The sequence below is a fragment of the Lottia gigantea genome (genome assembly GCF_000327385.1).
Source record: "Lottia gigantea unplaced genomic scaffold LOTGIsca_33, whole genome shotgun sequence".
Classification (NCBI taxonomy): Eukaryota; Metazoa; Mollusca; class Gastropoda; family Lottiidae; genus Lottia; species Lottia gigantea.
Genome location: NW_008709110.1, coordinates 2,630,657 through 2,702,745, shown reverse-complemented (window position 1 = coordinate 2,702,745; position 72,089 = coordinate 2,630,657). Strand labels below are relative to the sequence as shown.

At 30.7% G+C, this 72,089-nt stretch overlaps 1 protein-coding gene across 1 annotated transcript; it reads left to right on the top strand.

Moving 5' to 3' along the window:
- Positions 1 to 37,865: 37,865 nt before the first annotated feature.
- Positions 37,866 to 43,130, top strand: LOTGIDRAFT_162384 (hypothetical protein; the record flags this gene model as incomplete). Its single annotated transcript, XM_009058340.1, has 10 exons — positions 37,866 to 37,942; positions 38,387 to 38,562; positions 39,572 to 39,637; positions 40,549 to 40,724; positions 41,028 to 41,150; positions 41,618 to 41,698; positions 41,947 to 42,043; positions 42,343 to 42,464; positions 42,831 to 42,884; positions 43,059 to 43,130. The coding sequence occupies 10 exons, from the start codon at positions 37,866 to 37,868 to the stop codon at positions 43,128 to 43,130; spliced, it is 1,044 nt and encodes a 347-aa protein (XP_009056588.1).
- Positions 43,131 to 72,089: the final 28,959 nt, after the last annotated feature.

The window sequence follows — 72,089 nt, the reverse complement described above, 5'->3', positions numbered from 1 at the left end:
TTTAATTCATTTTAACTATTTTAGCCTCAGTTTCCATTGAAAATCTCAGTTCATTTCGAATTCAATAAAACCCAGAACAATGAAACAGAAATAGCTGGATCCAGAATTATGCTTCTTCAAGAACAATAAAATACCTTTTTTAGTTATTCTTACCTTTTTAACTCCTATTATTTGATGGTAACCATGTTAATAGTTGAAACTTTGTATATAATAAACCAATGAATAGTATACCATAAAATTTTGTTCATTATTTAACAATAAAATAGTAAATAAAAGTCATATTTTAATGTGCTGGAGATGGATATTTCTGCTATTTAGAAATAGAAATAGAATAGTCAACTGAACATTAATGAGGTAATCTTATGCCAATTTCAAGGCATTTGATAATTATCATAGAAAGGAAAATCATTTGTATGTCAAAGATGATAAAAGTATTTTAAAATACTAAAAAGTAGTAAAATTGGGGTCAGTTCATTAAAGATGGGTTCCTTTATTTTCATTTATGAAAAAAAAAATGCTAATACTTATATGTATATAAAGTGGAGATGTTCTAATGACTTGGAAAAATACCAGTTTTTCTCACACGTCCATAATTCATTCATAATTAGCTAGATTAGAAGAAAATTACCAGCAGAATTCCAATCAGTGACCAATCAAGTCTTTTTTCGTTTATCCAGACTGTAATACATGAACATTTATGATCGGTTAAAACTCTTAATTACATACAATATAAGAAAATTATGATATGATTAAGAATTCATTATAATTCACTAGAAGCACCAATTAATCAAATAGTTTGCATAATTTGATATTAAAAGATAAGAAAACCCATCTTTAAGAATTTAGGATTGTTAATGAGGTTCCCATTCAAATTCAGAACTTGAGAAGGGTAAAATACTCCAAGATTTTTTGTGACTTACAGGTCCATATTACGTTGAAGAAAATATTTGAACATACATGGTTTCATGACACAGGTGACAGAATTTTCTACCAGCAATGTCATTGACCTGATGAATACAGACTGAGAAATTGTAGACTATAATAATATACAATCTGGTGTCATTTAGTACTAATTAACTACATTATATTCAAGTACTCTTCAATTCATTCAACAACCTTGTTTTTTTTATTGATTTTCTCTTCTGACCATAACACAAAATTATTCTAAATGGTCAACCAATCTATTTATAGATTTCACATTAAAGTAAGTGCCATTCTGAAAAATTGGTTTCCTTAAAGTTACTGTAACACAATGATGTAAATATATGCATTGTAATTTGTTGCGGTGTACTCAAGGTTTGTGTTCATGGTTTTTACACGTACAGTTTTATGTAGACTACAGATTGTCATGTATACCCTATATATGTACCATCATAGCTCATAAAACCCAATGGTATATGAGTACACGTATTTTTATTGAGCCAATGGACATTGAAAATTCATAAATGATTACTATTTGTGTTTAGTTTTAAGTCATTTTAAAGATGTTAGTGGCTAACATTGAATGTTGACTGTTAATAGAGATGTGTTTCTAAGTATCTTATAGTTATATAAGTGCTATTTATGAAAACCAAGGAATATGTAGAAATTTTGGTATTTAAATCTGGATTATTGTAAAAATGATTACTTTGTTCAAGTTTTCACTATCGATTTTCTTACATTGAAAGTTTTTGTTTTTACCAAGGGAAACAATGTTTGTAGATTGAATTGTTTCTATAATGCTTTTTGTTTTGTTCTCAACAATCTTCCATTGATTTCTCCTATATTCAACTCAGTTTATTGAAAAGATTCTGGTCCATGTAAGATCTATTTTTATTCCTTAAAGAAGTATTTGATCTAAACACTTTTGTTTACTCATACTTAGGAACAAGAAATTTGAGGATGCATGTACCCTGCTCAGTTTCAAAAATTCTGATTTTTATATCTGTTTTGTATTGATCCCAAACTAAATATCAAAACACAAATAAAAAGGAAAGGTTGTTTGATCTCCAGTGTCATTACAATTTTTTGAAAAACTTTTGATGATTTCGTTTCATTTGTGGGGCTTTATAATCTGGAACAAGATTAAAAGCTAAAAGCAGCATCACCAAATAATATACATAGCTAAATTTTGGATAATTTGGGACCAATGGATCTTAACATATTAGTCAAACTGATCATTTATTAGTCATAATTCCATTTACATTACAATAATATCAAGTGGTTCTTAAATTGTAATCTGGATGTAATCTATGATGAAACTGAATAAGATGAAATTTCGCTTGGGAAATGTGTAATGCAGTAATCCATACTTGAAAGGTTACTGTTTCCCCAATTTATCGAGTCCCATTTGAGAACCCTACCTAAAACACCTTGAGGTAGGCCAGATTTAGAACTGTCCTGTTTACATCACATCAAATTCATCTGTTTCATTCTGAGAATTCCATCAGAGAACAGATAATTTTTATAATGTAAAAGGGGTAAATCTCTCAGACTTATTTAATTACTGTCATAATGTTTACTGACTGATCCTTATGCTTGTAAGTTTTGATTGTGTAATTTATGCTGACATTTCAGTCTTGTTACCTTTACTTAGTGCCATTGTTTCAATAATTTAAAGCTGTAGCAAAAGAAAGTTGATATTGAAATTGTATGGTGTATTAGTGAGGAATTAATCTGTCAAATAATGAATAGTTCATTCCACTTAAAAGATTAGCCTGCTTTAAGAATGAAGTCTATCTTAAATTATTAGATTATTGGCATCATAAACTTATATATCATGATTATTACCTTTATATTTCAATCTTTATATTTCAACTTTTATTTGCAAATGCCCACATAAACTATACAACATCAAACTATATTCATATTTCATGTCCTGCTTTTTATACGCCCACATGAATATGTGGTCGTATATTGTCGTCGCCCCTGTCCGTCGGTTCGTCCGTCAACATTTCTTGTGAGCACTATAGAGACTACAGTTTTTATCTGATTTTGATAAAACTTGGTGTGATGTTTTAGATTGATAAGATCTCGGTCAAGTTCGAATTTGACATATTTTCGATGAACGGTTTTTGAGATATTGCCCTTGACTTAGAACGCCTTGAAATTTGTTAAAAATAGTTCGTGAGCAGGATTGAAGCTACAGTTTTCAACCGATTCTGATGAAACTTGGTGTGATCATTGGAATTGATAAGATCTCGGATAAGTTCTAACTTGACGCATTTTCGATGAAATGTTTTTGAGTTAATGCCATTAACTTACGAAAAACGCGTCAAAATTTGTTTGTGAGCACAATAGAAGCTACAGTTTTCAACTGATTCTGATGAAACTTGGTGTGATCATTGGAATTGATAAGATCTCAGACAAGTTCTAACAAGAGATATTTTTGATGAACATTTTTTGAGTTATTGCCCTTGACTTTGTAAACAAGCAAAAGTTGTTTTTTGCCCTTGATTAGAGCTGTGTGATTTAATTGTTTGTTGTATTTGGGTTATTGATATTGATTTTAAAAAATTTTGTGGAATTATTCAGCATAAATAATTTCTTCAATATGAGAAAATTTGTACTTTAGTCACTAAAGACTGTTTTATTATTTCTGACAGCTGCCAGTGGGTGTATGTTACCTTGCAACGCAAGCTATCTTCTGCTTCTGCTATCGTAGGAAGGGAAACATCATGCAGTTTGCAATGAGTGAAAGAACTGTACTAGCTCACCCTTATTTGAGTAACCAAGTAGGACGTAAAACTCTATTCGTTTCATTTATTTGAGTAACCCAATATATGAATGTAGTTTTTCTGAAACTTGGTATATGTAGCTCAATGTAATGCCATCTTAATTTTTTTCCCCAATGTTTTGTCGTTGCATGCTTGAGTTGCAAGTGTCACAAGTATAAAAGGAATGAGTAATCTGCATTTGGTTAATAACTTGTATCGTGTTTGAGAGCAATTTCTTCTGTTCCTGAAAGAAAAGAAAGTTGTAACGAGCACACCTTTATTATTCTCATTTTTTCATAAAACCCATTACACATGTCCTTTTTTTTTTCAAATACCTCGTAAACATCCACATGTTTATAATGAATATAGCAATCTTATTATAAGGAAGGTTTTCTGAATACTGTTATGATTAATTAATTTCTAAATTATGTTTCTATATTCCATTAACTCCAGTTGTATTACCTGAATGATACTTCAATTATCATTTTAAAAAATTATTCTCTCAAACAAAGGTTTATTTCATTTTCACATGACAGTAAAGAAAATGTTAAGAAGAAAAAAAGATTGATGTAAATGAATATATAATATGATCATGCTATTTTTCTTTGATGTTTTCATATCACAAATGGATGGGATGTCGTTCATATTTGTTTTACCTTTTCACATCGAAGTAACAGTGGCTGTCCTTTTAGTGCATTTGAGTCACATCTCATAGCTTACTGTTAAGAGATAACTGTAATACATCTTCCAGTTGACAATAAGAAGGATTTTGCTCTGAATACCTGTCTGCTACACTTTCTTGTGCATTACAGTTGTTATTGCTGGTGTTCGGATCTGTTTATGTCTACTACTACTTATCTTTCTGTAATCGGAGAACAGCTTGGATGCCAGATTGAAAAGGTGTCTTAGTTCAGGTTGTCAAAAAACCAAGGTAACAAGAGCAAAAGGCTGCGCAAATTAACCTTCTTTTGACAGTTAAAAATCAGAAAAATAGTGCCTTTCCTGGAAAATTTCCCTCATCTTTAGAAAAGTAAAATTTAACTCATTTCTGTCAAATTTCTCTTCTATGTTCTGTTATGTATAATTTGTTGTATCCATTAGATACAAAATGTTCTTACATGTATTTATACAACATATAAAAAAATTATGGAGGAGGCATAAACAAATAAAATATAAAAATTATTTTCTAATATTTTATTTTGTATTTCTTTTGTTTGAAAAAATAATAGAATATTTGTGGAGGAAGTAAAATATTAAATCCAAATTGTTCTTTAGAAATGATAGATGATAACTATGGTAGTCTTTTGTAAACAAAAACAGAATTCAATATGAAACTCAATAGTTGATGAAATCATATTTTGAAGCTTTCAGCTATTTTTGATTTTAATCAACAGAAATATCAATGCTCTTCTATCTGAAAATAGTTTTAGGTGTTACAGATAACATTAATTCAATAGAAATGATGGATTTATTTTACAATTGAGTTCAAAATCAGTGGAAAGTGAGAAGTGTGAATTTTTCTGTAGTTATAGGATTCCTACATTTCCTGAGTGTTCAATCAAAATCTTCTTATTTTGTTTATGAAATATTTGGTACTAGTTTTTGTTTTTTCAATATAGTTTTATATTATATATCATCAGTGATGTGAACTCTTGGAGATGAATAATTCTGAGTTGACTATTAGTGGCAGGCTGTAAAAAAGTTATTGTCAGAGTTAGTGAGTAGTATATTTCAAAATATACAGTTCTTGGATAATGATAATATTTTCTAATACTTTATAGAGTGGCCTTTTAAAATTAAGTAGATTATTGTCTTGGAAGCTGAAGTTGTCAGGTTTTTATACACCCACATGAATATGTGGTCGTATATTGTCGTCGCCCCCGTCCGTCCGTCAACATTTCTTGTGAGCACTATGGAGACTACAGTTTTTATCTGATTTTGATAAAATTTGGTGTGATGTTTTAGATTGATAAGATCTCGGTCAAGTTCGAATTTGACATATTTTCGTTGATCGGTTTTTGAGATATTGCCCTTGACTTAGAACGCTTTGAAATTTGTTAAAAATTGTTTTGTGAGCAGGATTGAAGCTACAGTTTTCATCCGATTCTGATAAAACTTGGTGTGATCATTGGAATTGATAAGATCTCGGACAAGTTCTAACTTGACGCATTTTTGACGAACGGTTTTTCAGTTATTGCCCTTGACTTTGTTAAAATGCATCGAAATTTGTTAAAAATAGTTCGTGAGCAGGATTGAAGCTACACTTTTCAACCGATTCTGATGAAACTTGGTGTGATCATTGGAATTGATAAGATCTCGGACAAGTTCTAACTTGAGTCATTTTCGATGAACGGTTTTTCAGTTATTGCCCTTGACTTTGTTAAAACGCGTAGAAATTTGTTAAAAATAGTTCGTGAGAAGGATTGAAGCTACAGTTTTCAACCGATTCTGATGAAACTTGGTGTGATCGTTGGAATTGATAAGATCTCGGACAAGTTCTAATTTGACGCATTTTCAATGAACGGTTTTTGAGTTATTGCCCTTGACTTTGTAAAAACACATCAAAATTTGTTAAAAATAGTTTGTGAGCAGGATTGACGCTACAGTTTTCGACCGATTCTGATGAAACTTGTTGTGATCATTGGAATTGATAAGATCTCGGACAAGTTCTAACTTGATGCAATTTTGATGAATGGTTTTCGAGTTATTGCCCTTGACTTTGTAAAAACGTGTCAAAATTTGTTCGTGAGCACAATAGAAGCTACAGTTTTCAACCGATTCTGATGAAACTTGGTGTGATCATTGGAATTGATAAGATCTCGGACAAGATCTAACAAGGGATATTTATTATGAACATTTTTTGAGTTATTGCCCTTGAGTTTGTAAACATGCGTCAAAAGTTGTTTTTTGCCCTTGATTAGAGCTGTGTGATTTAATTGTTTGTTGTGTTTGGGTTATTGATATTGATTTTAAAAAATTTTGTGGAATTATTCAGCATGAATAATTTCCTCAATATGAGAAAATTCGTACTTTAGTCACTAAAGACTGTTTTATTATTTCTGATAGCTGCCAATGGGCGTATGTTACCTTGCAACGCAAGCTATCTTTTATTGTACTTATAATCTTCTAGTTTTAAAGGTTGTTGTGTCTTACAATTGATCTTGCTGTTGATAACTCACAGTTATTCTTTCTGTTAATGTCATAAAGTTTGTGTCTTACAGTTGTTTTTTCAGTTGGTGTTCAGATCTGTTTATGTCATAAATCTTATGTCTTACAGTTCTTGTTTCTTTTGGTGTTCAGATCTGTTTATGTCATAAAGCTTATGTCTTACAGTTGTTCTTTCTGTGCATTGTTCTTCTGTCTTATAGATCTGTTTGACGTCTTTCATATGTTCATGTCTTATAGCTTATCTTGCTGATGTATTACAGTTGTTCTGATGTCTTACAGTCCTTTTCTTGCATTTGTTCATAAACCTTGAGGTGTATATCAGTTGTTCATGCTTGTAATACATGTATCTTCCCCATCTAGATTTTTAATTGTTTTTGAGACTCACATCTAATGCTTGTTTTTCTAATTTTCATTACAGATTGAAAAATTGAACATTGTTCTTTGTTTCTCTTTTTTGGTTGATTAGTGTGATGTGTTTGAAAGTGTTTATTATCCATATAGATGAATGATACATTATTTATAAATGATACACGTGTATAGTTGTCTTTAGTACTGGTAATCTGACAGATTTTCTTTTAGTGGTATGAACGTGGGAGCAGCTGAATTGATTTAAAATGTGTCTGTAGCACACTGTTATGTTTCAATTTATTTTTTGATTGATTTCTATATTCTTTCAGAATCTGTGCATTTTACATATCTCTTGATGATTCTGAGGTTCAATTAAATAGACCTCACTGAACTTAATTGTGATTGAATGAAATAAACGAACCATTAATATGTGATGCTTCTTAGTGATATAAATGAGACTTGATTTTTGAAAAGTGAAGAAAAAAGGATTTATTTTTAAAGATATAATCAAATTATACCTGTCTCGAAGTTAATAAATAGCTTTGATCATATTTTAACAGGTATTTTGTATTTGGTGATCGATTTATCGATTACATTTGTCCATCTAAATACCTGACTATACTTAAAGCAGATTAACATAAAGTTATATTTGAATATTAAACATAGACAGAATCATTAATGAATTAATTATCATACTGTGAATATACTTCAAGTATACTGAAATAATAATAATAAATACATGGTGATTTCAGAGTTAAATTGGAATTCTCTTGATCAAGATTAAAAGTTGATATTAATTATCAAGACTTGTGGACATAATCATTTTCAACAGCTGATGAATGAATTTATTAACATATAATTTAGTTATTTCAATTTCTGACCAAGATGACATATTTAAGTCTGAAATAAATAATGATTATTGATCACTGCGCAGTTGGTGGTATATATATATATATACAAATAGTGAAATATGTGCAATAACAAGTGCATATTATAATCATTGATTTTATTTATGATATATGAATAAAATGTAATATTAAATATATGATAATGTTGACATATATAAAGAATATAGTGATGACAACAGTTGTTTAAAAGGATGAACTACAAATATTGAATAAGTTATAACAGAATGGTGATGCAGTGTTCTAATGGATTAGATACTTCATTTGTTAGAGAATATCGTCTTCCACCTCCTCCATGTCCTTGTTCAGAAAATGTTCATACATGTTTAGGGTAGGTATTCATTTAATTAATGTGTGTTTCCATGAAACCATCTCATCCTATTCCAAATGACCATATGTCACTTTTTCATCAGGGTTACATCAGTTCTTGAATATGTGTTGTGATCTCTAACACAAAAACCACTTTCACTTGACATATCATACTGTCTCTTAGCATGACAATATGAGAGCACAGTTTATTGTCAAAGACTCATAAAACCTTAGAAACTTCAAGGATGTAGACAAATATTCAACATATCTTACCTGGTTTTAAAATTACATTTCAGTTACTCCTGGCACTTTCTAGAGTTCTTCTGTTCACTTCCTCTACAATTCATTCAAATCCTACCAGGAAGTTTAGACAATCGTAACTTCTAACCATTGAATTCTCAAAGGGCATTATCAATCTTTTAAGATTTAAGTTCTTTAAGCTCCGTGGGAATTTAACAAGTCACCTTGACCTAAGTGGTGGAAACAAGCTCATATATCAATTATTTACTTTCTTAGCATTTTCAGTGGTAAAATTTAAGTGATTATTTTTCTGTGAATATGACTTTATATTTCTATCCATGGTTTCGTAATTAATATTCAAAACACAACAAGTAATCAGTGAAATGTAAGTGATTATTTTTATGTGAACAGTTTGAAAACAATATTGCCATGCATTGATAAAAATTTAATATGTATTTAATATGAATACTGCCCTCAGGAGAATTTCAAGCAAAAATGTCTCTCTGTTTAAACAAATTTGAAAATAAAAATTGTGCTCATAATATTTCTATCCATGGTTTTGTGTTTAAGAGGGCAATTGTGCCATTTTGGGGGGTTATTTTCAGTCTTGAATATATGTAAATAGACTTCAGAAGTACTAAAAAAAAGTACTTCAAAAATAACACAAATTAGGAATTTCCTTTCTTATTTTTATTCGTCATTGTAACATTCAAATGTGAATAATTCTGGACACAAATGGATTTGAAGGCTCAAATTTCGACGTAGAGCTGTGAACACTATTACTGATTTGTTTAGCAAAAAAAAATCCCTTTTCTGACAGTAAGTATGATTGGTAAAAAAAAAAATGGCTATCGGTCCCTTTAATATTCAAATCATTAGAATTAATCTGTAAAATTTGATGTATGGTAGACAGTGTAAAGTCTTTGTTCAAATTCTGATTTGTTTTGTCAGAATCCACAGAATAGCACTGCAGAATATTCAATTATTTATTGTTTAGACACAGAACAGTATAATAAATATTCTGTCTCATTGGTATTCAACTCCTGTCATATTTTATTGGAAAATGTAAATTGAATTTTCACCGGAAGCCTAGAATGAAAATAACAGCTAATCAGATTTCAACAGATTTATAAGAAACAAAATTTATTACCAGTTCAACTGATGATTATTTGATGTGGCAGAAAAGCAATGATGTAATCTCTAATATTTCTTAAATATTCTGCTCATTATATATGTATCTACACAAACTGAACCTTCACCCACTTCATGTTTCTGTAAAATGTAGTTGGATGGATGTACATTCTGTAAGACTAGAATTTCACCCGATAGGCCACTTCAGCACTTGTTAACACCACTTCATGTAAAATGTATTTCATGTTAATGTTTTGTAATAGAATGTGATATTATGCAAGTAATTATTACTATGGTTTAATAAGCTCAATTATTAAATCCTAAATTTCCCTTTGCTTCAATTTATGAATTAATGAATACAGAACAGAGAACAGATTCTGATTCTAAAGCTTTATCCTTGTATGGTATGATTCCAGCTTAATCAGACTGTTTTCTTAGGTACAAGTTAGCCTATTAAAATAACATGAAATTGAGTTTTACATCCTACAGAGTGCTTCTGATGGATCTAACACAGGCCGGGACAGTGACTTAAGACAGCTCTTTTGGATTTGAACAGGTTTAGTGTTTCATTCAAATTAATAGCAAATATTTTCATATCAGCCCTTGCAACCTACTTCAATTGGCAGAAACAGGCTTTAAAACCAGGACACCTACCAAAATTATATATTGGACCTTCAGATTGACAAGCATAAAAGAACTAGGGTTAATCAGACAGTCCATTAGATGTTAAATCTGAATTTATGTGAATTGATTTATTTTGTTAAATATTTCCTATATAGTTTGAGACTGATGATGACAAGTTGGTATTATAATTGATAAATCACCTTCTCTTTTCTAACCAAATATCTTCTTCCAATCATTAAAAATCAGGCTAGTAGAAAATATTATTTTACCCAATCGAGAAATGAGATTTTCTCATGATTTATTGCTTGTCACGTTATGATCCATGAATTTGAAACTGGATAGCCAGGAATTTTATAAAGTATTGTGTCAAACTTAAAATCATATAATTGGTCTTAATGTTGTGACAATCTTTTGATGTAACAATACAACTATTTTCAGGGAAAGATAGTGTAAAAATTTGTAATTGAGTGTACGATCAAAGCATAAGATGGTCTTAAACTGGAAATGAGCTGATTTTAAGCTGTTGTCCTGGAATGAAAAAGTTGCTGGCGAATGTTAGATGACCCAGAATAACTCTTAGACTCACTTCATGTCGATGTCTTTGATTTCTCAGCTTTTTGGACGATTGGTTTGTGATGTGATTTACAAATACTGCCAAAACCATTATTGGCAAAAGTCCTCAGACGTCCCTGATTCTCAACCTCTTGAATTTTTTCAATCTCCTAGTGACACTTTTGCAGTCTGGAGAAAATGAAGTATCAAGAAGTATATGACAGGTATTCAATCTGTATGCACAATCCAGAACAAGAATGTATTGGCTTATACGAATAACTTGCTCTGTTATATAACACTTTGTTTGTAAATTATCTGATACTCCCTGTAGAGTTCTCTGAATGATAGACAGTGTCATTGATGAATATGAATACCTTCAATTATTGTCTAGTCAGAAAGAAACTAATGTGTCTGACCATTTAAACACTGTCTTGATGGAATGCCAAACAGCTATACAGTAGTATACAAGTACCTTAAGCTTCCAACTCTGGAAACTCTTGTTTATTTATCTTATCATCCTTTGGTGGATTTTATATTAGTACACAATGAAATCACACAAAATTATTAAAGGGGCAGTATGCAAAATTTTCATTCTAAATAACGTTAATTATACATGAAAAGATTTTGTTAAAATATACTTTTTTACTTCTTTTAATCACTTGATCAACCTGAATTTGAATAAGTAGGAGACATATTTCTGTACAATTTGATGTTTTCTTCCTATACATTAGTTTTCTTACACATAACAAAAACATCAATGTTTTGAGGTGCTTTGGCAGTCTAAAAATTAAAATATGAATACCCTAGTCTTCTATTTGCTATACCAGAGTACTGCTGACCAAACTGATTCACGAAATGGCTGTTCTTTTTACAACTCAAAACCCTTCACTTGAAAAGAACAGCACAGAGATCTCTCAGAGTTCATTCGTTTTGCTCCACACCCATGGGAATGATGTCACTAACATGGCAACAAAAAGGATAGTTATAGTTCACAGTTCTTAAATTGTACATTACATTCATTTACTTGATTTTTGTGAGAAAAAAAACACAAATCCTCAGTTGTGTTTGGCAGAATTGTCGATGACATGACTTAATGGTACCTTCCTGTTAGGTGTTTATCTAGGGGTTAGGGATAAAATGCCCTGAGAGGGAGGAGAAAAAATGCACCCCTTGAGGCTGGGATTTCGGGGCTGCTTGAAGACCCTTTGCATAATGTCAAAAAAGTCGCCATGATTATTTTCCTTGGTAATCTTTGACTCCATTCTATTTCTACGGAGAGCAAAAGAATACACCCTGAATTTATTGCATGATTATCATTAATTTTAGTACCTAATCTTCCCAACCAATATAGAATATCAGACTGCCCCTTTAAGATATGTTTTATCTTGTAAATTGAAAACTTTCATAGGTATTTGAAATAATCTTTGTTTTAATATAAGTTAAATGATTGTTTGACATTTAAAAATGTGATTCTTCTGACATCGATTAAAATTCCATTAACACATAGAGTCAGTGAAGATAAATATTACATTAACTACTGCCCTTAAGTTCTTCTCTTTCAATACACTTTATTGAATGTAGAATTGGTGAAGATTGAAACTGATAGGAAAGGAAATGAATTTTGTATGATTCAATGATAAGATATTTAAACCTTTATTTCATTTTAGAAAAATCCACTTAACCCACCATTGATTTCTGATTTGAAATTGTCATGAGAATATGTTATTTAAAGGAGCTGTTCTGAAGCTAGCCACAATATGAGTTGTTGTGGAAATCAGAATGTTTTGGTTGGCCACCAACTCACTGTTTGTAGTAAAGAATTTAATTTGCTGCTATTTGTTATGTATGGCATTAAAAGAGGTACCGTACTTAAGTTCCATCGGTTTTGTTAATTCAAAGTGACTTTTTCTGCACATCTATACATGCAATATTTTGAAAACTGTTTGCACCAATGTTACTATATCTAATTCTCTGTGAATAATTGATCAATACACCTCCAGCTACATCTTATCCATCAAGAGTTATCTATCCATTGATTGATTTTTGTCAAAACAAACAGACGTAAGATTTAAAGGAATAAAAAAACTTCAATCTTGTGTCAATTTAACGCTTGTTTATATTTGATCAGTTAATAGATTGTTGAGAACAGAAACGGACTCGAGTCTATAATTTAATTCTATACTATTCTTTTCAATTCCTAAAAACATTTCACCACTGACATTCTGAAAATATTTGTTAAGTCTTTTTACTGCAAATATAAAGCTTAACATGGAAAAACAAAGCGGTTGCCATGGAACTGGACCAGGTAGTGATTCAGTTTTTCATCCAAATTTCATATACTTATCTGCAATTTCATCAAAAACTGGCCAGTTTGAGCACACTTATAATCAATCTTGTGAATAAAAATGTTGAAATTCTCAATTTGAAATGAAAGACTTTAGACTGGGGTGAATATGATCAAATCCATCAGTATTTTATGAAGATCTGAAGGTTTCACCTGATAAATGCTATTGCGTGCACCATGATCGATTTACATTGAGTTTTATTTCTAAAGACCAGACACGGAATCTTTGGAAATTTTGTTCTATCTAGAATATTCTAAAGCTTTTTGTGATATCTTATATTCTTTCTCACAATTTTAATCAATGGGAAACAGAATTGCATGTTATAGAGCTACATTTGATTTTCCTTTTTGAAATGTACTCCTTGATTTGATCAACACTTGCATGATCCTGTATGTTTCTATAAAAGATTTTTCGTTGCAGAAACTTAGTTTTTTTTTACTTGTCATGACCGAATTGAATGGAATAATCATAAAAATACTAGCGAAAGAATTCCTTTTAATTGTTATAAAGCTAGATTTTAAACAAAATTGAAACAAGAAAACAACCCAGTCTTTTAATAGCATGAACAAAAATTATCTATTTCAAATGTTAAATTTGTTCAAATTACCTGGACAAAAATTGATGATATATCATGATAATTACCACAATGTGGCGATATTTCAATATATTTGAATAAGGCAATTTTGATACCATAAAAATTTCAATATCTACCTTGGCTTTTGAACATTTTTACTAATATATATAATAATTATTACATTACCTACCTACATGTATATAGCTCATGCAGGCTTGATATAATTCTATATGATAAACTGGTTATAGCTTCCTAATTCTTACCGTCTGCATCTTTTATCTTATTTGAACATTTAACTTCACATGATAAATGGTTTAGGATTTTATTTTTAAATCCTAGTCTGGATATTTAAGGCGAGGAATTTTATCTATGAACTATTTGTTCTCATTTAACTTATTTTAAAAAGTAAGTACTGTAATCTTAGCCACAAATTTTAGTTCCAGCTGCACTTAATACACTTTAACTTCTTCACCAAAGTGAACTTGGTCAATTTAGTTTGGTCAAGTATATAATCTAAATATGAGAACAATATCTCTTTAAGGTAGAATTAAGGAATGGAAAGGTGCATTATGTATGCTGGGTTACATTGAACTCTGATACTTACAAACACATTTTGTTAACATTAATTTGTACAGCATGTACAGTCGTACAGTCAATCGATCAACAACAAACTTTTATTTTTATCCAAATATTAACTTGAAATCAACATGTAAAACATTTATTGACACAATAAATAAACTCACACCATTTTGTCAGCAACCTTTATTAAATTCTATTCAAAACTGAATAATCCATGGCAATCTATAGTAGGTAATGATAATCATTTTGTTTATGTACAGACTTCAGGATGAATATTGAGTTATTTTCATGTTATTTTGTAACAGGTCTGCAACTGCAATGATTAGAGGTTTTTAATATTGACAGTAAATGACCTGGGATATTATTTATAAGGATATAGGTATTTATATTATAGTGATATGTAAGGAAGTAAACTAGAATAGTAAATATGTCTGACAACTGACCTACGCTACCCAAAATTCAATTAAAAAAGAAAAATATCTCTAAAAGGCTAAATTTTTAACTTTTATCTAATTTCAGAGGTCCATACAGTGTTGTAAGAAGATGTCTACACAAATATACAGGCCAGCAGTTTGCTGTCAAGATGGTAGATGTGGCCAAATTTACTTCCAGTCCTGGTTTAAGCACAGACGGTAAGAATATTTATGTTCTTCATTCTCAAGAGAAATAGACAAAAATTCAAAATTTTTAAAAAGCCCCTCAAGTGAGGTAAGTTCATGGAACATGGAAGGTCCTTTTATCTTGGATATAATTGGAAGACATCTTTCTATTTTACATCATCAGGTTTATGATATGTCACTACAAGATAGACTTGTTTCAATCAGAGATAAATTTAGTTATCTCTGCTATGTAGATAAAAGTTTATTTCGGCCACAATAATTGTTTTCTTTTATTGAGAAGCTGAGAATTGTGTTTGTGTTTCTTTAATGATCCACTTTCTTTTTAATTAGTTTATCATTTACATCAACTAATCCATTTTCTGATTGTTGCAATATTTCAATTGAATTGTAGCAGAAAAGGATCGTGTTGAGTTGTCTGCCTTTAAGTGATTTCAGATATAGTTGAGAGGCTTGTTAATTCTTCTGATTGACATAACAAGTTGAAGCAGAATGTCATCCTTATTTAGACTGATATTATTCAGTGTTTTCTCTCACTGTTGATATCATGAGATCTAGTCTGAATCCTGAGGCATCACATTGTTACTGATGTTACTTAGTTATCACCTTTCCATGGTGGGTTATTATGCTGAAGGTATTTAAACTTTAATGAAGTATAGGCAATATATATATATATGCATTAGTGCTGAATATCGTCAATCATATTAGGATATATGTATTGCAATATGGGGTAATGGGATAAAAAGTTAACATTTTATCTTCAAAGTTTCAATATATATTAATTCATAACTTTATAACTGTGATATTTGGTAATATAGTTGATAGAAGTGGTTAGCGTCCACTGTCTTATAAAAAGTTTCTAACAATGTCAGTGAAAAAAATTGTTATAAAACAATGTATAAAAATCCTCACTTTTTTTATGAAATTAAATGTATCACCAAGTATCGATACACCATGCTGCGATAATGGGGCATGACGTATCGCACATCGATTCATATAATAGATTCTCTTCCTTGTTCTTAAATAACAATGTTGAAAGCAAGTTTTAATTTTATTTCAAATAGCTAATTTCTGTAACATTGGCTTTGCAGATGGTAATGTAATAGATAAAAAGGTGATAACTTATTAGATAAAAAGATGATAATGCTCTAGATATAATGATGAAATGCACTTAAGAAAAACAACCCATTGACAATGTTTCTGTGTAAGGAGAGGACAAATTCTGGTTAGATAGACAATAAAATTTGTTTTTTTCAGTCATCAATTAAAGTCAAATTATAGGTTACAATTGCTTCAGGATAATGCTAGTGGGACAACTTCAGATAGAGTCTGGTCATGTTTAAATATCAATAATGATATATGGGAGATAACTCTATGAAGAATGTTCTTGATGATCATCAATAGCTGATTGCAGTTGGTTTCTGTATAAAGCGATAAATGTCTCAAGCTAAATGTCAAGGCATATAGATATTTCATAGATTATAATTTGGTTAACTTAACTATAATACATACAGTTTTTAAAACCAAATCAATGAACAGAATATTGCTATGAAGTATAATTGCTATCAAGATTGCATAAATGAATGTCTACTGCATTAAGAGGGTCTCATCAAAGTTCTTAAAGGCAGTAACGTTGAAATCATTAGGAATAATAGAAAACATTATAGGTTGGTAAATGTCTATATTATTTGATTACGAAGACAGTGAAGTCTTTATTAGGCTATTCTGATGTAGGTTCATACACCTCAAGGGAAATCACTCTGATTATTGTTGTGTCAATAAAATTATGAGCAGCAAGATATTGTGTGATAGACAATGATATTAATGTTGCACCTTAAGGGAGTTTCAATTGACGTTTTTATTTTTCATAAAACCATTGAAAAGGAATTCTGTAGTAATCATCATTAACATCATTTATTGTTATATAAATAGATTAAAGAAAGTTTTCACCACAATCTAGAAATGTTTGTCATTTTGCACTTTTTAGATTAGGTCATTTTTCGACCTTTTTTCTTGAAGGTGTTTAGTCCAATGATAATCTGAACTTTTCAACATCTGATGGCACTCTCAAACTTGGTTTGCCAGTTTTGTCAGAGGCTTTATGCTGTAAATAAATAAGTTTTACACCTGCTAGATCATGTATTTGAATAGTTTTGTTTATCTATAGCTGTACAATCCTTCAAAATGCTTCAGAGAATCCTATTGAATTGTAAGACACATCAAATTTACAAAATACATATAACTCACATGCAGACATTCCATTCCTACTGTGAAGAGATTTTGTCAATAATTTTGTTCTAAAATGTAGAAATATACCTTTAACTTGATTAGGTACCACAGTGTGATATTGCTAGGATATTTGTAAGTTAGAAAAAGGTTGATACTAAATGTTAGTCACCTAGAGCAATATATTCCAATCATAGTAATGATAATAGTTAACTATCAGAACACCATTATTTATACTTCCATTGGTAATTTGTGATGATAGCTACCCTCCTCAGACAGAGGATTATATATAATTGACTCTTACCTAGTTTCTTATATCTAGTTTGACAGTTGTAGACTGAAGGAATGTAAAATAAAATATCAGGTTTTGTAAATATTTTAACCTATTTTTCATTATCCATCTACGTAATTGAACAAATAAATGAGATAATAAACCTATGTGCTACAGTCTATGTATGCTAGTTTAATATGGACAAATTGCTCAATGCTGGGAAATTTTCCCTCTTTGTACACCACCTTGCATTACATTCATTCAAGAAGAGAAATGCAGAGGCTGAACAGTTTATGATCGTGTCTAGTCATGCTTATATTTGAATCAATGGATAGGAAACTTCTTTTAAAATCAAAACGTTGAAATGCATTCTCACAGGATCATTTTAGATTTCAGAAAAAAAGTTTTATTGCATGTTACACAGAAACCTACTCTATCTGATATGTTTATTTATTACCTTCAGAAATCTCTTCAATATGTTGGACCTTAGGCTGAAAACGGAGAAAATTGACTGCTGATTAGATCAGATGCAATGTGGAATTTGTCATTAACTTTTAGGAACATTTTAAGTGCTCAAAGTGATTGGGTAGTTTCACGGAACCATCAAAGTTAATTGAAATCAAATTGGAAAGAAGTTTTTGTGTGCAATTATTGCGAAACAGTAGTAAGAAAAAACATGAAGCAAGTTAATGTAAGAAAATAGAGGTAAAAAGTGAATATTAATAATCAATATTTAAACCTAGTCTCTGTCATATAAAACTCATTTATACATTTCACCTTTAGGAGATTGTAGTGAGATGACATTATTATTTCTTTAAGTGTTCCTGTAATAATCTTTATCTTTCAAAGGTCTCAGAATTAATAAGGATACATATACAATAGACATTTTCCATAAACTACACTTAGACTAAGCCTATTTGAAAAAATCATAAAAGCAAAACAGGCATTATGCTTCCTCTTGTCAACTTGAGTATATCTCTGAACTATTTATTTAACAAATCTGTTTGATATTGTATATGTAACATTTAAAAATAGCTCAATCAATATGTCAACATTATTGAAAATGATGAAGTATTTACATGTAATGATCCATTGTAATATATATTTTTGGAAGTGTATGTATATTATCAATGGTGTCAGTCCGTTTGTCCATCTACAGTAGCATATACAAATTTTCTCCTTTTTTTGATGATACTCTATATATTGTAATAATTAAACCACGATTCCGTTTACACGGTTTCACGCAATTTGATTGGATAACATCGGTCACATGAATTCGGTTTATATCTGTGTAAACGGAATGTAAATATAAGCTCTGCCCCTTAATGGATACTTTTATCATTGAGTTTGATTGACTTGGCCACTACACAGCGTCGATGTCTTTCCTTCGAACGTCACCAGAGCCGAGATATACACTTCACTGAATGATTACGGTATTTTCCAAATTCCCTCGGATCTGAACTCTCCAAATATCAACAAAATCATGATTTTTGACTTATTTCTAACTCTTTCAGTAATTGAACTTTAAATCTGCCCGCACCGTCAACTTTCAAACAGACTATGAGTAGGTGACCTACTTATTGCTGATTGGCTGTTCTCTTGGACGTCTCTATTGTTAGTATCAGTTCATTAACGTTATGTTTAAATTTTAGGAATTTATGCGCAAATTTTGTGCCATAGTTTGATGCTATTTTAGAAAGTGTATATTTAAACATGTATTCGAGTTGATTTAATTATAAGGAATGACCTGAACATTTTTTCAGTTTATCGATGTATAAACAGAAAAAACCTGTGTACACTTATGTATAAACTGCTACGCAGATGTATACAGTGCCATTTCTTACTATTCCTGTGGACAAAAATGTTACTTTGTTGATACACATATTTCCTTTCAATTTCTTAATGAGATTCTGTTTTTATTCTTCTTGACTAATATTGATAAATGGCATTGTATCTATATATAGTTGATTAGATAGAGTTGAATAATTCATTGATTTGTTATATAAAATTATTCAATCATTTACCTGTCTGTATTGATTCTGTCATTGTTCATATCTTATAATAATCAACATTATTTATTATTCTAACAATATTATTTTATGTTCTTGTAATGGGTCGTGAGGTTGCTGAATTTAATACATCAAATTAGCATAGCCTTTGAAAGTTTTACTAATGACGAAGCTGCTTCTAAGAAAGCAAGCTCTTAAACATATTAATTCTTATTGTATTAACAGCTACATGTAGTTATTGTGTGCCTACTCAGAAAGAAACTAGATGCTATAGCTTGACCAGACCCCCTATCTGTATTATTAGTTATCATAATGGAAAATCCAATTTTTCTTATAGTTCTCAGTGTTAGTGTCCCATACTCTAGGTTGCAAGTTGAATATCTGCATTTTCATCATTGCAAATGGATGAAATTGAACCTGCAAATCTTTCAGCCTAATAACTTCTATCATTGCAGCTTGGTCATCTTCATCAGTCTAATGTGTTTCAGAAAAGCTTCATTTTCTTCCCCAATAAATTTGCCTTTATTTGTCTGCAGACTTCTACTTGTTTTACAAATTGAACAAGAATTTCTAGCTGTAAAAGACTTTTAGGGTGGCTACAGAAAATCTTTTATTGACCTGAATCCAGAACAGCTTCACTGGTAACAGTGTGTTAACCTGACAGGAGACCATTACAGAAATAAATATTATAAAAAAGTAAATACTAATGATCCGAGCCGCAAAAAGAAAGTCCAAACAACATATTGGCAATACATTGGTTGCAGCTAATGAACTTTTCATATGAGGAAGTACTATCCAACTGGTATTAGTCTTTCAATGTTAAGTTTAGAACTTTTCAGCCAGCCTTTGTATTATTCTCAATCTGTGATAAATTTCTGCCTGGTTACAGTGATATAAATTTGATAATGTTTGTGTATGAACTAAATCAATTCTTCCATCTAAAATAACAAATTTTATTATTCAATATTGCTGATTTGTTGCAATTTTTTTGTTCAAAAGGTAAAGGAAGAACTAAAATCCTTACATCTTGCTAGTTTTCTTGATTGTTGAATATCTGAACATTGATTGTTCAAGATAAAATAAATTTTGTTTTGTAGAAAAGCAATGTAAATAGTCTTTAGAGATTTCTTTCAAAGATACATGAAAACCTATCTAAAGGTAACATTGATTAGTTTTCTAAAAATAATAGAAAAAATATTATTTAAAGATTGAACAAAAGAAAAATATTTCAGATCAATATACTGGCCATATTATAAAAATTGTCGCTCTGCAGATTTTTTCAAATTTATGGGTTTCCATTTCTGCACTTAGTAATATGCATTGAAAGTTTTGAATTAAAAACTGAAGAGAGCAATGAAACCAAATGTAAATGTTAAACATAAAAGAATGTTAGAGCAGATATTTGATTACCTAATGGATTTTGAAAGGTGTGATTGGATGGTACATTTTGAATTGTACCCTGCAATTATCTGGTTTCTAGCTCAACAAAGATCATTCCATTCTTGATTCGGACCAGGCCAATATAAAATTTGCACATTTATAAATTTTTAGTGTAAATGTAAAGCGTTCTCGGCATGGATTTGTGGAACTCAACAATTGAACTGAGTAATGACAAAATTCTGCAGGAAAAGGTGAAGGTTGCTTATTAGGCATGCACAGTAAATGGTATGAATTACAACGATTTATCAAGTCAAAGATGCTTGTGTAGCAACAGACTTGTAACTGTAAAGTGCAGTTGAAAATTTTGAGTTCAGGTTTGATGGACTATAAAGTTAAATTACTATATTCACAAGGGTGTGTTTATTATAAGTATGATTCTCTTCCATTTAATATTTGGGAGCCATGGTGGCTCAATGAGTTAGACGCGTGCTCGCTAACCTGAAGGTCCAGGGTTCAATCCTGGCATAGGTCGAGATAATACCTTCGGATTTTTCAACCCTCTGCAGGTAAGAGGGGCTGACATGGAAAAAGCGTCTAGTCGTTGGGATGGGACAGTAAATTGCCCTCATTGCACCCTGCATGGCTCTGCTTGTCTTCATTAGCCCACATGGTGCAGAAAAGTAGGACGTAAAACTCCATTCATTTCATTTCCATTTAATATTTGAGATGCAAGCAGTCTTAACAAATGATGCCATATATGTTTTGACAAGTGGTAGCTGTCATCTGTATCAGAGGGGCTAGTAGTGAGTCTGAGGACCTTCAGTATAAGATTAACTAATCTACCTTGCTACTACTTACATTAATAATTATGACAAATGTACTTCTATATAGGAACAAGTTTGTTATTCATGTAAAATGTGGGACCTGACCTTCAATGAAAGGAAAGTATATAAAGGTTACTTGACTTCATTAAAATGTAAGTCAGTGCCTGAGGAAGACTGATTTAAAAATTTATAGTGTCTTTGATTCTGTATAAACTTGAACGGGTTGAAGTAATGATGATTGGGCTCATTAAGTTTAAAAAATACCAGTATGTCACAGCTATTTCATGATGGAAAGGAATAAAACATCTTTCTAGTATAGAATTATCAGATTTAAAACTGAAAAAAAGCCATTTAAATTTCTTATTTGTCAATGTTTGCTTTTTGCTTGCGATGTAGGAGACTGCAATTCTCTCATCAAACAGTAGACATCAGCTAGCTCATCACATACGCAGGTGGTCAACTAATGAGATATTTGCTTGATAGCTAACCTGAAGTAAAGAGCAGCAGGTTCATCGTCTTTGAAGTAAATGTACCAGAAGATGTTTTAACCAAGTTTCTGAAAAAAACCTTGACCCTGATTACTAGGCTTGCATTGAAGATTTTTCCAATGGAAAGATAATGGAAAATGTCCTACTTCGCTCCATTGACAGCCTTCATTAGCCCCATCTGATGTAGAGGGGGATGTTAAACATCAAAGTTAATATAGTTGAAGTACCATCTTTAAACTATACTCTATATACACTATATAGGTATAGAAAGTCAATTTCCAGTTTTATAAGATTCTAACAGGAGCTGTAGTAGAAAGACATCAAGATGATCTGATAAGATGATAAACTGAAGTCCCATATGTCCTGGGTTGCTTGGTGAAGGCCAAATTCCAAGATTGGTTTTAAATGATAATCAGACTGAATCAATCCAATAAAGGTTTAATCTGTAACACAAAATTCCATTTCATCCCACTTTATTTCAAAGTAGAAAGAAATTTTGGTTGCCTTCTATACTGCTTAGTATGTACTTTTTAAATCTATGAATTATAGCTAATGTGCTAACTTATTTACAGACTCAGTTACAAAGAAAAATCAACACCTGAATGCGCTAAGAAGCTTTAATTAAAGAAACACTTGTCTGTCTGCCACCAGAACTACAAATACTAAAGAATTCATATGAATGAAGTAATAAGCTAAAAAGAATTCCTAGTCGAAAAAAGTCGGTGGTTGTCCATTCAAAAGACATCTTTTAAAATACATTTGCATTTGCTCTTCTCCCCTTAAAATGACAAGCCTTGTTCAGGAAAATATCATTTATTATAAATCAACAATTAATGATGATATAATATAAAAATATATCTAAAACACTTAGGATGTTGGGCTTTTCAAAAATAAAATTCCGCCAAACGTATTGAAGCGTATAGAAATGTTCTGAATAGACGCTGAAATTTCGAGCCCAACGACCCATTCACTTTTTTTGTTACAAGGGCAGTAAAGACTAAGCTTAAAAAAATGGTGCCTCTCTCCTTAAAGAATAACATTATTGAAACTATGATAATTTTCAAGTGAATCAGGAGAAAATCATAGTTTATTTTTTAAAGATCTCCTGTTTCTTTTCTTTACAAGTTACTTGAAGCAGAAAATCAAATAAATCCAGAAGAAATTTCATGGATGTAAAGTGTAAAGAATCTGACTGGCTGTACTTATTGATAAGAATTCTATAGAATTATATTATCATTAGTCAGAATACACATGTCTACTAATCTAATTATTTATCAGATTTAACATTTATATATTCATAGTTGAACTACAACAGTCTATAAGATAAGACAAATCCATGTGGTGTAAATTGTAGAAATTGTCATTCATTGTAGGTTGTTAGGTAGTAATATTATTGGAAAACTATTATGTGTGTTTAGTTGTGTGCTAGTAGAAATATTGTAGTTTCAGGCAGTCTTGTCATAAGATTGATAAAATCATCTTCAGTCATATGTTCAGCTTCTTGTTAAAGATCAAACTGTTTTTTTCATCAGTTACTAGCCAATTTATCCACGATTGTGTTTTGCTTTAGGTTGTGAAGTGTCTTCATTGTGTTCAGTGGTTGTATTTAGGATTTATCTACAGAATTGTTTCATCTATTTTCATCATTTTAAAAGTTTTGAATCTGTGGTGTGTATTCAGGGATTATTGGATTAGTAAGGATTTGATTTGATTATATATATCTGTTTGTCACCAGCAACATGGTAAGTCAGAAGAATTAAAACTATTTCATTTTCTTATTGTCAGCATTTTTAACAGACCAAATAGTATCAGATAAAACTTATTTGAAGAACATTTCATTGAGCTTTGGATTTTATTTCATTTCAAATCAAAACCTCATCAGGCCTATCAATAACTTTAAGATTTAGTAGGTTGTGACATGATAGTTGTTAGAAAACAATTTTAAATGCAAAATCACTTTCAATTTGTGATCTATCTTTGTGAATAACATACATGAGAGTCATTGCCATTAGTGCTGGGAATAATTATCGAAAATTATCAATAGTTCATTTCGAAATCAATTGTCGCAAAAAGTAAGATAACCTCGGCTAATTCTGTTACAGTGCTTCCGGGACCATAATAAAAACACGTTTTCGGCAGTGACTCTAAACTCTACTAGGACTAAACTAAAGTCTTTATTCCCATATGTTCTTCCATTACATTGATTGTAATCGATCATAACAATAATTAATCAAATTTTTCTCATTCATAATAAATTAGTACAAACTTTGTTATACGAATATAGCTGTCTCCCTTTTTTTCAATAAGTCTTATAATGTAACATCTACACTGATTGGACAATTCAATATTCATATAACGACAGTGTATAGTATTCTAGTCTTGGTTGTCAAGAACCAGCGATTATTTCTATCATTGAACGATACATTTATGCCGATGGCGATATGATTTGGATTTCTAGGCCTAAAATATTACGATTTTTATCGATTGGAAATGCCTAACAATATATTGCCGATAATCAATGATAATTTTAAAATCGATTCCCAGCACTAATTGCAATGTTAAAAAATATAGTTCTGCCGCAATCAATTACACAGAGCTGCTGTGACACAGTGAGTTAGACGCTTGCTCGCTAGCCTGAAGGTCTAGACATAGTTCGAGATAATACCTTCCCCTAGTCAGTTTCCCCTAGTCAGTGATGCATGTCAGAGGGGCTGACATGGAAAAAGCGTCAAGTCCTTTGAATGGAATAATAAACCAAGCTCCTGTGTGATTCAAGCTGTGCATCTTAAAGATCCAAAGATGGAAATCAAAAGAGAGTAGTCTAAGGTCCTGGCATTGGAACCTGGCATTTCCCATTTTCATTAGCCCATAGGAAAGTCAGATGTAAGACTCCATTCATTTCATTTCCAATCAAATTGCACATTAAATTAGGTTAAACTATAAAATATTTGCATATCTCAATGACACTTACATTCTGTATTTATGACATTGTTGAAATGAAAATGACTTGTAATAAAGGTTTACACATCCACATTCAAATACAGCTAGACCACCTGTTCTCACATGTTTTGAGATCTCATCATTCATGTAAGTAAATCAGATAGCATGTTCGTAAGAGAATACTGAAATATTTATTAAAGAATGGAAATTCCCTGATAAAAAATGCATATATCATCCAAGTGGTCTAAAGAACAGACTGTAGAATGAATACTGTCTATCGAATCTATGCTTGTATTAGCAACTTCTATCTGATAATTTGTAGGTATATAGGACAAGGTAACATAGATTAACATTAACCAATAGCAATCCAAACCTCAATTTTTTTAATGGTGTCAAAAAGTTTTATGATCAGGATTACAAAATCTTAGTTTAATGGATTGGCATGATCTACATGTAAAGTAAACTTAATATTCCTGAAGATTCTACTAGCCCATGCCCCACCACTTAATGCCCCCTGTGTGTAACAGAAAAAGTGTTGTAATACTAGATATGCACTAGGTTTTCTAGTTCTAGATGGTGTGATGATACACTCAATGTCATGGTCAAATATTTACGATTATTACCTTCAGCAGACCCTTGGTATTATCCTCTTGCATTTTTATTATACTTCTTTTATCATCTGTTATATTTCTTATTGGCTGATAGAGTTTATGAGATGATGAGTGTAAAATTCATGAATAACACATAATAAAATGGCAGACATGAAATTCTGGAATAGTTGAAATTCTACTATGTTTTGTTTTATTGATAAATGTGTGGTATCCCTATTAAATCATGTGTCTGTGAAATGAAAGCCTGTTAAAAATGTTGAGCCATATAGAAATTTCTGTTTGGTTGAGATTTTCATAAGTCTGAATATGAATAAAATCCATGTGAGATAGATTTTAATGCATTTAAAGTAGTCCTGTAAAACATTACAGAAATTTGGAAATATTCACGACAGCTTCAATCAAATTCCTTATTTTGGGGATTTTACCATCAAGTTTAAACTCTTTGTGTTTGGAAAGAAAAAGACTACATGATAATTGTCATCAAGGTATTGTGGTTAACCAAGGATAAGCTGTCTTTTTAATCTTAGATTAAAATTCTAATACTATTTTATTTTTATTCTTAAATCTGCTTTTCTATGGGTTGGTAGTTATCTAATATGCAATATTTTATCTGTTGAAATGTTTCTGATATTGAAGCTTATTATTATTAGAGCATGTATTGTCATCACACTTTCTGTTTGCCATCTGTTCACCTTTGTCTGGTGCTCAGTCTACAGACCACAAATGTTAACAATTTTGATTTGTTGCTTCGGCATTAAATGGCAAGGATGATGCCTATTGATATTGATGATAAATTGGATTATTTATAGCTTCTTCACAGAATTTCAGTACAATAGTACAATTTCAGTGAAATTCTGTAAAAAATAAGTCCTAATTTATTCTACAGGCTACAATTCTTGACAGAATATTTGATAAGTGTGTTTTCAATTTTGGTAATGATTCAAAACAATTAGTGCAAAAAACAAAATAAGTATTGGTTGCTATCATGTGCCAACACCACAGTATATGATGATATGATGATTTATTGGTAATACTAATATTTAAAAAATAAAATTTCAGATCAGAAAAATGGAGGATTACATGTTTCACACCAATAGAAAGGATAAAGAAATTACCATATTTGATATTAAATCAATGGTTAGATTGTCATTCATGTGAATTTATTGTGGTATTTTTGTGTCATTTCAGATTTAAAACGAGAAGCTACAATTTGTCATTTATTAAAGCATTGTCATATAGTTGAATTATTAGAAACATACAGTTCGGATGGGATGTTATATATGGTCTTCGAATAGTAAGTATATCACTATCTCTAAAAATTTTACAGTTGAAAAACAAAATGTAGAATTGTCCATATGTCATGGAAGGTTCAAATTAAGATTCTTGTTTTACCACTTGACAGAGCTCAACTTAGGCTGACCAGAAAAATTTGCCTTGCCTTTTCTTTAGATTCTGTGTGGAATTTTAAACTGTAGTTTCTTCATTATTATCCTCATGGACAGTCATGATTAATAATTCCATATCAATATCTTCACACAAGAATGATAACTGTCTGCAAGTGACAATCTGACTAACTTATATAGTTGCTTAAGTGACCATTGTATCTCAACCTTTTAGGAGGATACCAGGGAAGATTTGCCTCTGGCAAACTGGTTTTCCTGTCAAATAAAGATTTTTTTGTCTCTGACTTCAGTAACTTTATTGTCTTCAGAATACTGATAATCTCCAAGAACAATAAATGCTGGATTTCCAAAACCTTCAAAACTCATCGTGTTACTTTATTTGAAAAAATATTATACTTAGTTTGATGCCACAATATAAGCTTGGTTTAAATGATTGCTTGATTAAGAGATGATGTTAATAGTAATATGTACCTTTAAAGCCTATTTTGAAATTGTTTTGATATCGTACTGAAATGTGGAAAAGAAAAGCCTTTCAGCGACCATCAGTTTCTTTTCTTATCACTAATTAGATATAAGTAAAGATTCTTTGTGTTGTATATTAGAAAGAAAAAGTGAACTATAAGATGTATAACAGTATGATATGTCTGTGATTTAATTAACTTTAAGTAAATATATGAGTATTATTAATATAAAATTTTTACTTGTTAAAGGTATGAAATGATATTGATAGAGTAATCACTATGGTATTCAGGTGATAGAAATGAATTAGACACTATTCAAATTATTGAATGCATGAAAGATCCATTCGTGCAAATTTTATTTTTAAATGCAAATAAAAGTTTCACAATTTTTATACGCCCACATCTCTCTATGTGGACGTATATTGTCGACACCCCTGTCCGTCCGTCCGTCAACATTTGCTTGTTAATGGCCCAAAAACCTGAATTTTTGATGGAATCAAATGAAATTTGGTATGTGTATACATATTCATAAAACGAAGATCAAGTTTGAATTTGAGCTATTTTCGACCGTTAGAAGCAGAGTTATTGCCCTTGCCCCAAAATCTTGAATATTTACCATCCACATGCCGCGGTGGGCGTATATGGCTGTGGTCCACTATCTTTAATATATATACCACCACAGAGCAAAATAATTGAATTATTGGGTATTCAGATTTTTTAAAAGATCCATACTGATATGAAGATCACATCATTTGGCTGGTTAGAGAAGAGAAAGTGAAATTTCAATAGCTCAAATTTTAACCTTCAGCCATTATTCATGAACCTGTTCAAGATCATCAGAGAGATTATGAATGGTGCAGCTTGTCTTCAGATTCTACTTTTCAATATTTAGAACACATCGTTCTTTCAAAACCTGTAAGAGAACATATAGTTACAAAAAAAATTCCATCCCTACAAGGAGTTCATCTCTCAAGGTCAGAACAATGTTGTGATTCTTAAGTAACTGAGAAGGTCCAGTCTAAAGTAGAATTAACTTCAAATACAGTTTGACAAACTAGAATCTAAGGGTTTTATCCTTGGAGAGGATTTATCAAGGTACAGTTATTTAATAATTCAGTGAACAGGTCTCTGCTTCTTTAACAGCTTGGAAGAAAGTCAAATCCTGAAATTTGTAGAACTACCCTACCATCTTTTTTATCTTTGTCACAAAACACTGTATACAGCTTTTAAAGTCCATGTTTTCCAAATTACAAAACAGCTATATTATGGTTGAAATTGTACCATTGTTAGTAGATTCTAGAATATTACAATGTAACCAAATAAGTTTAAATTGGCGAGACTGATAAACAATGGATCTATTTTTGGTGATGGTTTGAAAGCAGTATTGAAGTGATTATACAAGTATTTGTGATTAATTTAACACAGACATGATGTGTATTAAGGAGAGATTTATATAGATTGATAGCTTATTGATCAGAGAATTGAAGCCTTATCCTTACTTCCTTACTTCATATATTACGTCATAAAACTACTACAATATTAAGTCACATTCTAGTCTAGACAATATCTCTATAGAACTTCTACTTTACTTTCTTCATTTAATACTCAACTTTTTATTAAGCTTTAGAGAGCTAAAACAATTTTATGAAATAAAAAGCTTTTGGAATATATAGGACAGTCTCCATATTAGCTTTTTTTCAACATAAATCTTGTCTTCTGACTTCTGTTGTATAATGTTTCACATTTTGGTACATTTTACTCATTGTCATCTGTAAAACATCTTAAGAATTCTTGCAATTTTGTACAAAATCATTTTTTGACATGTACATCTTGAATAATCTTTTTTTTTTGTTCCTTTTTTTTTAATGTTACTAGGAATTGTAAACAGAATTAATTACCCTTTGTTTATTGACAAATTAAATAAAATTGTGTATTTCCCCTTTATTTTCGGAAACTGATCACAATCAGATGATCATCTCATACATAAGAAACTGATCTTGAATCATCAAAGGGTAAAAATTTGTCCTCTTATACATGTATCTTCTTCACAGAGACTGATCTTGCAACCTCAGATCAGAAACTCATCTTAGAGAGTAGGTCAGAAATGTATATTTTTATACATGTATCTTGTGTTCAGGAACTGATCTTGAAGCCCCGAGGATTAAAATGCATCGCTTTTATTTTTGGCGTAAGAAACCGATCATGTTATTTCTTAATGTAGTCTTATTATGCCTTGTTTGAAACTGGTTTAGCTATATACATATCTGTGACAATAAGACAAATACATGAATGATTTGATTGACATAGGTACATGTCATTTAAGGAAAAATGTCAAATACTGTTTGCCACCAATGAAAATCATTCTCCAAACCTCTGAATTGTGTAAAAGCAATCTGTCCATTGTTTAGATCTATAATATAAAACAATACGTTCAAGTAAATATTTTTCTAGATTAATCTGGATATTACTTTATAATTTGATTATTGTATTTTTAGACTTCCACATGATTAAATAAAGCATCTTCAGTAATTTAATAAGACGAGATTATTTTCTCACTAAGATGTCTGCTGTTTTTTCTACGTCATTGCTAGCATGAGTTGACATTAATATCAGAAGTTACTGGTATTGTAAATGCTTTGATTATATATTGTAATTGATAGTTAGAAGGGTTTAAAGTTGACATTTGGCAGAGTGGAAAAGCATTGGCTACAGCTGGTATAAGAAAATTTGTATTTAACCATGCAGACAAGTAACTGTCTCACAAATGACAAGTTACCCTAAGAAATTAGTTTTCTATCTGGTGCTCATGTTTGTTTAGTGAAGCAAACTGTAGACATAGTGATAAGTTAAATGTTTAAAAATCACAATATAGCAATATTTTCTTTGTCTCTCAGGAGCTATTTTTTATTATTTTTCTCACTTTATTTTATAGCAGCTTTAACCTTTTATACATCACATGTATTATGAACAAAGATTTACATAGAACTTCTTAAAGTATAAACATTATCTTATTAAAATTATAATGAATTTTGTCTGAGACATATATATCAAAGTTTTTTTTTTTATTTTTAATATCCTGCAACTACAGGTGTATCATTTTGTTAAATTAATCAAAAAACAGCATTTATTTTTCACACAGGATTAGTGACCTCTGAGAGCTGAGGTAGAATTTGGCAGGTCAATAAAATTTCTTTGATATGAGTCTGGCATTGGTGCAGAAAATTTCCCTAATTTGAGCCTGACATTGATTGAGAAAATCTCCCTGATTTGAGCCTGACATTGGTTGAGAAAATCTCCCTGATTTGAGCTTTACATTGGTTGAGAAAATCTCCCTGATTTGAGCCTGACATTGGTTGAGAATCCTGATTTGAGCCTGACATTGGTTTAGAATGTCTCCCTGATTTGAGCCTGACATTGGTTTAAAATATCTCCCTGATTTTTGCCTGACATTGGTTGAGAATATCGACCTGATTTGAGCCAGACATTGGTTGAGACTATCTCCATGATTTGAGTCTGACATTGGTTGAGTATATCTCCAAGATTTGAGCCAGACATTGGTTGAGAATATCTCCATGATTTGAGCCTGACATTTGTTGAGAATATCTCCATGATTTCAGTCTGACATTGGTTGAGAATATCTCCATGATTTGAGTCTGACATTTGTTGAGTATATCTCCATGATTTGAGTTTGACATTGGTTGAGAATATCTCCTAAGATTTGAGTCTGACATTGGTTGAGTATATCTCCATGATTTGAGTCTGACATTGGTTGAGAATATCTCCATGATTTGAGTTTGACATTTGTTGAGAATATCTCCTAAGATTTGAGTCTGACATTGGTTGAGTATATCTCCATGATTTGAGTCTGACTTTGGTTGAGAATATCTCCATGATTTGAGTCTGAAATTGGTTGAATGTTACTAACTGTTTCAATGCCATATCCCTACAGTTAAAATGTAAACAGGAAACAGTTATCATTGCTATTGGAGCAATATATTTCAAATTCAACTACATCTAACATCTATGATTTTGATGAGAGAAGAATATTATGGGAAAGTGTTCAAGCAAATTTAATTCAACATCTACATGAAAGCATGTAATTACTTTCCGGAAACTTAGATTCCTCTTTAAATTGGTAGTTAATATAAAAATATCTTTATTGGATTTATAAAGAAAGGTTAAGATCTCTTCAGGATGTCTAATCAATAGTTATAATTGGTGTGCTTGATCTCTCAACTTCAGATTACCTTAACTCTTTATATTTCATCCTTCCATTACAAAAAAAATATCTTTATACTTGCTATTTAATTTGATTTAGATGATCATTGAGTTTATTTCTGTGCTAGTGATGGTATTTTTTTAGACCGACAATTGGTCTGCTCCATTGGATGTTTCCTTCTGTAATTGATGAAATGATTGGAGATATTAAAGGCTTGATATTATTGAGGCTATTTCTTATTCAATTTTACTTCCAAATGACTCTTGTAATGAAAAGGGCAAGTTTTATTAGATTATCAGTAGTTTTATTCATGTTAGATGTGTTGAACATTTGTTGGTTATGTTGCAGTCCTGACCTGATATAGAATATGTTCAAAGAGTTCTGTGGTTACCTGAGAGATGCATCTTCACTTTTCCTGACAATAAAAGTGAGCTAATTTTCTGGACATCTCGACTTTGATCTCAAGTTACCCCTAGTCTGTGATATTCAGACACTGTAGTACAGTGCTCATTTTCAAGATTTACTCATTTGATGTTGTTTTCTCTTTGTTATTTAGTCTAGAATTGAGGTTTTTTTTTTTAAATCAGACTGAAATCAATCTATTTTTCTGTTCCAGACTGATTTTAATGACTTTGTCCTATGAAGTTGTATGTTTTCTAGGATTAAATGTGAAGAAGAAAGTTGCTAATGTTATAAGATTAACACTGTCCAAAACTTAAAGTCTCAATTACTTCCTGTGATTTATTGACCACCACAACCTCATCATTTGTCTTATCTTCCTTTTACACTATACTCTTCAAACTTGATTGAAATTGCCATAAAATAGACTTTTACATGCCTGGAACCACGAAACTGTGGAGACAATTTATGATTGGTTCCTTTTATGTTCACCAAAGATAGACGTCAAAGTAAAAATAAGAAATGTATCTCTATATTAGCACGGCATGCTTCTGTGTTGTGATGTAAATCTTGTCTGGTTTACTGATGTACTATTCTAATCTAGACAAGTTGTATGCAGCATGTTTTTTGGTACTACCTTGAAATATTAATTAAAAATATCCAAAATCATGTGAAAAATTCACCTCCAATTGATTTTTCTGTATCAAAATTTAATTTTTCTGATATTTAATGAAGACTATTAATCCTTAATCCAAATGATGCGCCAGAAAAAGTGGACATACCTGATGTTTTGAAACTGACTACTTTGTGTTGACATTTTCAAACATATATTTTATAGAGATTTCTTTAATTTTTACTTAGAAAGGCTATATCATTTCCTTCATTTTGAAAAGATTGAATTTGAAGAACAGAAATAAAATGGTACCATTAGCATCAAGAATTATATACCAATATAAACAAACTGGTATCTTATAATCCAATATCTCATTGACTTCATGCCCTTTTTTATTACACATAGTACAATTTAAATACTCCTGAGATTGTGGTCCAATACTTCTTTTCAATTACCTTGTAAGTTCAGGAAACATTGATAGACATTTGGACTTGAGTTTAGTCTTTTTCTATTATAAAAGTTGATTATGGTTCCTTGGCACGTTTAGAAGTAGTCTAGGTCAACAAGACACCCAATTATTCTCATTAATCTCACGATATATCAACATTACGAACCTCCATCACTTCTATTATAAAAGTCACTTAAATCAAGTCCACCAATCAATTGACACATCCTTGTATTTTTCCAATCCTTTCCCATCTATTTTTGTCCTGTTTTCAATGGATAGAAAGCAAGGAATTACTCAGTAATCACTTAACAAATTGATGTAGAAAAACTAAAGAAATAGCAAGTTTATAGCTGAAAGGCTTTGAATTCTAACACTTTTGCTTTGAAAAGCTGATGTCAATGACAGACAATGAAATATTTTTGAGGTGACATATTTATATTCTCAATATTTTTGTAATAAAAAAGAACAGTCTGAAAGAAAGTTAAATATACATTATATTCACTTATATGTAATTTGTCTACCATCTAAATTCTTAGGCCAGAATATTTTTTGATATACATGTATGTGAATGGATATTGGTTTTCATAAGGTCATTGCTCTGTTCTGTTGAATGTGAATGAAACCACAGTTTTGATCAGATTTTGATGACTTCATTATGCTGATTATTCATTTTTTCATGTATTGTTTTCCTTGCGACGAGGTTGTAATATTTTGTTGTAATATACTGGTAACATTTAGTATATTTGTATATGTGGCTTTAAGACCTATTGACTCAAGTTTTCTGTGTGCTACATTCTGTGCAAGTTAAAATCACTTTTCAGTGCAGAGAGTTTTCTTCATTGAACACTGAATGATATTGCATCATTAGTCCAATTTGGAGCAGAAAAGTATAACTTTGATATAAAACATGCAGCAAACCATTGTCTTGTCTTTTAAAATAAGTGAACAATAAAACATCTTTAATAGAACCATGTATTAAAACTAAAGCTGCACAAATTACTGTCATAGCATTCCAATTTGATGCTGTCATGTTATACTATTGAAATATGTTGGTCCAGAAAAATTACATTGCACTCAGCTAATTTTTGAAAAAGGTGTACAGAAAAAGCCAGTGGCTGTAATTCTAGCGCACACTTTTGGTCATAGATATACTGCTTTTGAGAAATAGACATTAAGTGTAAACAGTTAATAAATATTGAATTTTGTTAATGTTCAAGCTCAGTAAGATGGTTTGCAATTGAGAAAATTGTCAGTAATGTCACATTCAATTTCAGCTAATCTAGCTAATAGATTTTTATGAAAAACCACATATATAATACTTTAAAGTTCTTATCAAATGTTTAGAGAGACATTAATAGAGTGAGGATTCTCTTGATAAGAGATATTAATCACAGAATCAAAGGTATTAACTATAGAAAGGGATTATAGATTGAACATATAAGATAAATGAGAGCGGGTCAATCTAAGGTAATGTGCTGGTTAACATTAGAGAAGTAATTACTTTATCATAGGATGTTAATGGATGGTGGTCACTCTACAGGCCTCGTTTGTCATTGACCTTTATTAAATGTCACTTATTTTAGTTAGTTAGTGTAATACTTTGTGATAATTTGTTAAAAAATATCAAGTTAGCTATTTAAGCTGATGCCAAAATAGCAAGTCTGTTGTAGATATAATGTGTAATAGTAGAGTGAATGTGTTCTGCCTCACCAGCATCGCCTCCCACAGATCATTGAATAAGTGAATGTTTCATACAAGACAACTGTTAAAGTTGAAAAACCCAATAGATGAGCAATAATAAATAAGTCACTCTCAACAGGTAGCTGTTAGTTAATCAGTCAATGTGAATTTCTAAATGAAATCCTCTTTAAAACTTCAGTTAAAGGTTCATATACTATTGTTACAACCATTCAGTGCTCTGTTCTTGAAGGAAATTTTGCACAGGTATTTGTTAGAACTTCTTACTAGAAAGCTTACTAGAAACAGTATTGATCAGATTCTTATTGAAAGAATAAAGAGTTTTATTTCAGTTTCTTAACTGGCCACACACTTCTTAGCATTTTGAACGAAATGTTTTGAAATGAGAATGCCACTTGATAGTAACACCTGAGTAAACTCTGAGATAACACAGGGTTAACGAGAATTCCAGGTTCCATTGGAATAATGTTCTCACCTTTACAACATTAGTTCAACATTCAAACCCCATCATGTTTTATCTTGATGTTTGTATCATCTATTTCCATTATACTGTGTCACCTTTTTATACATTATCTTGAACTGGAATACTTTACATGTCTGAGTATTGTTGTTGAGAAATAAATACTGGTTGAGTAAGGTAATGTCTCTCTTCTAATCTTTCCATAACAGATGGACACTTAATATGTAGAATTTTGACTGAAATTCATCTTGAAGTTTGCTTCATATGATATTTAATCATACAACAGTACTATTTCTGGTTTTATAAAGTGAGTTGTGAAAGATGTGAATTTGTACCACAGGTTAATAACCATGCAAATTAGGCCGTTTCAAGGTCATGTATTGATTCGCTAGGTAAAAACAACAACATGACATTCTAGATGTTTGCTAATCAGTTAAAATTGATTACAATGCAATGTCTCCAAAATAACGTAACTTATATAGAGTTTCAATTTATTGATCACATTAACGTTGAATACATTTGAAGAAAATAGTTGTGTGATATATAGAATCTTTCATTAGTGCTTATGTCATATGAAATTGAATGCCTGATTAAATAATTTCCTCAACAAGGCTCAGGAAATATTAAGTCCAGCATCTTATTTCATATGACAAAAGCACTCATTTATGATCGGCTATTTAGTTTTTGAGTTTATGATTAAAGACCCAATTATCAACTAAAGCTGCTAAGAAATGTAAATCCACATGGACATTAATCTGTGTTTCACTTGACAGAATTTGTCTCTTTGGCGCTTGTCTAATTAAAGCAATGATGTTAATGTCTCTCAGATGTAAGCATCATTTATCTTGTTTGATAGTTATATACACACATCCACTCATTAATGACATAATTTCATGCTCTACTAACAACATCAATAATTTATGATAGAATAGCATAATTGAAAGTGTTCATTTGTTAGTGTGAATGGTTTTAAAATAATAATTATCTTATTTGAATTGGAAGTTCCTGACATACTTTCAATGTACATTAACTAGTTCATTTGGTAGTTGTTTGAGATGGATAAATTAATTAATTAAATAATCGTTTATTTTCACTAGGAAGTTTATAATTTCGATTATTGATTATCAAATTTCATAAGTGATTAAATGTCAAAATTACATTTTTCTATGATATATACAAGTCGGTAACTCTTCCACATAAATTTCATTCAGCGCAGAAGTTAACCACAATTACTGATCAAAGCAACACCACATACTTCTATTACTCAAAAATAACCCATGGAATTACACATTATGGAATGCTTTTTATTTGGTATTTACAAGGTTTCTAAATTAAAATATTTCGATAATCTCATCCCTCGTAGTTATGATAATTTTTTTTTTTTTAACTCAGTTGACAACATGCATTATCTGGTAAATTTAAAAAAGAAATATAAAATGAATTGAAGGCATCAAAAACATCCAACAATATAAGTTATTGAGTGGCACAAAGTGATAATATAAGTTGAAACTGACAACAGGTTATTGACAATAATTACAATTTATAAAACAATAGATAAATTAAATGTCACAACTATGATTCTCTCATGTTTAGATAATATCAAGTTCTGTAGGTTACTTTAACAAGCAATAAAATCTCTGCTGACTCTTCAGATAGAATGCAGAGTTGACAAACTCTGTGAGACTGTCTGCTGCACTTATAACTTCCCAAAAATTGTATATTCCTTTAAATCTCTTTATATGAAAATATAGAATAAAGAGATTTGTACTAGAGTTTTTGATGATTAGTTGGTTGGTAGATGATAAGTTAAAGTCTGCTTCAGACCGAAACTAATATCACAGACTATGTTGTTGATGTGGATCAATTGGATGTTTTGGTACTGTTGGTTTGGTAGACGTACTGTGATATTGTTTTGTAGGTTCTGTACAGTTAATGGGCAGTGATGTTTTTATAAAGCATTAGATTAAGGGGCTAGGGGGGTGGTCACATAATTGTCAGGGGGGGGCCAGTATCAGTAAGAACTCAATGGTTTGAAATTTCCAAGGGGGCCTGGCTCTCCCATAGAAACACAACTGTTGATGGGTTTCATCATGATGAAAATATCACTTGGAATGAAGTTAAATTCTCAATGTTTCAATTATCAGTTAGTGACTGAGCTCTTGCTAACACAAGTCAGAGCAATAAAAACAGAAACTTTTATAATATTTTACCACACTTTGACACATTTACTTCTAATAAATTAATTAAATGTTTTAACTTTTGCCATGAGCAAATGTAAAGTTATATTGCAAGTAATATTTATATTGTTTGAATTATTTATTTTACAGCATGGACGGTGCTGATCTTTGTTTTGAGATAGTTAAGAGAGCTTTAGATGGTTTTGTATATAGTGAAGCTGTAGCCAGGTAAAATGTTTTTGGTGTTTCTATAAATACAAATATATATATTTCTGAAACTACATTCATCTAATGTATATGTAGTAGAAAAATACACAAATGTAAGATCTCCCAAAAAAAGCTTCAAAAAAAAGGTTGCTTAGTTTAACGAGCCTACTGTACAGGAACATCAGGTTTTCAAGACGAGTAAGCATTCCTGATATGGCTGGTAAAACTAAGTACGTTACTTATTATAAGTTTATAGTTAATTAAACCATTATACCTCTCCTAATGCGATGCAGAGTTGACTTACCCAGTGAGAATGCCTCACCACGAAAACAAGTTAAAAAAAACTGTCTATACTTCCTGGTATTTCAATGGAACATGGCAAGATGAGCTCTTAATTGAATGTGGTGCCAATCAGGTGTTACAATTTGAAGTGAAGTGTTATTCAAAGGTTCATTGTTCTTTCAGCCATTATATTCGCCAAATTTTAGAGGCCTTACATTACTGCCATGCTAATAATATTATTCATCGAGATCTTAAACCACACTGTGTATTACTGGCTTCCAAAGAAAACTCGGCTCCTGTTAAACTGGGAGGTTTTGGTGTGGCGGTTCAACTTCCTGAAAATGGTAAACTATCAGGAGGTATGTAGATACAGTGTTCTAGTTGTAATAAGCATCCTTTCCAGTAATAATGTTGTGATAGTGTTAAGTGTTAGGTGTTGTATGCTCAGATTCCTCGTGTTCATGATCTATCCCAATATTTAATCAGAAGCTTACAGAAGTAGCTTGGAGAAATTGAGTGCCAGCTCAAAATAGTCTAAATCATAACCAAAGGTTTGGAAGGTGAAACCCTCTAAGCCAGAGGGTTTCTGCCTCTAGAATTACTAGAGAGGCAAGTTCATTTCAGTACCCATCCATCAAGCCGAGTTCTGGCTCTTGCTGACCAGACCAGACAACCATGGCTATAACCCAGAGAATTAACTAATCATAGGCATTTTCAAACATAAAGCTAAGAAAATCTGGATTGTCAAAAAAAAATTACTGACTGTTGGATCATATAATTTTTATGAAATGATTTAACATTTAAAAAACTTGCATTAAGCTGAAGCCTATTTAAATGATCGTGAGTAAAGTCAGTTCAGTATAAATTAATAACACCAGATATATATTGTATGTCCATTATGCATGATAAGACTGCTGGGAATCTACACAGCATTATTCAATATACATATTATAGTATTGCTAGTGCATGGACTGGTGGAGAGAAAATGATTTATTCCTCAATAGTCCTTACTGGAAGTCAGGGCATGGTCATACAATCTTATTGCATCTTATTTATATATGAAATTATTCTTGTGCATTATTCATTGATATCATACAGCTTGCTTGTAGTATTGATTTTGTATTCAGGTCAATTCAGTATATGCATGAGCATGGGACTGTTTTCATGATTTTGATTACATGTTATCAACTTTTGTTGCGACTAATAGAATATTTGATGAAATAAATTCAAACTAAGATGCCAAATAACAAAAATATCTCATCTGTTGTACTATATTGAAGTATCATTTTATCAAAGTATAATTCAAATCATGAAAATAGTCTTACCCTATATATAGTATATTGTATTGTGGGTTATTTGGTGTTCCAGACAAAGTACCATCATCAGTATTCTATGAATTAGAACCCATGTATTATGTTAGAGAAGATTGTATTGGTAAGATTTGTGGCTTTACTAACATCTAACTCTCACTGAATTACTTCCCTTTTTTCTAACATACACTTGTGTTACTAATTTGTTTGTGTAAATACACTTGTCAAGAGATACAGCTGAAGCAAATGAATCGAAATGAAATGACGGGGAAACCAGATTGAAAAATCTGATGGTATAATCCCTGGACACTCAGGTTAGCGAGGAAGGGTATTACTCACCGAGCCACTGTGGCTCCCTACAGCTCAGAGATATAAGAACTTGAATAGCAAAACAGTATTTCATTATTTATGTTGTATGCTGTGCAAGATACATTTCTAGCTTATCCATGGTGATAATTGCAATAAATTAAAACAATGTATACAAATATTTTAGTCTGCAAAATGAAGAGTTTTACTATACTACATATAAAAAATGTTTTGGTGAAAAGTTTGTTTTGACAGCACAAATTGTACTCTAGATTCTTTTAGATCACAACTTATACTAACATCTATATGTCTTATTTGATATATTTGATGATTATAATTATCAGTATTTAGTACATTACATACTGTATTAACCATTAACAAGTCTTCAGTTTATTTACAATCAGATGCTAAAAGATATACATATTGTTTGTATAAGAATTTTTGTAACAACTCTAAACATGAACAATAAAAGAGAAGGGTAATATAGCCTGTTCCTTTATCCCTTTTATAATTTATTTGAATAAAATATTGTTAAAAGATTTTTGTCCCTTTGGTCTTGAATTATCAGTGTAATGCTCAGTCAAATTGTTCAAGACAAGAACAGTTCTGGTTCCTGTTTTTCTAAAAATGGTCCAAGCATAGGAAAACAAGTTGGCCTGAACATGAATACCAAATATTAGATGATACAATTTGAAACTATATTTTTTGACAGTATAATTGATATCTTAGGTCGAGTTGGTACACCACAATATATGGCTCCGGAGGTAATAAAACGAGAAGAATATGGTAAACCTGTAGATATGTGGGGTTTAGGTGTTTTATCTTTTATACTGCTGTCTGGTTATCCTCCATTTTGTGGTACCAAAGAAAGATTGTATGATTTAATTGTTAAAGGCAGCTATTTTGTAAGTTGTATCTCTTTGCCTTTCTAAGTGTTTAATTAGTGACAATGTTCAGAGTAAGATATTGAGAAAGAAGGTTGCAGAATAAGTAAACAAGCAATATTAGTTGTATGAGCTGTCTAGAGATGTAGAGTTGAAAATGTAACTCTGTCCTCTTCTGTACACTCTTGAGATATAACGTTGTATAGATTAACATGGTGTTTGTGACTAAAGCTGGTGTTCATTGGACACTTGATTTTATTTATTCACTTTTTATGTAGATAGCAATTTGAATTCAAAACAAAATTAATATTTTCTTTTATTTAGTTTCGACCAAAACAATGGGAAACACTATCAAATGAATCTAAAGATTTTGTTTCCAAATTATTAGAATTAGATCCTAGTAAAAGATTAACTGTAGAAGAAGCATTAAATCATCCCTGGATAAAAGTAAGTTATAATAGATTTATATAGCAGGTAACTTTTCCATTCTCTCATTCTAAACGAAGATGTAGTGACATTTCCATTAAAATCATCCCGAGCTAAAGCTATGTTTTAAAAATAAATTTTCTAGCATAGCTATATTTGCAATGAACCATTGTCCATCATTTTGGAGGAGTGATTTGAAAGTTCAATAAAACAATTTGGAACATTGTTCAAAATGCAAAAAAAAAGTAGGTGAAGACAGAATTCAAAATGGATTGGAAAGAAATAGAAGGTTAAATTCTGATGTGATATATCAGAACAGGCAGATTCTGTAACAGGCAGATCCTGTTGAAACGATCTGTTTAGAACTAACCAAGATTAAGCCAATAGTCTTCTCAACATTAGAAGGGAGGTAAGTAGGATATTTTACTAAACTTTCAGACTATTATAAATCATATAAATTATTTAAATCATATTATTTTGATTTGTAGGATAGGCGATCTATACCAAAGATACACTTACATGAAACTGTTGAGGAATTAAAGAAATTCAATGCCAGACGAAAATTAAAAGTGAGTTGATATTAGGGGTTTATTTTGATTCAATTGTATGAGTAATTCAACTTGCATATATTACTATTTTCATTACTATAACCTTGGTTTCGTAACACAAAGTAATGATTATGCTTGTGCTTAAGAAGTCAGTTAGATTCAAAATAAATTCTGTTGCTATTTAACTAAATGTCATTGTTGAAATTATACACTTTGAGTGGTGCAAGTTTTTCAAATTTCATGTTAATCATATGAATGTGTATATTTAGGGTGCTATAATGGCTGCTGTTTCTAGTTCGAAATGGACGTCATTTTATAATGACCCTCCTCCACCAGATATTGATGGTGAAGATGTTACATCTGCTGGTGAGTTAAATATACTTCAGAATCTGAATTTTTAGTATGTATCAGTGTTTAAAATGAAACTAAATCTTGTTAACAATATAAACACTATGTCAGCAAAATGTACAACAATTTAGCAAGCTTAGACATTAGAGTATTCTTTTGAATATGTCATGTTGTATGATTTTATTGTTGAAATGCAGATTCCAAAAGTTGTTTAGAACCAGTTGTTTTTTCTAGAATTGCATGTAGAATGGTGTGGTGTAGAATAGTGGTGTAAAATAGTCTACTAAGGGATTTAACTTATTTCTATTTTCTCCAAGGAGCTGTTTCTCAGGTACTTGATTCTCTTGAAGAAGTTCAATGTTTAGCTGATAGTACAGAACAAGAGAAAGAATTTGTAGAAAGTGTACTTCAAGATACCAAACTTCATTCATTACTAAATGTAAGTACAATTTTTAACTTAACCATTACAGTTCAAGATCATCCACAATTGACTAGATCTGATTCTTTTACATGATCCTATCTTAACATCTTTTGACAAATTTTGAAGATGAAACTTGTACACAATATTACATACAAACCTCTTTTTTGTAGCTAAAAGCTCGTGCAAAAACATTCAAACATACATAAGATAGAACAACACATGAGTTTTATGTACCCTAAGGGAAATAACTCTACACAGCACCTGAAAGATTTTCTTTCAAAACATAAAATACACATTTAATTTGGTTTTATTTAACATTGATGCTTATTTTTATGCTTATTAAAAATCCTGTCAAATTAACACATGAATAATCACTTGTTTTAGGCTGAACTTCTTGAGCGTTTATTCTCAAATATAAAACTCCATACTTTACTAAACGTGAGTATTTCTACCATCATTCTGAATGTGGAATGGTAGAAAATAAACAGCATGATCTCAATTTGGTTTCAAATGTTTTCAAATTGCCAAGCAAAATTTGGAATAGAATTAGACTTTTGACCTTTTTATTACTAACCCCATTCTGTTTAATTAGAAATTAATTATGATTTTCAGCATGGATTGCTATATTCTGTTCACACTAGATTTGTTCAGAAGACTTTGAATAATCATGAAATAGTCCTGTAACTAGTAGAAATAACAATAAACAAACTACTATATCCTCTTAGTATTGTTAAGTCTTTGTTTTACTCCCCAGTTAGTCTAGTATAGATCATTTCAAATTGAAATGTAGAAAGTTTATTTTAGGTATTATATACAAGAAATATATTGATATATCTTACAGTATCAGTTATATTTCATTGTCATTCAGTCTTATATTTTTCATTTTATATATGTACCTATGTCTGTCAGTCTTATAGCAACTGTCTGTCAGTAATTTATTATATCACACTGTTAGCTTTATATCATTGATATCATCACATAATGACAATCTTTATACTGTATCAATGACTCATTATATCACAATCTGACAGTCCACTGTCTTCAATATCTGCCATTCATTATAATAATGGCCAAGACTTCTTGCACTCTGATCTTAATATAAATGTTAATGACTTTGCACATTTCTTTTCAGACACTCCTAATTAAGACTTTCAGTTCTTGCAATCTGCGTAATGTTCTACCAGTCTTTCAATCTGTGGTAATGGTCTACCAGTCTTTCAATCAGTGTATGTACTTGACAGTATTTACTCACCGTGATCTAATTGTGTGTAAATATATATGGAATTTAGCCATTCTGGAAGGTTAATACCATAGTTATTGGAGATGATGCTATCAATAGAAAATATAACTGTTAATTATGGCTAGCTTTAAATACCAGATAAAGATGGCTCTTATATCAATATTTAGTCAACACTTTACTGGCTGAAAATCATTTCAACTCATCCCTGTCATAACAAATATCTTTTACAAAGCCATGTCTGAACTGATATTAGAATTGGTCAGTGCTGACTGTCAGGAAATTTGTCCATGTTCCCTTTTTATTTTACTGGAGCAATCCGTGAGATAGATGAAATTTCTAGATATAAAACCAGACTCTTTATCAGAAAATTGATGCTAGATCAAATTTGATATTGTACATGACAGGCAAGTCATTTAGAATTCTCATCCAGTCACTTGTTAAAATTGCTTTGATGAAACTTGTAGCCTTTGACTAATCATTATATTGTATGGAAAAATTGTTGGCCAAGGTTTTGCTATGTTGTCGACTAGAGGCACTTTATGTAATTAACAAGATCAAGTATCTTCTCTGGACTTATTAGCCAAGTTGAAATCAGTAAGTTATCGAAACAGATTGAATTTCCTGAATCATCCTAGTCTGAAGCATTGCTTTCTTAATGTGAATTTCTTGTGCTTGGTAGAACTGAGCAAGTCAAAGTTAAAATATTTTGCGTGTTTTGACGGTATTGTAAACAAAGTAGGTCTAAAATAAATGGTGGGATGTGTCGTGTTCTGGAATAAAACGGAAATGAGGTAAATGTGATAGTGTTTTTCTCCACGTCTGATTTAATATGAAGGGTCAAGATGGTCATGATGATTTAATTGGATTGAGAGCTTAGCTATCCTGTACAAATTAATTGGACGGGTAACCTATTTATTTGTCTAAAACAGTATATTGGTAAAAGGTTTCACAGACTTTTGTTTGACATTTAATTGACTTTATTTCATAACAAATCGCTCTTGAAGGAAAAGTTGTGTAATATAATAACTGCTTTCAAAAGTCCACTGCACCATGATTGAAGTAGCCTGTTGTTTGGTAACAAAATCTAAAGCTGAATTTTTATTTCGAAACACTATTTTGTCCAAAGAAATGTGCTAATTTTGGTATGCATTTCATACTGTGTTATGCAACATATAGGTTCTAATTATCACTCCGGATTGAAAGTCTTTGAAACTATTTGACCTTGTGTAATCTCATTGATTACATCTTTCAAGAATCCACAGCACCATTATTAAAGTAGCCTTTTAATATAATTGAATGAAGTTTTATAAAAAATTTAAGGCTGAATTTATATAACAAATGCACTTTTTGTCCAAAGCAATGTGTTACGTTTACTATGCATAGTACACTGTGATAAGCAATAGAGGCAAATATTTACATTAGTTACCTACATTAGTAATCTGAGCTCTTTCTGATTATATACATTACAGTAATATTCAGAACAATTAGTCTTTACATTGACAGTAATTGTGAACAAAATAAAGCCAAAATCAATACAGATTAGGAAAGTTACATGTTGTAAATATTAATTTTTCATGCTGAAAAGATCAGCTTATGTTAAGTCTGTATTTATTCTTCTCTCTTCACTACCAGTTTATAAAGAGACAATTTTTTTTTATAATATTAATCTTTCAACTACCTTAAAATAGCTTAAAAAATTTTTTAACAGTGTCTTTGTTGCATTGAAAATTTTTTATATTCCACGACTCTGTTAATGATTATTGGTTTTAAGAGGAATGCCTGTTGATTTTCATCATCTGAAATAGAATGAGTTATGTTGACTGAAAGAAGTGCATGTTGAGTGTCAAAAGTGTCATCATGCCCTGCTACATACATGTATGTAGTAGTTGATAAAGAGGCAAACTTAGATCAGTTGATGCTAACGGGAGCCATCTTTGTCAGTTGGTAATGTTGAATTATGTTCTTGGATGTATAAGTCAGTGGAACGATTGAGCATCTTAGTACATGTATGAATTAACTTATATATAAGATTAACTAGGTTAATCAAGTCTACTAGAAGAGATTATAGACAAGGTCATCAGGGAGGCTGGTTATAAGGATGTTACAAGACAAGTAGTTTTGAGAGGTGAAGCGAGACCGAGAGTTATCAATGTTTAGAGACAAATTGTTTAGATTGACGTGCCCTACAGACTGATGATAACTATCAAATTAGACTATAATAAATACAGTCAACGTGATAAGAAATCTGAAATACTCCGGAGACATTTCTCTTTCCTTTCGTCCAGTTTTTAATCTATAGGATTATGATTTATTCCACTACTTATTAAGATAAAAATAGAATATTTCTATGTATTCATGTATTTATTTTATTTACTTTCTTTTTTATTATACATTTATTATTCATTTCATTTTTCGTTTCATTTTACGTTAAAAATCAAGGCCCATTTTGATTTTTTACAGACTGTGCACATTTCAGCTCCAACAATATATTGGAATCGAAAAAAAGTAGGTATGCAGATTCCCTTTGTAAATATGTGATTCAACTAGGGCTCGATGCAACTTGAGATGACATTGCTTGGACTCTATTGCTTTAGCCTTGAAGAAGTAATTTTGGTATATCATTGTGTGTGATTAACAAAGTTGATTCTGCAATTGTACTACTGAAAACCATGGACTGTGATTGAACCAAATCTTTAAATATCAGTCAGATCTTCAGCAAGGTCTAAGCATTAAGTAGATGAATCTATAATCAGTTTGGAATGTGTTAACTCAATTCTGTTTAATAATTCAAAATAAAGTTTCGCAAATTAAGTCTTCTTACGATTTGAAATGGGTTTATTAGGATGAATATGACAATAAAACTATATTTTGATTAATAAGTAATAATACATCTTCGTTAATTAAGTCTTATTGATAGTTATGGTCGTTATTAATGTGAATTATATTATGTGCTATGAAACGAAAAATAAACAGCAAATATCAATTTAGATCTTCCAATAAGTTACTCTAGAAGATATAAACTGAAACAGGGTATTTGGAAGTAAAAAGTGGGATTATTGATATGGTATTGATTACATTGATCTTGGTGTATTTATCTAATAAAATCACAGACTGTTTACACCTAAACTTGTCTCATAAAATACATTAATCTTGACAATTCTATCTTTAACATATCTTAACATTGATTTCTTTAAAGAGATTACTATCCTGTTCATAGCTACAATATATATTTATTCTACAAGGTTGTGCTTAGAAATATTATCCCTTATACACTTGGACCAGATAAAGCAAACTATATTGAGTGCTTTTTTTAAACTGTGGTAAAAAAGGGTCCACAGAAAGACAAAATGGCTGATTCTGCACAAAACATTATCATTTACACCCTTAGTATAACACTGTTATTATCAGTCAGATCCGAGCCAAAACCTGCATGTCGGGTCCCAATCAAAGTTAGCTGGGCCTAATCTGCTTAGACCTATTTACATTTGTGAATGTATTTAAGCAAGCTGTACCAGATCTGGAGCTACCACTCAAGAATTAGTAGGGCTTTGGCCTATAGATGCGTTTTCAAAATTGTACATTTTTAAAGTCAACTCTTTAACATGATCTGAAATCAAATGAAAGTATTTTGAAACAACTCAGTTTACATAAATAGAACAAAGTACAATATATTTTTTTTAAATCTTAGATTTATGTCATGTAAGAAGGAAGTAATGAAAATGTCATTCTCTAATATAATTTATTATCAATGATCATTGTGGACTATAAAACATATAGATCAATTTATTAAAGCTTGTAAGATTCTGTCACTCTCTTAAAATTCTTAGACATTAATAAATATTTAAATTCAATATTAATCTGGTTTGAAAACCATGTTTTCTCTCTTTGGTTTATAGACAGTGATTTTGTTTACTCATGTAATTTCTGGTTCTAAATAATTTTGTTCCCTGATGTGGGGGTACACTGAAGTCCATGTTCATACGCATATACATCTCCTGTTTGGATCTTATCCTTCCCCTTTGTGAGCTATAAATGTTATTTTCTTAAGATTTTGCCTTAGTATATTCCTCCTCATCTTTAAATTGTTATACTGGGTTTGGTTTTGATTATGGTAAATAAAATGAGGTCTCTGCTTAGTTTCCAGGTCCGGAACGATTAACATGACATGTGACATTTTAATTCTTTGTTCATGTGTTGATTTCTGCATATTTGTTTTAAGGCAACCATTAAATTTTCAAAAGACATTTAAAAACTCTAGCCAAACATTTCAGCAAACTGGAACAGATTTCTGTTATTAAAGTTATTATTTCTACATAAATAATCAAAGCCAAACAGAGAGAAAGCCTGTGAATTGATCTTGATTGATTTGATTGCCTCTATCAAATAAACAGTTTTTAAGCTGATTTTTATGAATGAAATTTATTAGTCTCTAGTTTGTGATTTTACAAATTTTGAAATAGTTTTTGAATGAATTGATGGGAAAACTATTATTTGACTTATCCCAATAGACATTACTCCAGAAATCATGTCAAATATTCAATTTACTGGAGGTTTTTACTGATATCTGTATTCTCAGTGGATTCATATTTGATTTAATCTCAATCAGTGAAGTAAAATGGGTTGAGATGTTCAAATTAGCTCAAAATGAAAGTGTATATCATAGATTTACAATTCTTCAGTCACCAATGAAATATATTTGACAGGAAGATTGAAGACAAAAACATATCTTACTTAATGTTTCTATAAATACTACAGAAAGCAAGAAATATTGAAAGCTGTCAAGTATGTTTTGGTTATATTAGATGCTTCTGAATATTTGTAGTGACATGTACTATGGAAAAAGTCACTAAAGAACCATGTTGTAATTAGTGTAGATGAAAAAACAATCTTTTCTTAATATACCACCATGATAAAAGATTTTCTATGGAAGACTATAATAGATGAATATTTGTGACTTTGTGATCTTTCATATTTTACAAACCAAGAAGTTGATTTAGATAACTGAACAATGTGATTTCAGATCCAAAAAATTGAAATATGTCACAGAAAAGAACCTATTGCATTTCATGTATTCAGGAAAGATCCCAAATCCTATCCAGTTAATACAATAATGCATAAGAATCCTTCTATACTATCAGAATGTATGTATTGCCTTGTATACAAGATAACAAACCCATATATATGTACTAATCCATTCTAAGAAGAGAATGACATACTGTTTACACCTGCTCATCTGAATACTAATGTTTCTGAGCTGACAATGGTTCAATAGTGAATTATAACTCAGAAGGTGATGACAGAAAAAAGAGTAGTTTTAATAGGACAACATTGAAATGTGGTGGTATATATGCAGTTGCCCCTGTGTGTCGGTTTGTCAGTCGGTCCGTCCATTCACATTTCTTGTATGCACGATAAAGTCTACAAGTTTTAAACAATCTTGATGAAATGTGGTATGCATGTATATTTTGATGAGATTTCCGTCGAGTGCGAAATTGGTTACAATCGGATGAACAGTTTTAGAGTTATTGCCCTTGACTTAATAAAAACCAGTCAAATTTGGCTTGTAGACACGATAGAGACTACAGTTTTTATCCAATCTTGATGAAACTTGGTATGCATGATCAGATCTCGATCAAGTTAGAAATTGGTAATAATCGGATGAAAGGTTTAAAGTTATTGGCACTGTGTGTGCGCCAATGAGGCCTTGATTAACTGATTTTAATTATTTGAATTTCATTATTAAGCCACTAAAAACATTGTTATCATTACTGACAGCTAATCGTGGGTGTATGTTACTATGGATTAGCTCTACCCATTAAGAACTGGAAAAAAGATAACTTATAGATGGTTGAATTAAATATTTGAAGTCAAGGTCACAAGCATTTCATATACCAGCCAACACTACCATTACATCATGATGGCAACACACTGCTGAATTGTGCCTTAAACCAGCAGCTCAAGCTATTCTTGAAATTAAAGAGAAATAAAAGCTTCCTTAGAATAAAGGCTTAAGATTTCAGAATGAGCTTCAATATTATGTAGAAAACTGACCTAAACCTATTTTGTATAAAGTGGATATGGATATAAAATGATATTCAGATAGTTATCAGTCAAGAGACCTTCTAAAGCGAGCAATTTAGAGCAATTTATAGAATTAAGATGTGTGTAAGGCTGTTTTAAATGGCATTAAACTGAACTGACTGACCTAGACACATTACAACTAGAATGTATAATTAAATACTGTTTTATAACATGTATCTAGATGTACATTAAATGTCTGACCTTAGTGCTCAGTTCATGTAATACTATTATCTAGAGGTACTTCACAAATTACACTTCACATTACAACAGTCAAATTAAACTTTCAGTACCATTGATTTCTCTAGAAATGAGCTTCTTAATATTCCTTTTTGTAACATGAACTGTAAAGGAAGTACAATTTATCAGCAAGAGCTGAACATTCAATAAAAAGCGTGTTGATGGTTTTATCTGTTGAACAAGTGGCTTTGAATTAAATCAAACTCTTGTGTCAAAAACTTTGAACCATGCAAATATTGTTATTCTTAAGATTGATATTTTGGAATGATGAGAACATTTAAGATTGTTATGAAATTTTAGACTTTTACTATGTTACAAACAGAAATTGTCTATGTTCTTCTTACCATATATAATCTGTGGCTTAGCAGGTATCACATCAAAGTTCTTGATTGTTTTAGTGGTAATTTTAATCTGGTAGTTTTCTGAGATAAAAGATTTCAATATAAAAAAGTTGTTTTGAGATTTGTCCTAATGGTTTATGAGCGAGATTATGTTATGTTATATTAACGTTTATCTATTTTTATGACTACTGGTCAATTTATTTGTAATCAACATCTATTTCACTGACCGCTTCTCTCAATTTGATGGTTTTTCAGATGTAATTATTTTGATTTCGTCTGATAAGTGAAAGGAATCTGTGATACAGAAGATGATGAAGAAATGAATGCCAGTAATTATCTGACCTAATTTTCTTTCTTTTATTTCTGACCGTTCTATATTTGGTACTTAGATTCCTGATAATGGTGGTATAGATGTCAGTAGAATATCAGGAACAGTAAGAACTTTTGTAACAAGATTTCTGTAATGAGACCCAAGACTAGTTTAAAAGGTTAAAGACCTGATAAGAAGTGTTTCAAGTTTCAAAAAGAAAAGTTGTTTTTAGCATTTGAGCTTTCACCAATAATTTAACTAAAAGTAGTATACATGATATACAATTAAAATATTATAATAATGTCGAGTATTGGTCTCTAAATGGATCTTCAATACTAAACCTACAGTTATACTCATCAAAATCAAAAGTGTTTCAGCAGAGGTTATTGCATGTTTCTTCCTGCTAATTAACATTTAATGAATGTTCTTAAAAAGAATCTTAAGATTAACGATGTATATCTTTTTATAGCAAAAGAAATTCCAAATTCTAAGTTTTGATATTTTACAGGTTTTTTTGGTTGTTCAGCAAATCTGATCTATACCCTTTGAATCTTTCTGAACTTTATTAATACCTCAGTGAAATGGGAAATTGTTTGAGGTTGACATTAGTTTTCTTACAATTGTATTAATGTCATTGTAGGCTAGATAGATATATATTGAGTTGTTTTCTAGAATTCTCTTGCCAAAAATTCTCAAATAATGAAAGCAATAAAAAGAGGGAACATCATCAGATGTCTGATATTGATCTATTAATTTAAGAACTTAAAAAGGAATATGAAGAATATGAATCTCTATATTAAAACGCATACGTGTCTGTTTTTTGATAGAGACATGCTTTTATGATCATTTAGATATTTTCTTTAAAACATTCATATTGTTTCCTTGGTGTAACAGTTTAGAATTGGTAATAGGAAATTATTGTCTGGAACAAACTGTTTATATCTCCTGAAAACATCATTTTGAAAATTCACTGTCAATCACAAGATCTGCATTCACTGACATTGTTCTAATGAAGGAAATAATCCTCTACATTGTTTAGTCTACTATGTAGTGCTTCCACGAGACATTGAAAAGTGATTTAGGGTTAGAATTAGTTTTGTGGTAGCTGGAAACATTCAACCCTCTAAATCTTATACAATAAATATCTGGGGACATCTTGAGAATAAGATGTAGATTTCAATATGCAACACTGCCTGTTTCAGATTGTCTGTGAATGTACGCATTGTTGTTGTTTGACCAGCTACTAATTCACAGGGTTATGGATTCAAGTCATTGAGCTTCTTATTTTAAACTCTGTTTTATTATCTTTAATGGGAATCTTGCTGCTTTTCAGCAGGAAAGTTGTTGTCATTCAGATAAGGTTTCAGAAGCTCTAGCAATTTGTGTTTTCAAAGTGTTTTTTATCTTATCTTGATCTAATGATTAAAGTTTTTGAGAGGCATTGTAAAAAGTTTTATAATTTATTAATTGTTTTATACCATCACTTAATAAGTTGTGATCATGCTTTGAAAGTTTTGAAATTGTACTTAGATATCCTTTCATGTTACTTATATAATATAAATGACATTTATTTCAATACCATCAATTTTCAAGATAAAATTGACATTACTATACCTTATATGACATAAATACCATGTAAGAACAACTGGTGACCTTACAATGACACTGGAGTAATATGACATGTTAATAACTTGCTGATTATTATTATACATCTTTCACCTGTAACCATATCAATATCACTAGTGTATCCATTATTTATTATACACTATCTAAGTGTTAATGGTACCTTCTAATGAAGCAGAAATTTGTTTTGATTTCTCATTTCTGTGTCATACTTTTAATTGAGTTCACTTTGTCTTCTCTCTTCGGATTGATAGTCAGACAATTCTACATGAAGACATCATTAGCCCCTGTGGTTTGTTTCCTTTCATCATGATGCTTTTCCACCATGAAAATTGTTCAGAGGAAACAATACAGATAAAAATAAATCATGCAATGCATCATACTTTGCTATAAATTGATTAGTTCTTGAAATTACTCCATGATCATGAAGAGCTATGTACATTTGCATGTTGTTCATGGAGTTTGGTAACTTTGAAGTCCAAACAAGGCAAGTTTCCAGCTGGTTTTTCTCTCTGATGGAGTTTTTATATAAAATGTATGTAGATGAGATCACTGGGTGTTTTTTAAGTTTCTGCAGTTTACAGGTGAACTGATAAGGAGAGGACATGAACTTGAAGCCAAATATTGCAATGGCTAATATCTTTATTGAGACAATAGTTAATTAGAAAGAGTAGATTGCTTATTGCTTTACTTCAGGCAAAATTGTCATAATTCAATGCAAGGAACTGAATTGTATTGGTCAACCATGAAAAGATGCCAAACATGTTAATTCTGGTTTATATCCTTGCTTTTGTCTAATTTCTTCGTTATCCTTTATACATATATAAGCTTGCTAACTCTATGATTGAATTTCTATGTTTCAGTTAGCAAGTCATTTATGTGTCTGCCAAAGGTTATCTTTATGAAGTTTTTCAGACAACCCCTGTGGAAATGTTTTTCTAACAAGTATTTTAAGGCAAGCAGACATCAACATTCAACAAGGAAACTTCTTGCTGCAGGCAGAAAGGCTGATTTAGTGTTCAACCACATTTTCTGTATTATCATGTTTAGTGTAACTTTTTCTGATGATTCTAGAATCAAAGAGAAATTGTTTCTGGAACAATCACTTTTGTCTTCTTTCAACTCTTTGGACTGTGTTTGAATTCTTCATGTGTGAAATGAAACTTCAGACCAGAAGACTAAATTATTTAAAGATGATTTGATCTATTATTCAAGTCATCAGTAATTGCATCATTATTATATTGGAGAGAGAAAACATCAAAGAGTCAGAGCTCTACAGAACAAGTGACTTAGAACTTCTCATGTAGATCTTTCTTGATAGATATTATCTTTTTTCTTTACATCTACAGTAATCAGATTTCTGATAGAGATCTGGAAAATGAAAATGTTAGCTAAATGAATTTGAGCAATATGTTCTGCCAGGTTGTCACTTAATTGTTAATAATGATTACCAGGATTAAGGATTGGAATAATAAATTGAGGTAAATCATACTAGTATACATTCAGGTCCATGTATTGTATACATGTAGATTTTATCAAAATAAAAACAGTAGATAATGGCAGCTTTGTGACAAGCAAGCTCTGATATCTGATTCACTTGCTGAAGACTCTGAATACTCTGAACATGATGCTTAGATAGCAAACCTAATCAAGACTATAATCTCAAGATTTGAACTCTAAAAGCTGATAGGTTGAAGAATAAGTATAACCTTGTTCATCAGTAAGGTTATCAAAGTTGACATGTAAAGTAAAAGCAATATTGAACATAAATATCTGCTTACTGGCTTTTTTTAGAGAAATATTAGATAGTTAATGACATTTAAATTGTAAAGGTTTAGGAGCTCTGATAAGAAATTAATTAAAGGTTTATCAGAATATCTACTTCCCTTCATTTACACTGGTACAAATATCACAAGACAAAACAATTTCTTGTATCTATCATAGTGTTTATCAGCAGTGGTTAATTGTTTTTATGATTTCCCTCAGGGTTTGATGCTTGTGATTATAGTTATTAAGGGTAAATTAGGAGTCTCAATCTGAGATCTTACTACTTTACATGATGTTATTCTCTAACATTTCCATTGAATTTATAAACAACAATGTTTTTACAAGAGCATTTCCAGTGGTGTAGGGTTTATATAAGTTATATAAAGTTTATTGAACAGAGTTACACAGTTGGCGTTCATGTGATCAACAATTCCCGTTAAACCAAAGGCCTGGTACCACAAGCTAAAAAAATTCTGATATCTTACCAAATTAACTGTTGTTTCTTTCGCAGTTATATCCAACTATGAATTTTTAAAAAGAATATATTCTGTTTTGGTTGTATTTTACAATTGGAATATTTTTGTCAATTTTAAAAAAAGGCTACACAAATTTTTAATATTAGATGTCACACTAGGAAACTAATATTTTGCTATTGGTAACATGACAAATTTTTTATTGTATTTTATTGTAACCAAGCAATGAAAATAGCAAATAAAACTCTGTGGTAAATTTTGAATAAAAGTTGTATATTACTGCACCCAGTCACAGAGAAGTACCATCAGATGTTTCGAAAAGAGTAAGCATGATCTGCTTCGCGCGTGACACCCGCCACTACTATAATGGTCAAAATGATGAGATAAAACCAGATTATTTTGTACTGTAGTGTAACAATTTATGTCATTCATAATGGATGTTTATCATCTTTCCCCATCAATAAATGTATCATTTATAATATAGTTGATGAAATTTATGCATGATATATATATATAAATAATAATGTTGGAATATTAGTAAAACTAATCAATATGTTGGAAGATTCAGGTGACATATTGTCATTATTTTAACAAACCATAATAACTATTATATATTTACTCACCTATATCGAAAGTCATTATTAAAGGTGTTGTATCTAGTAAATTTTTAAAGTAAACAATTACAAATATTTTATTGTCTTGTTGTTTAACCTTTCGGGTGACCGCCTTTTTCAGATATATTTTCCAAGGATGTCATCATGATAAATTTTGTGCATGATCAGATATATTGGTATTACCATGATTTCAGTGGGTCCATTGTTAATTGCTTAAATTTAAATCTAAAAATATACAATAACAGTAGATGTTAATTGAAACTAGATTTAACATGGTATCTAATTTACAAATTCATTCTAATTGTATGATTTAGACATAATATATCATCAACTTCATAATATTGAAGTCTCACATCAAAGTCCTAAAATATATGTGATGTAAACAAAAGAAAAAATACAGTAAATTGATTTGTATTTCTTTGAAGAGAATACTAATGTAAATATGTTCTTAATGTACATGATACATAATTGTTATAGCATGATACTTCAAAAAAGCATTGACAAGTCAGGTTCAATATTTTATTTATTTTACCTTTTTCTAGAAGAAACACAAAAAAAAACCCTGTTGGCTTTGTTTATTATTCCTTGATCATACCTTGATCATGGTCCAAAATAATTTTTAAACATCTTGTACTGATTTTTCTATTTTCGTCCAGTGGATTTTCTCAATCTATTTTTCTTTAAGAGGATTGTTTACTGGGATGTTTCTCTTTAAATGTTAGTTCTTGCATGACTGAAAATATACTGTACAAATATAAATCTAATCATTATTTTAAAGGTTGAGAAATTGTATTTCCATAAAAACTTACATAGTCTTAGTTCAAAAACATAACATGCAATATGAAAATATGAAATATTGTAAACCAACAGATTTTCCTGCATTTATTAATGTCACAAACACTTAACAAGTATAACAGATTCTTGAAATGAATAAACTCTATTGATTTACGTTACATAATTTTAGTCATATCTCTTAATTATATAGTTCTCACTTGTTCTAGGAAGTTTATATTCATCCCACAAACTTGTCAAAACAAAACAGTTCTCTAAAATATTTAAACAATGAAATAACTTTAACTGTATAGTTAAGCCAAAACAACTTCTGTACATTTTCTTGCTTCTTTAGTTCCTTGAATACATTTTAGATTCTAAACAAGACATCAAATTATTTAATCTTATTGTCTCTGTTTTTCATCAGTCTAAGCACTTTAATTCTTATATGTTTAAACCATCACATGACTTGTTGTTATGGGATTCTATTTTCCCTGGCAACGTCTTTTTAATATTTCTTTAATTGGATCCATTTCTTATAGATTCATGTTGCTATGGTAACTATTTTGGAAACAAATATTATATTGTGTATATGTATATGATGTTTACAGGTAGTTGGGAATGACAAGCTGGTAGCAGACGACAGTATCATCCCAGATGATATTCAATCAATTATTGATAGCTGTAGTTGGTTTAAACTCTGTCTCTAGCTTTCTCCACTATACTTTCAACTAGTTACATTCTAATTGTCATCCTGATTCGTGTTCATTTGTGCCACTTCACAGGTAATTCTAATAAATTGTCTGCCTTGTAAATTCTGGAAACTTTTTTTGGACAATAATTTGGATAAGGTCAGTGTTTGTGAATTTGGTTGTATTCAGGATCTGTAACTTGTTGTTGTTCTATTCAGGTAAAGTCTTTACTAGTGAAATGAAAAGTAATGTTAGTATATATTATAGTATGTATTCATTTTATCAACGTGGCAATATGTTTTGTTCTGGATGTTTTAATTCTTTAACTTAATTTCATATGAAATATTTTAATTGTTTCTCTGACTTGGACAATGTTATCTTTTCTTTCACTGTTTTATAATGGTTAGAATGTGGACTATGCCAGCTTTAATCTTTATGTATGTCAATTGTCAAGTAGTTAGGTGATAAGTAATATGATTTCCTGTTCTTCTATCACTATACCAAATGGTAAACATCATCGAGTACTATGAAGGAGTAAGCAAGTCTTAAATTTGGCAGCTTTTAAAAAGCAGATTGTGCTGAGAATTTTTAGCTAGCCTCTATTTCAGAAAATATTTGAGTGTTGATAGCATGCTTTAAGATTAAACATATCTGCTATAGTTGTTTTAAAGAATAAGATCTGAGATAACAAAATGTTTTAATGATTGAAGTACTAAAAGGTTTATCTTTCTGGGGCTTTTATGTCAAGTGCTATATATTATCACTATCACTGTTACAAATTGATTGATACAAGTGACATCTCTTCTATGATTCAATCTTGTTTCCTTGGAGAATGTCCATTGAGGGGAAGATAACTTCTCCTGTTAAGTACCAGTACCACTTCTTATTGACCAATCACAGGTTTTGATTTATACGCTCATGTTAAATTAATGAGCCAATTGAAGGAACTGACACATTTAATCATGAAGCAGTCAAATTATCTGACACAAGTATAAGATAATTAATCTTCAGATAATAATGTCAGAATATAACCTCTGTTCACCAGTCTTTCTGTCTGAAACTCACTTCTGTTTGTCAGTATTGTGTCATTATTACTGTAAACAATGTCAGTTTTGTAATTATTGTATGTCAATTCAACTTGCTGGAAGAAAGTTCTTCATGTCAGATTTTGTTAGGTCCTGCTTTTCAATTCTTACAACAACTGCATCTGAATTGGCATTGTTTTTCTTTTACCAGAAATGTTTGTGAAAGTGGTCAGATAAAATATTTGGTCCAATGGGTTAAGTGTATTTTCAATACTTTAGAAATCAATTTGTCATCTTTATCAACATTCAGAGGTGGTTATAGATTCCATTGAGATTGGAAGACAGTAGAAGTGTTTTTCTGATTTTGACAAGACCAAAACAATTTGTTTTTAGATCATTTAGATCACTTTGAGAGAGTGAGGTGGAAGAATGTAAATTTGGCCACTTGTGAAGCATGTTGAAAACTCCTTTTCAATTATTTAATGAAACAGATATTACCTTTATCCACGCAAAATTGCCAGTTTTCATTAGCCTGAAAGGACTTAGAATTTCCAATTTCATTTATTTAAGTATGGTGTCAGCAATGATATCTTAGCAAGCAATAATATCATAACAATCAATATCAATCAAATCTGGTTATATTTTGAAATTGATGTCTTGAAAGTTGCTATATGTTATGCATAGGATTTGTCACTGCATTCAGATAAATATTTGAAGATTTTCACCTGAGACAGAGACAGAAAAGGATATTTAATCATTACTGAGGATAAATGAATAATATTTGCTACAGGCAGAGCAAGGTAACACTTGCTTCGGACATTATTTTCATGCAAATTGTCCTCATTCACACTGAACTAGGTTTTCCATTTCATATTGATGTCTATATTGATGTCAATATTACTATAATATGGACTCATGTAAACCAACCTGTAAAATATTTCCCATAGGTGATAGCCAATGGAAGGTTTGAAAACATTTTGAAGTGTTTTCTATATTTTGTAAATGCTGTCAAAGATATTGATGTGTTTTGCATAGGTTTTGGCAGGACAAAAAAGTTACTTATTTATGTATTATGTTGGCAATGAAATGATACCATACCTTAAAACTATTATCTCTGTAGTTAATGATGGCTTAAAGAGATTTTCACTCACTCATACAATATTTTGGGAGATAGTAAAAATCATCAATGTCGTTATTTTGTTAACGAATCTTCAGCCTAATTAGCTTATTGATGGTAACATGAATTGTTGCCTAGGTCTAATGAAATGTGAAATACTAGGAGGTCGACTTTAATATACCAACTAGTGCCAAGTTCAGTTCAGTTTGTCTCTATATTTTTAACTTCATCTTAACACTGTTTTTTAAGGATAATGTGTTAAATTCTTCAATCTAATTTTGTGTTTATTATGAAATAATTGTTTATGCCAGAGTTTTGACCGAGATAATTCATTGTTTTTGGAATATTTTGTATGGATTCAATAATTAGTGAATGGTATGTTATAAATATGGATAAACTGTATAGAAATTATGTCTATTCCTACCCATTTTGAACAGAAGACTTTTCAGTCTTTTTGTATGAAGTTTGTGTAGCGATCGATTCATTTATGTCTTAACAGAGAAAAAGTTGTTATTCTTATGGTTTCCATTGGTGACAAGCATAATATCAATAATTATTAAAAAAAGAGAAATCCTCACATTTGAATGGTTTCGGCTATGATTGATTGGTGTTTAAAGAGGATATTGAATGGTTTCATGTAAACATTATCATATCAGATAGTTTATACATCTCATTGTTCTTAATGTGATTCTTAATAATGATAATGATGATGATGATGGTGGTAGAAATAATGCCACACCATTCAAATTATGACTGGTACACCTACTTAAATTTAAAAAAAAGAAATTGAAAATTTAGAGCACTTAATATTTTGTGACGATGTAGAAGAATAAAAGCTTATGTTTCAAAGAAACTTTCTTCTAACTAACCATTTACAGCTCAGTAGACTTCAGTTGAAAAATGAAGAATATTCAGAGTCGCCTATCATGCACAATCCATCTTGTGATCTCTTCATTAAAGTAAATGTCAGAAATAGGACTTTTTACAATTGGGAGATTTCATTTGTTTTTTTAGTTAAATTGATTTCTACTTCAAATTGCCAAGTGATTCAGTTCAGTTATTTGATTGTTTTTGACAAGATTCTATGTATAGATTCCTGCTTTTTTCTAACCAGAAGAGAAAAAAAAAACAAGATCTGATTGATTGTGGACAGTAACACAGGAAAGTTAATTTGAATACTATCCAAATATGATTTATAATAGATAATTGAATAGTTGTGACTAGACAGACTAAAACTGTTTTATTTGGTCCATATAGTTATTAATCTTCTTTCTGAAAAAAGTAATCATACAATTTGAAAAGGATTTATCAGCATTTCTGGGATATAACTTCATAATGACTTTTTTTGCGATCATAATCATAGTCATCTCAATAATTCATCATGATATTTTGATAAACATGGTGCTCTCAATAATTCATCATGGTATTTTAATAAACATGGTGCTCTCAATAATTCATCATGGTATTTTAATAAACATGGTGCTCTCAGTAATTCATCAGGGTATTCCAATAAACATGGTGCTCTCAATGGTGCTCATCATGGTAGTTTAATTAACATGTAATTAACATGGTGCTCTCAATAATTCATCATGGTATTCCCATAATCATGGTGCTCTCAATAATTCATTATGGTGTTCCCATAACTATGGTGCACTCAGTAATTCATTATGGTGTTCCCATGGCTATGGTGCTCTCAATAATCCATTATGGTGTTCCAATAGCTATGGTTCTCTCAGTAATCCATTATGATGTTCCCATAGCTATGGTGCTCTCATAAATTAATTATGGTGTTCCTATAAATGGTGCTTTCAATGAATCATTATGGTGTTCCCATAGATATGGTGCTCTCAGTTATTCATTATGGTGTTCCCATAAGCAAGGTTCTCATGCTAATTCATCATAGTGTTCCCAAAGGACATGGTGCTCTCAATATTTTATCCTGGTGCACATTGTTGTCCCACCAATTCATCATGGTGTTCCTACAAATTCATCATGTATGTTCATCGTAAACTATGATCTATCTCAGTGTATTGTAGAAATTTAGCATAGACTTCTAACAAGTTTATCATAGTGTTACAATTAAGAAAAGATTAAAGTGCTCAAATGAGTAATTCATGTTCCCCCTTAATATTTATTAAGAATCTGTACGCTCTGAATGCAACAAAATCATAGCCTTGTTTATGGTTAACAGCATTTTGAATGTGTTTTTTTTTCCCTCCACTGACTGTATAGCAGTCACCATTCTGGCCCAGCGGAGTAAAGTCTTGTTTCCTTTGGATTGCAGTTACACATAAAAACAATCACAGACAAGAAAATAATTGCCAACAAATATCAAACTAATCTGGCAAATGTGAGATTTTACTCAAAATTCAGGTCGGTGACAAAAATTGCTAGAAAAAACTGTTCATGTACCCTCACCATAATGCATCACTTATTGAGATTGGCACCTCCATATTTACGATGTATTTCTACTTTAATATATTAATTGTCTACTTAATGTGTAGGAAGGAAATTATTTCTGCATATTATAATAAACAAAAGGAAATCCTATTACCCATATTACAAGCTACTTACCGCTACTAGCATACATGCAGTATATATACTCTTGGTGTAGCTTGGTTTCTGTACTCGTTTGATTTCGATTCAATTTGAGGATTTGAAATTTGCAATCTAAGAAGTATGGTAAGATATTGAGTTTTATACTAAAAAGGCATCATTATTGAATAGAATTGTAATGTCATTGATTTTGAAACATGCTTCAATTAGATATCCTTTAGTGGTCTAACAAATTAAATTTGATATATTTTTATGATGAGATTGACAATATAATTGCATTGGTGTGTACATTTCAAATTCATCATGTTTTCAAACCAAATTTAGATGTGATATCTTTGTAAATTAAGTATTATTAAAGTTAGCTTGTCTGCTAAGTAAGCGGTCACATTATCTTGTTGGGATTTAGGTTTTTTTTTTTACTCAAATCACCATTTTTGAGGGTTTTCTTATGTGTTTTGCAACTTTATTTCCTTTAGTATTTGACTGAAATTGTAATACAGTGACTTAATAGTAAATATTAGTGGTTAATTCAAAAATTAATATGATCATCCAGCAAAAGATGCTGATAATTTTTGAACCCATTGATTATTGTTGTTATCCATTTTAGTAGAGAAATCTGGTTATTGTGAAATGTGGTAATAGAATTGGGTTTATTAATGAAATTATTATCAATTGATTGTGGGATCTGGATAGAAGATGAGAAGTCTAGTTGGCAATATATAGTTAATGCATTGGGTGTTTTTCTTATTTCTTTTAATCAGTATTAATAGTGTTCTCACTCCACCAGAAATGAAGGCATGTTATTCTATTGATTTGAATGTTTTTTTGCAGTAGAAAAGGAAAGAGTTTAATTTGTCTGGGCAGTATTAAGTCGAAAATAAGATCCAGTTGAAATTCATGAGATTAGAAAGAAAATGAGAGTTTAGATTTGGAGTCAAGATTATTTAGTTTGATTGACAGGCAACAAGATGCAATTGTCACAGAATTTTCAGCTGTATTGTTATTATTACCTTTATTAGATTTTAAATCAATATTATTTTTTGCAAATTTTCTATATGGAGAGAAGCTATGTGTTATTAATGGATGATTTCTTGTGTTTCAGATCAACTATATATAATATATGTGATATATAAAAAGTGATATTATATTGACAATAACTTAGATTCTCTTATGAAATCACCCCTTATACATTGAAAAAACACCTCAATTTGAAAAAGATTAATAGAACTAAGTAATAAACCTGTCAACTCAAGTTGAAAATATTTGCTCTGGAGGACTTGAATATTGATTTTCTCAAAGAGTTCCAAAAAACACTTCCAGAATTTATAGAAGCTTTCTGAATGAAATAGCTTCGAGCAGTTCCTTTGAATGATCTAAAAAAAACAATGCTAAATCAGTGAATTTTTTTGAAATTTTGTTGCTCTTCTCACCTGAAACTTTAAAGTGCTACATTTACTACTAATAGAATTGTGAACACGATGAAGAGAATATCTCAACTGTGAATATAGGTAATTTGTGATTAAAGGTAAATGTAACTGTGACCATATATTGGGAACTTGCTGTATTATTGGATTCCTGTTAAAAGAAACTTGTATTAATAGAAATAGTTTTCAGCTACCTGTTTTCTACTAGAAACATTTTCTATCACCAAACAACTTTGCTAGAAATCTGTTGTAATAAAAGAAACTGTTGTATTAAAAAATAACTGTTGTATATAGAATTTAATTGTGAAAGATCTTCAAACAGTTTGATGTGAAGTGAAATAACAAAATGTTCAAAGCGAAAAGAGTCTGTAAAAAGATTTATAAGTTTGTTAAAAAGCCATTCAAAAAGATTCAGCGTAATTTGAATCCAAGAAACCGAAGAGCTTATATCAAGGTAATGTTCTAATTTATTTGTTTTGTCACAACTAAACATTCTCGACCCAGACAATACTGATATATTACAGGTCAATTATTACCCTAAAACTTGATCATTTGATCATCAATTTCACTTCAAACAATTAATGTATCAAACGGATACAACTGTCTAAATATTTCCTTTTCCATCTGAATACCAGTCAATCTGATGTCCAAAATCTCCAGCAATGCATCAAATCATATGAGTTGTCACTTCCAAATTGTCTTTAGCATCCTTTACTGACTACTGATAACAGCATATCTCTTTAAATTCAAATTCTAGTATTGAAAGTATTTAGGATTCAGGTTTGAGCTGAAACAAGGCTGTATTAGCCGATAAACTCATATCAAGATTACTAAATTCATTCAACCACCTAGAATTTTACAGGCATTTCCTTGTTGAAATATTTCAAAAGTTATTTCTTAGATTATGAACTGTTCCTTCATTTCAACCTTGTTAATGATAAATTCTTGTACTAATCTACATGCTTAAAGACATTTTTCTTTAGTATAAATTTAAACCTTCTTTCTTTCCACAACACACACAGAGTCTTCTTTGTGTCATATTTCATTCTAAATCCATCATGTCTGAGTTGTCTAGTAGATGTAAGAGAGATTAAATTTTAATTCAGATTTGGATGAAACACAGCATACTTAGATAGATTGATAAGATTGAGGGGAAAAAGATTTATTCAACAATTTCTGAGTTTTTTTATAGCCACAAATACAACTATATACATTTAATCTTAATAAATGCTGATCTTGACAGAATTGCTATGCATCTCGTTTTAGGACAATACTAAATGATCTGTTCAATGAAGGAATTCTTGGTATATAATTTGTATACTTCACTTTTTGATTTGTCAGCATAGATAATATTTTAATCAATAAAAAATATTCTTGTCAGATTATGGATGGTAGGTGTAGGAACTGCCTATAAACACAAAATGAATCGTTCAGATCTACAATTTTATCCATCCAAATGGAGCATAAGTTCATTATGTGATAGTTAATGATCTGTCCATTAAAACAATGCCATGAACTCTATTTCACGAATTTCAAAAGACCCATAACTCTATTTTCTAACGATTCTGAATTATCTTTTAAATGTAAAAAATGAATTACAAATGATTTTTTGCAAAGGAAAATTTTCACTCTCCTGAATACAAAATTTTAAAACCCTCAGTAAAACCAGAATAAAGATATTGTCGTTCCATTTCATCATAACCATAAAGTATTTCCCATAACCTACTTGGATTTATTGGGGTTGGTACTTTGCTTGAAGATGGACTTGCTTTGCGAAAAATGTATCGGGAAGACTGCGAGTTAAGCGCCTTCGCACCAGCATTAGCACCAGATGCAACTGGCTGATTTGCTGGAGGAGCAACAATTTAATCATCAAAATTATACTCTGCACAGGGGTATATGGTTTTAAAGGCTGATAATGATATTCTACAGAAGGTGGATTCCTATCAGATTGATTTTGATCAGTCTTACATACTTTAGCATAACAGTTAGTAGCTAGATGAGTGTATCTTCAATGTGAACAAACATGAGCAAAACAACATGAAGTGCACTTGCACCCAGATTGGGAATTAAACCCCAGCAAGTATTTTTACCAGTATTAGTAGTTTTGTTTTTCTTGCTCATTTTAAATTGACTAATGTAAAGATGTGCCATACAAAGTGGTAGCCCTTAGCCAATAATCTGCATGTATCTGATTCCATGGATATGAACATGCGTTGCCTATTCTTACTTAATCGCTTGGTTTTTAATCCAGAGAGCCAGGCCAACTCTGAAACCAAATTTGGTACACCAACAAGCTTGATGTCATTTGAGGTGATTGTCGTATCAATGCGTCCATAAATATTGAAAAGGCATGTAGCCATTGCTCTAAATTGAGAATTTTAGTTTTCTGAGAGAATGTGATGTAATAGACGCTTTGATCCAATTACATAATGCTACTTAATTTTTACAACTCTTGATTAGGCACGAAAATGACTAAAAACAGGCACCCCAAGGTACCACATATCTTCGAAAATATGAAATGACTAAAAACAGGCACCCCCAAAGTACCACATATCTTCAAAAATATGAAATGACTAAAAACAGGCACCCCCAAGGTACCACATATCTTCAAAAATATGAAACAGAAACCTACCATACGTAAATTGTAACGCATGCCCATCAATAAAGCATCATGCAAACTCTTCATAAATTTGTGATTTCCAACCATATTTGATAAGTGAATCCCATCATCAGCATAAATATTTACAAGGGGAGATGGAGCCCAGCTCTATGCTTCCAGGATGTAATGTACCTCTCAGAATGACACAGAGCTTCTTATTCCATATTAGTATCAAAAATCTTCTGATTATAACTGACATAGGGTCACACTGACTGGGTAAAAGTTTGCTTATTATTAACTTGGGATGCCAGAAAAACAATACACATTTAGCAAAGTCAAAGAAATCACAGAAGTGACAAAGCGTCACACAAATCATTAGATTCCAAGTGCAGCATTATAATATCCATTCCCGGTAATCTAGAATTCATGACAAGTTATTTGTCACACATGCCGATCCAAATCCAAATTAACATGACCAAATCGGGACTAATAATCTGCTAAGCGTTTTACATGTGAAGAACCAAAGATAAAAATGTTCAAAGAGGGAGCAAACCAGTCAACTTTCTAACCGAATAAAGAGGAAAGTGAAAACAAAGCCAAGCACCAACCCACATTTTGACAAAATTATTTACAACAATATTGATGGGTGACTTCCATCAATGCCATGAGCTCTATTTCACAAATTTCAGTGTCATAAACTCTCTTTATACACCCTACTTGATATATAGTTTAAACTACAATCTCAGAATATCTACGTGTTTTGATGAAACTTTTTAAATCTTATGATTAGCTCTGCTTTTCTTTAAGTTTAATTATTTCTACAATGTACATAATATATGTTGCCACAACCATGTCATTTTTTGCCTAGTGTAAATTGCACCAATTACAGTGCATGCCTTCAGTATTTATGATATTAGGCTTACCTTAATGAACTTCATTACCAGAATGTTTTTCTATGAAATGTAGAAAAGTGTACCAATTGAAACCAAATGTCAATTTTGTCTGCCTATTATAGATTATTACCTCCAGAATACTTCACTTATTAATTGAACATCTTATTTTATTTTATGAAATTTTTATAGTTTTGTGTAGTTCCTGTTTTTTTTTTACTGAGATTTTCTACAACTCTATCTAGCTGATGATTAAACTAGCAACATATATAACACAATGTAAATTAAATTAATTTCATTAACTGCAGAAATGATAACAATTGAATTTAATGATCATTGTTACCACTTTTTAACAGATCACTGGATATGTTTTTCGTTATCATTTTTTTGTCCAAGAATCATTTATCTTGCAAAATAAAAAATAAAGACAAAGTCAAATAGTTGCAGTCTTATACACTTGATATTATTACTGAGATACATTTCATAGTTTATTTTTAATCTCTGATTGTAAAGAAACAAAGTTAGATTTTTATTATGAAAAGTGAAGAGGGTAAAGGTAGTTAAAGTTATATTTTTAGCTGGTAGAAATAAAACATGGGCACTTGTGTCAAAATATATTATATAAAGTAAATGTTTTTCAAGAAATTAGCTGTGACATTTAGGTGGGTTGATAAGAATAATGTGGGTTGTTTCAAATTGTTATATATGTGATTCCTGGAGATAAACGTCCAGGTAATAGTCCAAATAATATACATAAGAAAAATATTCACTTTTTCCCTCTTTACTTTAATTCTTGATTGCTTTTACTGGATATTTGTTACTTACAAATAGACTTAACATTAATAGTTTTTCGTGAATGCTGTTATAAGTGATGAGAATGAATTTTAACAATAATTAAAGACTATTTGAATTATTGTTGTATTGTAATGATGGAGTCACCTCCCTTCAATTAGAACAACTCTAGAACTATATATAGATACAGCTTTATGGAACAACAATCACTGGTTTATACAATGTTTCAACGTGTTTCCCCGTTGTCCTCAGGCACACCGAAACATTGTATAAAACTTTAACCAGTGATTGTTGTTCTATAAAGCTGTGTCTTTATATCGTACTCACAATTGCTAAATGCCATTCAAAGACTTAACTCTAGAACTGTCGATAATGAATGGCAAGCATCTATACTTGAACACAAATTATACCAGACTAACAGATGTAGGCCTACAATAAGATGTCCTACCCAGCCAACAAAATTTGGTGTATTTAAATTTTGGTGATAGTAAAAATCTGCACAAGCAAAACAATTCCAAAATATTGAGCAAGACAAAATCGGGAGTAATAGTAATGGGCTCCTCAAATGAGAAGTAACATCAGGTGTTTCACACAGTGAAAGCATGGTCTGTTTTGCACACCACACTTCCATTTAGGTGAAAATCATACCACCAGATGTTTGACAAAATAAATGTGCCACAATGCTAGCAGCAGATTTGTCCTTTGTACATAATTTTCAGTTACATCCTGAGTAGTGATGATAAGATAATTTTTTGTGTATCGCTGATTGATTGTGCTCATAGGTTAATTTGTATTCCAAGCGTTATGAGACAATCTTGATTAGAAAATCTAGTATAATAAAATTAATCATAGAATACTTTGCCATGTAGTTTTTTTATGGTAACTTTATGGCTTGAATTTGTTTGAAAAATATAAAAATATACTAAACTATCCTAGCAATATACTAAACTATCTAAGCCTATCATCTTAGTTACAGATGCTATGTTTTCCTAAGATTAACATATGTTATTAGTCATATAAGATATATGTTTGATATTCAGAAACATATATTAAATAAAGACCTATAATTAAAAGTAGATAATTATAATTTCCATCTTCTAAAACATAATTGGCTCAACATTTTAATGTGATAGTTTACTTTGTCCTTTCTGTATTTTTCCTGAATGATTATACAAGTTCTGATACAATACAAATTGCAATAATCTTATCTGATGATGTATTTAAAAGTTGATAACTTGATAATGTCTGCTTTAACCAATCAATTTCTACCATCTCCAGCGCTGTCATTTTGTGGTGCGGTGTTTCTCAGGTTAGGTCAAAACATTAATTTGATGAACGTTCAAGAGGGCTGGTGTTCAAAACTAAAGTGACTATAAAGACCAAAACTAAGGGGCCATATTTAAGCCAAAACTGAAGATTATAAAAGAAATGAAAAACTTATCTTAATGTATTCCCCTTATTGTCTACCTCATTGCATTTGTGTGAAACTTCATTGGATTTGTACATAGAAAATAATGCCATATATCAGTACTTGGGTAGAAAATGACATACAAATACTGAATTGATAGTTGATGGTCAGCCAAACAAAATATGCATTTATCTTACTTAAAAAGTAACTGAGACTACCTGCACGTGTTGAGTGGAGTTTCACTTTTATTTAGATATTGTTTAGGTTAGACCAATCTGATACCACTTTCTGGTCAATGTAATTTCTTAGTATATGTTAAGTACAGGTACTATGCTCTGATTATTGATCATTAACTAAATGTATTAAAGTTTGTACTTACCTAATAATGTATGTTATAATGATTGGTAAATTTATCATAAACAAGAAGTGAATAATAATATTATGAAGGTATAAATAGCAAAATAATTGAGATAATTATTCTACCAATTATTTTATATATATATACATATTATAATAAAGGGTGTAATACTCTCAATATTTTATTAATCACCTATTATAACTCATTGCAGTTACACTGTCCATTTGTTCAAATTTGTTCTGCAAACTGCAGCTTTTGCATTTTTGGTTTATGAAATTTCCCTTGTTTGATGAAGGAATTAGAGGGAAATTGTTTTCTCATTGTTACATGCAGGTCTCCATACTTGGTGTATGATGTATTGGTGGTAACTAGTGACGCGTGAAGGATGTGATTTGTGCTGTTGGAAAAACTTCAGGCGACACTGCGAGATGGTCAACATCTCTTTAATTTGATTTGTATATTTTTTTTTGTATATTGAATATTATTAAATATTAGTGTCGCCGATATACCAATATGGTGATGGTTTTTGATTTAATGTAGTGAACAAGATGGAAGTCCGGTTTAGATGAGAAGTGTATTTTAATCAATCAGATGAATTTTCACTGATTTTCACTGTTTGACTTAAATTTAATGCATTAATTACATTGGACAATGATTAAATCATTTTCACTGATTTTGAACCTGTACAAACATTTGCATTTACACTATCTTTTACTATCTCACGATTATTTCTAGATTTAATATTGAAAGTTAGTTTATGAAAATAATTTTTATAAATGTATCCCTTTAATATACTAAGATAAAAGATACTTAGAACTTAAAGATACTTTTATACCTGCACTTATCATAACAATTTGAGTGGAACTTTGTTTGTACCATCTGTTTTTAACATAAACTTCAATCTTTTTAATACCCACATGTGGCTTAGAGTATAATCTTTATAAAATAGGTATAAAATACTTCCACAACAGATTCATTAAATATTCCAAGTAATTTCCAAGTTAATGATGACATCAAAACTATGTCTATCTGTTTTTTCATTGTGTATCTTCTTTGATTTCATTAATATTTTACTACAAAATCCAATTCGCTTCATTAGCGCTATGGAAATATACACCAAGAAATTTAATTAAGATTTTTAATTGAATGGTGTCAGGGTGATACAGACTTATAAACCAGATTCTAAATTCTTGAATTACTGGTGCTCTATAATTTGTTGGAATCTGTATGAAATGTTTTAGCAGAAGTGAAGATAAGAAATAACAGACGGCAAGTTGTGTTTGACATAGTACACGTATGTTATTAGTATGTTTACCTTACTTAAGGTGTATATAATCTCAACTAATGGAATACCTTCACTGGTACCTTTCTTCTCTCTTGTGTGAATAAGGAATAAAATGTAACAGTGATTACTGTACTAGTCGCTATATCTTACGATGTTTTCTGTATTATAATTTGTGATTTGGTCTAGTTATGTAAGCAGTTTATTAAATATTTATGTTATCAAACAGTGTTCTATGTTTAGATGTGATTAAGAACTTTTCCCAAGTTTTCTGTTGCGATAAATTGTACTTTATGTGATCTTGTACAGTGTTGTTAGAACAGCAAATAGATGCATAAACAGATTGTCTTAGGGAAGTGTAAAAATGGATGCAGAGCATTCTCACTCTTTTTATCACCAAGTATATACTTTACTATGGTTTATGGGACCTGGTTTCAAGGTATGTATTATACCTACTCAAAATCAAATCTACATGTAGATACTCAGTCATTCTAAACTTAGATATTATGCTACAATGTGTCTGACACCGAGCCATTGAAGATTCTAAATGAAGGGAAACAACTCCTTTGCACACGTCATCAACAGGTTCCAATGTTTTGATATGTCAGAACAGTGAAAAAGATTGAACAAGATTCTCGCAATCAAACATTTTCTGATAAATTCCTTTTATGAAGCCGCATGACTTTCCGTGTGATTAGGTTTGAAATATTCGTGTTACAAGGCACTCATTTCCGTTGTGGAGTAGAGAAGTTATAGGAATATAAAACTAGACAGAAGATGTTGAGGGTTAAAGTGTGAAGTTTTGTTTTATCATTACAAATCTCTCACCAGACATCATTATCTCAAATTTTAACTTAAATTTCCTAATTAAACACACTATCTACATACTTCATAGCAACCCCCACATAATACACCATTTCTATAATCTTACCACCATATAGGTTAGTTTTCCTTTTAAACATAGAGTTTCATGATTTTGAACAGTTTCAAGGATAGTACCATATTTTATTTAGAGGAAGTTGGCCAAGTAAAAATCACATTTCTACAGCCGAAGTATCTGTCTGACTGTAAATCATCTCAGTGGTTGTTAAAAACCTTATGAGCTTAAGTCTTTTTATCTTGTAGGTACAGATATATTTCATTGTTTTTAGCCATTGTTACTATACTGGATTAGAATATGGTCAAATTTAGCATGCTTTTCACAATAATCTAGGACTTGAACTTTCAGATTTCAATCAGAATTTCATTTTATAACCAGTTATTCAGTTGTATCTTTGGATTGCTCTTTAAAAAACCTGTTGTACAGTAGCTAGTGGAAATCTGAAACTGGCCAGAACTGGTATGATGTTTCTTTTCTGGAGCCCAATTTTATAGAAAACATCAACTGGCATGTCTAGCAGTACATGGCTCAAATATACATATTTGATTTATGGTTGATGGATGTAGGAATTCTAATGAGTTGTAATCTTGTTAGAGATGATTGATTTCCCATCAATTCTACTCTAGGCGCTCAACGAGGATCATCATATATTTTTACCCAGACGATTTCAACATCTGATACATGAACAAACATTGACTGTACTCTGTCTAACTATATTATAGTCTGATGTAACATCTGAAATAGTGTTCTTATGTCTTCAGGTAGTGTAGAAATTAACTTTTCCTTCCTTCTCTTCATTTAACTTGACACTGATCAAACTTTCAATCTTTCCAAATCTTTGTTGACATGTACATTTAAACTGAAATCCTTGCCCTGATCTAAAACATCCAGTCAAGCATCATTTATAACTCAAAACAAATATTGTGCCTTCCAATATCTTAAAAGTAGACAGACAACTTCTCCTTACTGAATCGTTGCTATGTTAGTTGCAATTTTAGTCCTGATCTAAAACATCCAGTCAAGCATCATTTATAACTCCAAACATCAAACATTGTGGCTTCCCATTATGTTGCAAGTAGACATTCAACTTTTTATCCAAATCATTCTTGACATGTACATTTAAACTGAAATCCTTGGCCTGATCTAAAACATTCAGTCAA